Genomic DNA, 60948 nt, shown 5'->3' on the forward strand with positions numbered 1-60948 from the left:
CATAAAAATGCTTCCTCCCTTGTGGGCCACACAAAACCCAGAAGTGGCCTGGATTTGCCCCGCAGGCGGAGGTGTTCTGTGTGTCCCTCCGCTGCCACCGCCTTCCGTGTCACCCCCCTTAAATACAAAGGGATGACGCTGTTGATTAAAGGAGCGGAGCAGAGATTAGTGTGCACCCGCACCCAGGGGCTGTTTTACTGCCTTTGGATAACCACGTGGATTTATTTTTAAACCAGTGCTTATTCCTTCTCTATTTTGTGCTTTTGCACGGCAGCTAAACGGTAGCACTTCTGTTTTACATCCAAGGAATGGGAAACGCAGAGAGGTAGAGTGACTTGTCTAGGGTTGTGCAGTTACTGAATGGCTAAGCTGGGATGTATACCGCCACTGGGTTGTCGGGTCTCTGAAGCCAGCATTCTGCTCACGTTATGGGCCTTTTCCAGGCCAGTGCAACCTCGGGGGGATTTATCTGTCATCCAACAAAATACTGGCTAAGCCCCTTCTAGATGCTGGGGACACACGGGTGAAGAGGACCAGCAAAGTCCCCATGGCTTAGAGAATACATTCTAGCAGGGAAATGGCACAGATTCATAGCTAAATAATTTACGGCGGCTGTGAAGGAAGAAAAACAAAATGGTGAGTTAAAGGGCCTGTGGGAGGGGCTGAGGAGGGAGGTCAAGAAAGAAAGGACCCTCCGAGGAGGTGACATTTGGCTAGATCCTGAAAACTAAGGAGGAGCTCACCCCTGGAAGATCTGACTGGAAAAATGGAACAGCAAGTGCAAAGGCTCTGAGGCAGGACTAGAATGGAAAGAAGGCCAGAGCAAGAGAAGGAGGCAGAGATGGGGCAGGAAAAGTGAGTAGAAACCAATGATATGAATTTCATTCTTGTGCAGCAGGAAGACACTGCCAGAAGTCAAGCAGAGGAGGGACATGACCTAATTTATGTTTTTAAAGATACTTAGGAGGTATGGAGTTGCCAAGGAGAAATATCAATAAATCCAGAAAAAAAAGAAGTTCAAAACAAAACAGGATGTTTGCTGAGAGGACTGGAGCAACATGGGGAGGGCCTAAATGGCGTAGGGGATACACCCAAGGAGCACTCTGTCTCCACCTTCTCTCTCCTCCCCTGCCACCACCCCTCGCTTGAGCAGGCCAGTCCTCTGAGACCCAAAAGGAGATGGGAGAGAGAACTGGCAGAGAGAAGGAGGCATTTGGGAAAACAGTGTCCTATTGTCCCCTGCCATGCCAGCGACTGCTTTCAAAGACCAGGGGCTCTTCCCAACCACCTTGTTGGCCCCAGCCTGCACCTGGAAGACTCCAGAGGCAGGAGAAGGAGATAAGAACAAGGAACAGGGTGTCAAGAGTCTGCGATCTCCTTCTCTTCCAGAAGAGAGACCCAAAGGGAGCTACCCCTTGTTCAAAAGAAACAAGAATGGGAACAAGTAAGGAGGGTTCTGTTTCTCCCTTTCCAGTGGCCAAGGGCTGGGGACAGTCCTATGATGGGATCAAAAGGTTAAGCATCTTTGTCAGGTCAAAGTCTCCGCTGGGAGGAGGGCCGGGAAGGGGCAAATGGTTTCTGGAAGGCTTTGGAGGCATCAAGGACTTGGGCTACTTGGAGTTTGGAATTTGAAGGGAGGGGTGGGTTGGCAGACAGTTCACTTGCACGAGGCGGGGAAGGGATCTTACCCAGCACAGTCCCGTTACTGTTCCAAAGGGGGACAGCCACTGCCCACCTCAAGCCTCTAACACAGCAAGGAGAAGCACACCTTTGTAGGTAGAAAGAACAGCATATCCAGCTGAGCCGTAGTGGAACTGACGACCCCTTGGGGCGGAACCCCATTGGCCGGATCCGGATCCTGCTCTGCGTTGAGGCCAATGCCCGTGCCACAGAAGGAGAGAGAGGCGGCCTGCATGGAATCCGATCGGCTGCTGAGTCCAAGCTCCCCACCTTTCTCAAACTCTCCCTGCTACTCTTATGCTTCTATAGGCTTCCTTTAGACCAGATTTCTGAAGTCTTTTGAGGATTAGCCCGGCTCTGATGTCTGTTGCCCCTCCTTCCGCTTTGGGAAGGGAGAGAAGAAGGAAACTAACATGTCTTCGGGGGTCACTTGGAGTCAAGAACTTTGTAGATTCTGTTTTATTTGTTCCTTATGACTCTTACGAGAAAAATATTTATGTTCCTTTTACAGATTAGGAAGTGGAGTCTCAGAGAGGTTAAGGACCTTGCCCAGAACACACAGCTAAAATGCGGTGCTGGCAGGATTTGAATCAGGTCTGCTCCCAAAGCCGCCCTTCCCTTCGCTCTTAGAGCTGCCTCGGCATCTCTGTGACTTCCTGGTGTGTCGGTGCACACTGTCCTGGGCTCTTTGTTGGCTGTTCTCAGTCTCTTCCGCCCGTAAATCGAGCCCTACGTTTGGTTTCCCTCCTGTTGTCCCAACTGCTTCGCGCTAATGATGACCGGGCATCTTCCGATCAATCCTTTCTTCAGAGGTGCCTTGATTTTTGGTTGGTTTTTGGAGGTCACACCATCATGCACGGTGAGTCTTGTGTTCTCCCTCACCGGAACCTGGATAGAAGTGCTGTCTGTCCCTTGTCATTACCAAGGAACAGGGACTGAGGATCCACTGTGTGCCCACAGGATGCTGTCACTGGATAGAAAACCACTTGCTGTTCACATAAAACGTGGACGCCCTCATCCACGGCAGCTTTATTTGTAATAGACCCAAACTGGAAGCAATGCAGATGTCCTTGGACAGGTGCACAGTTAGGCAGACTCTGGTACGAACACGCCAGGGATTACACTTGGCAATGAAAAGGAACAAACTATTGATACACATAACAATTTGAGTGGCTCTTCAGGGAATTATGCTGAAAGGTAGGTAAGCCAATCCCACAAGTCACATGCTGTCTGATTCCTTTCATATAACATGTTTGAAGTAAACTTTGAGAAACGGAGCACAGCGTAGCGGTTGTCAAGGATAAGGGATGGGCAGTGGGGAGCCGGTTACGGAAGGACAACATGCGGGATCCTGTTCCCTGTGGGGTGGTAGTTGTTCAGAATGTGGATTGCGACAGCTCAGGTGGACATAGGCGACAAGACTGTAGAAAAGTAAACACAAGTGCAAACACGTGCATGCCGCCGGTGAGTCAAATGGGCCGTCTGCGTGGGATTGGTGAAATGTATCCGCCTCAATATCCCGGTTGGGATAGGACACTAAATTTTGCTAAAAGTTACCACTTAGCAAAGTGTATAAGCAATCTCTCTGTATTACTTCTAACTGCCTGGCAATTTACAATGATCTCAATTTCAAAAAAAGATTTGAGAGATTTCCTGCCCTCAAGGGCCTCACAGTCTCTGTGTGTCCCCTGTTCCTTTCCTCTCCTTCTGTCCGGCTCTGGCTGGGGGTGGCAGAACGTTGTTGAGACATAATAAATGCGTGGTCTGATTTTTCTCATTTTTCTCCGGAGGAAATCACTGTGTGGTCAGTGAAGGGCCACCAGTTCTGGTTAATCTTCATGCCTCTTCCTGATTTCCCCAATCCCAAGCTCCTGGACTTTGCATTTTGTTAAGGGAGAATTGGGAAGGGGAGTCACCTAGAACCTTGGGGGTCCCCCCACCCCCCGCAAGATTAAGGGTGTCGGAGGAAGGCCACAGAGAAGAGGCCAGAGAACCAGAGAATTCTCCCTGGCTGGGCGCCCCCTGGCTCCTCCCCTCCGCAGGCCCGAGAGACCGTTCCCCCAGCCGCGCCCTCTCCCTCTCTCCAGCGGTGGAAAGAGGAAAGGTGCCCAGAACCCTCACATCCTGGAACAGGCTCCATGAGTAACCCTTCCAGGGAAGCAGCAGAACAGCTGTTTCCTGCTCCCCTCGCTGCTCACTCCAGGCCCCCTCACCTAGGGTCCCACGTGGCACCGTGTTCTACCACCGCCTCCCGGGGACTGGGCCACCGAGGGAGGCCCCCAGGGAGGAAGAGCCTGCCACACGGCCCAGGCCCTCCGCCAAACTCCCCTGCCTGCCTGCTGTGTCCACCCTCCCACCCCTCCCGCCCCCCCAGCCAAGCTGGAGGCAGCCGCCTGTCCCCAGCAGCTGGACACAGCAGGGGTGGGCCAGCCACACTCGCTCTCACTCCCAAGTGGCAGCTGAGGGGCTATGGATCAACAAGCCCTCTTCCCGGGGACTCTCCGACGCAGCCACCACCCCATCTCATCGTCTGCTCCGCTCTCCTGACAGTGGCCCTGTGTCGCAGCCCAGCCCAGCGGCAGGTTGGCACGGAGGCCCGCACCGGCAGGAGAAACACATGCAGCCGGTGGCACCCCGGGGAGGGCAGCACAGAGGACCGACAGCTGCTTCCTTCTTGTCCCTCCCCTGATACCCACGACGAGGGGGCACCGGGGCCTGGGGTTTCCCAGCTCGACTGGGAAACTATTTCCTTTCACAAAGAGGCCTGTAATTAGCCTGGCAGAAATGGGTGGGGGGGACCTGGAGATCCAGCATGGAGCTACTCTGACAAGAGAGGGGAAGCCCCCTTTCCAGCCTCCCATCCTCCAAAACACACAAACACCGGGTCCTCTGCCTGTTTCTCTCTCGGACCCTCACCTGGGGCCACACTCGCCTTTGCCACCAGCCGTGGAGGGAGAAAGGCAGAGGCAGGACCGCCTCCCTCCCCCCCCCACCAAGAGGAAGGTAGTCCTGTGCGGGACTGGCTTCACTGCTCCACCTTTCATGTTCACTCTCCACTCGCACCAGCCATCCCGAGACCCTGCAGGTGTGGATGTCAGTTCCAGGCTTCCCCACACCCAGCACTCCCTCCTTTGTGGGGACCTACTGCAGTGTGAGAGAGGCAGGGCTAAGTGGGGGCTCCCATGACTCCCAACCCCCAGCCTGCATTAGTGCAGCCCTATCTCCCACGCAGAGCTCCCATGTGAACCGCCTCACGAGGGGTACTGGTTACCTATGGTGTGTACCACGCACCACCCACCACCCTTAACCACAGAGATCTGAGCGGCCTGGAGAATGCTGTTCTGGAGCAGGCCTGGCCTGTGCCCTTCCAGAATGTTCCAGCATTCCAACACAGACCCTGTCTGGCTCCATCCACAAATACCAAAATGTACAAGAGAAGCCTGTTGTTTGCCAGCTACTTCGTAGGACAAAAATAAATAAACAGATAGGCCTGAAGCAAGGCGTTGAGGAGGCTCAGGGGATAAGGTGCCAGGAGGCCAGGAGCGCTGAGGCAAGCAGGCTGGGTGGTTCCCACCCCTTCGTCCCATCCCCTTGTTCCTGCAGATTGCACCATCATCCCACCCTCAAGAGAAAACACGGAGACGTGTAACTTCCCTCGGCACCAAGAATGAAGGCCCTGTAGTCCCCGGCTGGGGCCGCTCCTAGCCTGTGCTACCGATGCAATACTGACTTGTCAGCCCCGGGGGTGGAAGTACCACAGGGAGGCCTCAGACTAGACCCTTTCGCTTAGGACCCTCACTCCAGCACTGAGAAGTAGACCTTACTGACATAGTCAACAGCCTGAGAAACAGTCCAGGGAGGCGAAGTGTCTTGCGAAGCAAGGGCCCAGCTGGTTGGTTCGGTGGGGAACCAGAACTCAAGCCCAGGTCCCTGAATTTCTGTCTAGAGCTTTTGTTTGCTTTTCATTGTATCTTTGTTTTCATCTGTTTTCCGTCAATCCATTGCCCCCTGATGCTTCTACTAGAGGCTGGATATTCTGGGAAGCCCATGAAGGGAAGCAAAATGCAGGGGAGCGGCATTAACCTTGTTAGTAAAAAGCTTGCAGAGCGTCGTGGCTGTTGGGCTATGGGATCTGGGGTACATGGTTCAAGCATGTCAAGACCTCCGTTTCTTCCCCTGTAGATTGGGGATAGCGATATTACCCATATGTGAAGGGACTGTCGGAAGGATTCAAGGATAGAAGGCGTGGTAAATGTTCGAGACGGTTCCGCGCACTCAAAAACAGGAGTTACTGTTATTATTAACACGACGTCAGAAGCAGTAGAAGTTGACCTCTGAAATGAGTTTCCCAGGGTGAGATGTACATTACTGAAAGATGTTACCACGTATGTTCTCTTTGCTCCGTTCTTGAACATGAACATCTGTGGTTTGTCGAAGACGTTTTCAGGGTCCAGCTGTCTTTCCAGGAAGAGAATGAACAAAGGCCTCAAAACCAAGGCCTGGAGTCCAAGAGCAGGCAGCATCCTTGAGTCACAGGCGACAGGTGTCAGAGGAGGTCTGTGAGTGTGGGATTCAGCGAAGGGAAAACGATCAGTTTTGTCTCCGGGACTCTTACAGAGAGGTGAAGCCTCCAAGGATGAAGGTAGTTATTTCCAGGAAAGGCGAATAAGGATTCAGCTGTAGGATTTCATGGGTGCTGTTAGGCCAAACCCCAAAAGGACGCAATAACTGCTCTGTCTCAGTAGCACCGCCCAGGCCAAGTGGCCTTTTCCGATCAGGACAGAAGGGTGAAGATTTGGTCCCACGGATCCTTTGGCATGATTTAACCCCCAGTGGTTCTCAAAGGTCAGTGTGCTCCAGAATCAACCGGAAGGCTTGCGAAACCCATTCTGTGGGGCCCCACCCGGGGTCCCTGCCTCGGTAGGTCTGGGATGCTCCCGGAGATTCTGCACTTGGAACAAGTTCTCGGCTGATGCCGAAGCGGCTGGTCCCAAGATCACGCTTCGAGACCACTGGCTGAAAGCACTTTCCTCCGGGCCGCGAAGTGTGTCCAATTGCGGAGCCCTTCATACCTTGCTTTCCAATGCATGTAACAGTTGCGTTGAGTTATTAATGATTACTCTCTTCTGCCACATTGATTAGAAAATAAAGGTGTGTATTATCAATTAAGAATTTTATGTTGAGGGGCGCCTGGGTGGCTCAGTCGGTGAAGCGTCTGCCCTCGGCTCAGGTCATGATCTCAGGGTCCTGGGATCGAGCCCCAAGTTGGGCTCCCTGTCAGTGGAAGGCCTGCTTCTCCCTCTGCCTCTGCCCCTCCCCTACATGTGTGCTCTCTCTCTGTGAAAAATAAATAAATAAAATCTTAAAAAAAAAAAAAAAAAGAAAAGAATTTTATGTTGAAAACGGGAAAAAAAAACCCTTGGGTGAAGAAATCTTTTTTGAAAGTCTGATTGACATACTATCAAGTGAGTAGAGCGAAGGGCCTCAGGAGGCAGGTTCCTTATTCCTCACGCTAGTCGCTCACGCCGGCTGCCTTCCTGTGGAGAGCCCTGCCTGCTGTGCCTCTGACTCCGCAAGAAGGCTGCGACTTTGTCTTCAGACAAGAAGGCTTCAACGTTCCTAGTTTACAGCGAAGCTTTCTTAATACCACACTCATAAGAGGGAACAAAAACTCAGTTCTCACGACCTTAAATGCTGACACTTGTCCAAAATGCCTAATGAGGAGGAAGCATGTGTCATGTACTTTCACAGAACTCAGGGATGGTAATTGGGTTGAGAAAAGTGAAAATTTTACTAAAGCCAAAAGGACCAGTTCTAGCCGCTCGAACAAGATAACATGACAAGAGGAGCTTTCGACTTCTGGGAGTTATCTTATCTCCACAAGAAGCACAAGGGATGTTCTTTAAAATCTGATGGAAGAGATTGTTAACAAGATGACAGGCTCCTGACCAGAATGTCAGGATTTATAGTCTGACCGTTACTGAACTTACATAAACCAAACTTTTTTTAAAGGCCTCCTCACTCTCTGTTGAAATTGGGTCTTTCTTCCCCGAAGCTGAAGAGAATTTGCGGGGGAGGAGGGAGGCATCCAACCCGCTGTAGTTTATCCCTCAGTTGCCAAGCCGTCTGTAGAAGGCTGTCCTGATAGGGGCCGTCCAAAAAAGCAGAATAGTGAGGCTCCGGGATCGTGAGAACACAGGAGGCCTCGCTGCATCACTAAAACAGTTCAGTTGAGGCCCCTGGGTTCTGTCCCCGAAAATGGCTCCAGGGGATAGTTCGATGGCTTCCTCTCTGGTGTGAAACTTGAAAGACCGAAGACACAAAACTATGCTGATTTCATATCCCCAAAACATGCAACCAGCAAATATTTCGCATCCGTTTTGTCATCCAAATGTGTGTGCCCTCAGTGACAGAGACGCCCCATAACTAGTACAGTTTGCAACCGCGGGATGGCCATTTTTGTCCTCTGAGAAGCTGAAGGCACATTGAACTCCCATCAGCTCTGTGCACTCCTATTACTGAAAACGCACTTCTCGGGGTGCGGTGACTCGGGCGATGCTGTCACTCTTCCCTCCCTTCAAAAGCTGCCCTGTATTGTGGGGTTGGTTAAAGTTTACCCTTTTGCGAGAGTGTTCTTACTAATAAATAACTCATTTGTACTTCAGAGACAAAGCTTAAAGGCTTTCAGTTCTGGAGGAAGGAGCTTTCCCGCCCATACCTTGCCCAGAGGGACCTTGCTGCTTTTGTTCCCAGTGCCAACGGGGACTAGGTGGCTAGGGTGCACTGGGGTGCATGGCGAGCGCTTTCCCAGGCGTTAGGTGCACGGGAGAATCGGGGCCCTTAGTGTCCCCCTTCTATAAAAAGGAGAATGAGGTGGGGGGGGGGGAGTCAGTAAAACAAAGGACTGCTCGTGCTAGACTTGGCATGATGTGTTCTTGTCAACTCTGCTGCTGAATGCATACAGTTTCTGGAAGAATCCAATTTTAAATATTTCATGCTTTAGTTCCTTAAACCATAAAAATGTCCCAGAAATGCCACTGAGATCCAAAGTATGTCTTTCACTGGGTTTCCTATCGGGGAGTAGGACAAAAGTCTTCACTATAGCACAGGTCCCAATTTTGGGTTTGGAATATAGTCACCATAATTTTCATTGTCAATAAATATTGCTGGCTAGGGGCGCCTGGGTGGCTCAGTCAGTTAAGCGTCTGCCTTCGGCTCAGGTCATGATCCCGGGGTCCTGGGATCGAGTTCCACACTGGGCTCCCTGTTTAGTGGGGATCTGCTTCTTTCTCTCCCTGTACCCCTCCCCTCAGCTCATGCTCTCTCTCTCTCACTCGCGCACACGCTCTGTCAAATAAATATAATCTTTAAAAAAAAGATTGTATTTATTTGACAGAAAGAGAGCACAAGCAGGGGGAGCAGCAGAGGGAGAGAGAGAAGCAGGCTTTCCTCTGAGCAGGGAACCCGATGCGGGTCTCAATCCCAGGACCCTGGGATTATGACCCGAGCTGAAGGCAGACGCTCAACCGACTGAGCCAACAGGCACCCCTAAATAAATAAATTCTTTAAAAAATATATTGCCGGCTAATTCAGAGGGGCTGTCTAGAAGCAACAAGTGTTCTGGAAACTCCCATTTCTACTGTCTGGCATTATTTATTTCTTAAATTAAAAAAAAAAGTCATCTCTATGCCCAGTGTGAGGCTTGAACTCATGACCCCGAGATCAAGAGTCGCGTGCTCTACTGACTGGGGCAGCCAGGCGCCACCCCCCCATCCCCCGGTCTGGCATCATTACTGTCTGCACTTAGACTTGAATCTCCCAGCGTGGGGCATCTGCTCACAGTGACTGCTCCGCGGTGTGGCGCCTAGAGAAGACTGAGCGGCCCCTGAACCAAATATTAGGTCTTGTTGCTTCACTCGAGGGCGTGGGGAGAGAATGAGGGAAAGCAAGATGAGAGGAGGAACGGCCTGCTTCGCTGATGCCCTGAGACTGGCCCATTGTGTGAGGCCTGGGACAACAACTGATCTCTGTACCGCGGTGCCGTGTCTGCCCTGCACACCCGCATTCGCACCAGCACTTCTCGACAATGAAGCTTTGGAAGCTCAGCTCTGCACTGTCCCAGGTTTGCCAAGAAATGCTGTTTGTCTTGTATTTGAGCCAGTGCTGTGGCCGTCCAGAGGACAGGACCTACCCCAACCACTTCTAGGCATACCTGGTTCATGCATACACGATATTTTTGTCCCAGAAACAGCATCCCCATGGAAACCGTTCATTCACAAAACCAAGAGAAGGAAAAGAGCGATAGTGATAAAGGAGGTCAGAGGCAGGAGAAAAAGAGCAAACGGGCGGGGCTTGGAGCTTGTAACTGAGATGTGGCATGCATTAGATATGAAGTGAGGTTACTGAAGCCCCAGGTTATGTTCCGAGATCTAAACAGAATGTCAACTGAGTCCTCAACCCAAAAAGACAGTCTTATGAAAGAGCTTTGCTATGTATTATTCTTAAAAACTTTGGAAGAAGGACCACATTTTAAAAAGGCTTAGTGTTTTATCCCACTGGGCTGAATTAGTGAATTACAAGAGAACCGAAGTGAGGAAGCGTGTATGTGTATGTCCCTGTTCCCACGCAGTGTAGATATTGATTCTATCAGTGCACATACTCAGTTCACCGTGGACGAGAATCACTCCTCGCCATGGAACCAATCAGCTAGAGTTACCAAATCGTCACTCTCATCCTAGAAGTTTAGGCCATCACTGTTCTTGCTCCAATTACTTTCTACCTTCTTCAGAGCCTTACCTAACCCATCCACCCTAATCTCTTGCAGTCGGGAGAGCACTGACCACATATAGACTGCATATTCCTGCTCCCACCTGGGGTGGAAAGAGTACACCTATTAGATACATTACAGTTCACATGGGCCAAGCAAGTGGTCTTACACATTCTACTAAAAGGACTTGCGTGTGTGTTCACTACATAAATTATTTCTATTTTTTTTTTAAGATTTTATTTATTTGTTTGACAGAGAGAGACACAGCCAGCGAGAGAGGGAACACAAGCAGGGGGAGTGGGAGAGGAAGAAGCAGGCTCCCAGTGGAGCAGGGAGCCCGATGCGGGGCTCGATCCTAGCACCCTGGGATCACGCCCTGAGCCGAAGGCAGACGCTTACCGACTGAGCCACCCAGGCGCCCCATTTCTATTTTTTTAAAAAGATTTTATTTACTTATTTGAGAAGGAGCACAAGCTGGGGGAGGGCCAGAGGGAGGAGAAGCAGACTCCCCACTGAGCAGGGAGCCCACCGACCAGGGCTCGATCCCAGGACCCTGAGATCACGACCTGAGCTGACGGCAGACGCTTCACCAACTGAGCCACCCAGGCGCCCCTATATTATTATCTATTACTAGCTAACACATTACCAATAATAGTAATATACACAGTCTCCCACAAGCTAGCCCTTAAAGTCAGAGTTTTAGACGAATCATTTCTAGGTGCTGCCTTAGAGCTAAATCAAGGCAAACTATTATTTCCAACATGTTGTTATCATATTTTTAAGTAATCATTTGCTTTACTAGTATGGAAACTCTGGGTGGGCCCTCTCCCTCCCTGACCCCAGAATTAGTATGCTCTCTGTTTCACAATATTTGTCCAGGACTTTCGTACTGAAACAGGGGCACGCCCATGAGTAAGGCTGATTTCTCCTAGCCAAAACATGTCAAAATGGGTACCTGTCCATTCTACTAAGATAACGGAGGGAATGAGAAGCATGCCATCAAGATAAAGGAACAAAAGGTACCAGGTTGCCTTGAAAACAAATTTCAGTATTCGTTGTATGTGAACATGTGTTCGTGTTGCTTGTGCAAGAGACAAGGCTTTTGAGCTGGAGGGCAATTTCAAAAGACAACACCTGTTTCAAAATAGGGCTGAGAGTTCACAGTTGCATTTTGAAGTCTCAACATACCCTTTCATTTTGGGATATTATCCATGTAGGTTTTGGGAGTTGTGAAAAGAGAACATAAGCAGACTGATGTGCATGAATCAAGAGATCCCATCTCCCACTTAGACTATTGAACAGACCGCTGCTGCATACACTAGGATGTGAGGCGCGCAGGCAGACCACAGAACCATTCTAACGCGAGTAGGTGGGAGGGTGTCCTGATACAGAGGACGTGAGCGCAAGGGGACAGTATCTAAAAGTGAGTTGGGAGGATGCCTGTCTGGGTTCAGTCGGTAGAACATGTGAGTCTTGATCCCGGGGGCGTGAGTTCAAGACCCATATTTGGCCTAGAGCTTACTAAAAAAAAAATAATAATAACAATAAGAAAATAAAAAATAAAAACGAGCTGGGGAGCCGCGATTCCTTTAGCTGAGTATCTGGAGGACAGACACTGCCCTCTACTGGCAGAGGAGAAGGGCCGTGTCGAGATGACCACCACTTTCCTCAATGGTCAGTCACTATCTTAAGACACTCCGAAAATCAGCGCTTTTAATAACTTGAAGCTTCAATCTAGGGGCCACAAGGACTTTCAGGTAAATTAACAACAAATTTTCATATCTTATCGAAAAGAGATTTTTCCTTTTAAATCTTTGATGTTAGTTCTTGGACTGGCGCATGTTATCAGCGCTACTGAGATGAACAGCAAAATGGTCAAAAGGTTATCAGGAAGGAGGCTCAAGGGGTCCATTTATACAAGATAGTGGGGGCTGGTTTTAGAAACAATAACTGTGACAACTCAAAGCACACGCAGCTAATGACCTGATTTCAAAGCCTTGTTGTAGCCTAATACCAGCCCCGGCAAACCGCATCCTACCTGAACCAGTTCACGCGCCATGACACCAGAGGAACACAAACATCTGGCCAATGGCAGTTGCTGGGAAAACTCAACGAGGTATTATGTAGACAGAAACTCTCCATATACTGCAGAGTGCTGTACGTCTACAGTGTTAAATTACAGGGTGCTAATTAATGCTCATGGACAGGAGTGGAGGGAGCTCCAGGTCTATTTGTTTGTCCTCTGATGTTTGTCCTCCCGATGGTTTTTGAAATTCCTTACACCAGATGACATTTCTCCAGCATTGTACTGAAACAGAAATTCAGTATGTTAATCGTAAAACACCTAGTTTCTTTTTTTTTTTTTTAAGAGAGTGGGAGCACGTGAGGGAAGGAGAGGGGAGGGGGAAGGGCAGAGGGGAAGAAGGAGAAGGAGAAAGAGAATCTTAAAAAAAGCAGGCTCTAAGCCCAGCAAGGAGCCTTCCACGGGGCTCAGTCTCATGACCCTGAGATCATGACCTGAACAGCAATCAAGAGTTGGACACTTAACCAACTGAGCCACCCAGGGGCCCCAAAACACCTAGAGATTGAGGAAAAGTGGCTGGTTCTTCTGAAGTCAACTTTGACCTGGGATAAACAACTCTGTAAGAAATAAAGTTATCTAGTCACTGAGTGGTAATAGCATGCAAATTTCAAAGCCAAGCTGAGTTGGTATGTTAATTACAATATTTAGATGACAAGGCAAGAATGTAAAACAAGGGGAAAGGAAGAAAGGAATAAAAGCCCCGATAGCTACGATATCAGCCCAATTCTAAAGAGGGATTTTTTTTTTTTTTTAAAGATTTTATTTGACAGAAAGAGTACAAGCAGGGGGAGCAGAAGCAGGTTCCCTTCCAAGCAGGGAGCCAGATGCAAGGCTTGATCCCAGGACCCTGGGACCATGACTTGAGCCAAAGGCAGTTGCCTAACCAACTGAGCCACCCAGGCGCCCTAAAGATGGATCTTATACCATATATCTAAGTAATATTTAGCTCTAAATTGCAGGTTAGTGTCGTTCATATGGGTATCTGAAATTGAATGCAAATGTGTTTTTTGAATATAAGTATTATCTTCTCCCATATATTATTGTTGAAAGGATTTTGCCCTCCACAACTACATAACCTTGGATGTGAACATGAGGAAAAATGCTAACTAGGAATCCTCGTGCACCCAGTGCAGTGCTCCCCCAATTATCAGAAGTTAGGAAATCGACTACCTCTTCATTCCATGCTCTTTAACTATTAATTACTCCTTTTGACTTTTGAGACAAGACATGCCTTTCTTGTCACCAACAACAGTGATAGTGTCTAAAGAATTCATTCCGGAAGCAAGTTGCACCCTAGAGTCAGGCTGGACCGGGAGCGGACAGGTCAAGGTGATCAACTGTAGAATTAGTGTGTTTGCTTGAGAGTGTTTTAAGAAGTACACAGAGCACACATCTGGGTTATAAAAGCCCTTTTATAAAGCCATTTTTAAACAAAACAAAACAAAAAGTTTACAAAAGAAAAAAAGATACAGAAAAAGAATAACTTGCTTCGTATGTCCCAAAAAGAGAAAAAAATAAAGGGGACAATGCCAACATGCTCAACAATAAAGGGTTCTTTTTCTTATTTTTTTTAATACAAAATACAAGCAAAGGATACACATACTCAAAACAGAGCTCAGGAGCAGACGCGCAGTCCTGGAGACCCTTCAATGAAAGAAAGCAGGAGTTTGTTTTTTCTTTGTCTATGCAGATACATACAGAGACTGGGATATGTAAAAATTAAGTATCACAAAAGACCATCACACAAGTCTACCAATGCATGTTGCATCTATAATTCACGAACATGGTCAACAAAATCATGTTCACTTCAACCTCATTTCATTTAAATTAAAAAAGAAATCTTTTAAATAAAGTGGTTACATTCAAACTTCAACTTCCTTAGTACCACGCTGCCGATGTGAGCACCGTGAAGGTGTCGCAAGGACGCCCAACCCCCTGGTGTCTGATCACGTATCTAGCAACACTGTAGTATTAAGAAAGGGATGCCCCCCGTCTCAGCCCACGGACTAATTAAATACATTTAAACAGGTTCCTCTCTATAATCCTTCCTGCTCAGAACGTAGAAGATTAAGAGCTAAAATCAAGGAAGACTGGGAGTTTTCGAACTGGCAAAAACGAAGTCTGAAAGATGAATCAAGGCAAACAATTACTGAGAACTTGGCTGCTGCTTCCTTCACCTGGCAAGTCTTCAAGTCTTTCCTTAAATCTTGCAGGAATTAGGTGTATAAGGTTTGCTGCAACATGTTCATGGTAAACAAACTCTACTTAGAGCTCTTATTTACAAATCTTGTAACAAATACTTCTGGAGGAAAAGAAGAAAAGAATTCACTAATTTCCCGAAGACGAAAGTTTACTTGCCAGACATATACAAACACACACTCACACACACACACCCACACAATATTTCCGGGGGTTTTATACATGTTATTTAGGGCATAAGCTGAGTACTATACCCCTACACCCCATTGAAAAAGGAACAACCAAAAAAAAAAAAAGAAAGAAAATTCTAATTTTACCCTCCCCCCATAAATCTAGAAAACCCTCCCTTCACCCCTGATGTACAAAGTGTATGCACAATGGTGGCAGTCCACCAGCCACACAAAGCATGCTCGGACAGCTGTCGCCAGCTCAGTCCCTCCATTGGATGGCAACAGGCAGGTTTACGGGGCTTTTCCCAATAGTGGCTAATACACAGTCAGCACCACTGTGAATTTTGTGAATTAGGCTTTGAAAAAAAGTGTAACTTAGGGATTTGGGATTCAAAGAGTCATTTTGTATCAGGTTCATCCCAAGATGAAGGGAAAATCGGTTGCAGATGGAAACTTGGCTATAGATAGCTTGATGTCCCAATATTCAAACTAAGTCCCTTTTCAAATAAACCCAGCTCTATGCACAGATAAAAGACAATTTTCTGACCCCAAGAGCAAACAGCTTGCTCTATTTTCCCTATCCCGCAGCAGGAAATGTTTATTACTTGTTCTGCTTAAGTATCTATCTGAATGCCTTTAAAGAGCAGAGCCCAGGTGTTGTCCTTTCCAAACTCCTAAGGTGATCGTTTCTTCACAGTGCAGCTACTGGTGATGCAGAAACAGAAAGAACTGGTCAAATCCAACCCCCCCCTCTTCAGAACAGCAACAATGGCCGCATAATCTTTTATAAAGCTTTCTCTATTGCTCCTGGTAAATTCTGCTCTTGCCTTCCTACTACTCTCAAAGCATCTCTTAAACTGGTTTAAAGATAAGCCCCTCCTTCTCCCAACTAGTACTCTAAAATCCACTTGTTACTTGTATGTTCATGGATAAAAGAAGAAACATTAAAAAAAAAAAAAAGCATCGAGTCTAGCTGACCATATCCACAAGTGCCAAAAACTTTACTGGATTATAACCTCAAATTCCACTCTTGATTCGCGTTACCTATAAGAAAATGCTCTTTCAACTAGTGCCAAGGATAGGTATGAACTGAGGACTGAAATGGAACAAACCAGTTACTGTGGGGGGAAAAAAAAACAGGATCCAAGCTCCTTCGTGCGAAATCGACTACTATTCTTCCAGAGGAAAACACTTGCACTGTTACCTCCCTAAAGGAGGACACACCCATCACTTTCCCTTCGTGGACTGCACAGGGCGTGGGGCTATGAAAGGGAGAGAGGCTTCAGAAAGCAAGACAAACCTACTGTCACTGAAATGTATCCTGTGGGCCCGCTCCACTGATTCCCACCTGCGGTGGGAGGGCTAAAAGCAGCAGCAAGTTACGGATTTAATTAGATGCAAGCTACCCATTTCTAGCTGTGGGTGTTGGGGAGGGAAGTACGGAAACACAGAATCGCAAGAACTAGAATGTAGTGTCAGGCAGCATAGCTGCCGAGGTCCATGTTCCAGAGGTAAGCCTAACAGAGCTAAGAATTCAGGTACCACAAGCACCTTCTGCGAGAACGTCCCACTTCCTGAGCACTGCAAACAAGACCGCGAACGACGCGCTCGGCAGGTCACCATAGGCACGCTAGAGGGAAAAACGGGAGTTGAGTCAAGGGTGGTGCCAATGGCCAGTCACTGTTAGCTTCTAGCTTGTCACCTGGTCCTGACGTTGCTACCAAGCCTGACTATTGAGCACCTGTTTCCAGTTGAGACACCACAGTTGTCCTCCTATACGCATGCATGATTTGAGGGGAAGACTAGAGTGTTTTAAATCAATAATAAAAAGTGAAAAAAAAAGGTCATTCAGAGCCTGTCTCACTTGGGGACACAGATCCTTTTGTCTAGTCCATTAGAAATATATAAGACATTTTTCAATCTCATGAATTAATTTTTAAAAAAGGGATCACAACCAAATGCACACAAGTAACCTAGAAGACAGGACTGCTTCTGAAGAATGAGCATATATCAGAGGTGTTAGTGCAGAGTAATATATTAAAGAGACCGTGTTACATAAAATACCGAGGCTAAAGTTTTAAAAGAGCCCCCCCATCTTCACGAAACATAATCTAAGAAAAGTCCAAATGTTATTAGGAATGTAGGACTTAAAGTTATAAACCCCTAAAAACAGACGTGCATGGTGGAAACACTGAGAGGTCTTTTACTAGACGAACACGAACCTTCTTGTTACAATTGGATACCCAAACCCACCACTAAAGCAGACAGAATAATCTTTAACACCCTCATTACAAAATTTACAACTCTAAAGTTAACCTTCATGAAAGATAATAATCCAACTGCAACTTATGTTCAAGGTTTGCATTTTTGGCCAAGTACTAAAATCTCCAAATTCATTCTCTAGCACGCGCAGTGCGCAACAGTGAAAGGACTCTGCCGCCGGGTGTTATTTTAGAAAGTCCCACAGTAAGGATAGTCCTTAAAGTGTCTTAAAAATCAGAGTAAAAATATTCCTTAAATAACCCTTTGTTCTAGGAACATCTGCAAGAAAGCCATGTTGTCTAAGAGAAAAACATGCTCTAACTTAAAAGACAGAAAGCGAACTGCATAAGATATCGAAGCAGCACACTACATAAAAAGGCAGAGGTTAGATTTCACTATTTTTTCAACTTATTAGCACACTAAGACCCCTAACCCTTGCTCCCATGAGCTCATGGTATCAGGATGCAGAGGATCAAACCTACGGAACTATCTCCTGACTACTTTCATAAGGCATGTGAAGTCTGTTCTCGTGGCACATAGGCTCTTAACCCCATGGTCTCTCTGGCCCTGGGCCCCTGAAACTTTTGCTTTAAGCAACGTGAGCTGTAAGCAGGGGTACCAGGAGAAAGACAAAAGCAAATCGAACAGTCTGGAAGTTGCATTTACCATACTCCCAGTCAAGCGCAGAATGTAAAGTGAAGAAGAGAGCCAGGAGAAATCATGTCTCAGAGCAGAGCCAGCAGGCTCTGGGGAGGGGGTATGCAGTGGTATCCTATCTAGGAGCAGGAAGCTGAGAGATGCATTTCATGTGTCTATGAAGAAATGGGAAGATAGGTATGTGAAAAAAACATTCTATCCCCAGATAAAAACAGAGCATGGTTCATGGGATCTGAATGCACATTTTTGGCATAAAAGAATTTCAATTTCCTATTTTCATAAAGGAAAAATCTCAAGTCTTTGTGATTGAGTTTCACATTAATTGGTACTTTATTTGCTTAAAACCTAAACATTGTCAGTTAAGAAGAAATCCACTCTGGTATAGATCTTGCCATTTAAATTCTAGGGTTCTTTTTTTTTTTTTGATCCTTGGTTAAATTTTATCCAAGAAACAGACTAGATACATATATATTTAAAAACATGAACCATTAGAGAATGAAATAGGAAATCAAGAGTGATTTAAGTTTTGGTGGCCTTTTTTTTTTTTTTTGCCTTTTTTTTGTTCTTTTAAAGTTCCTGAAAGGCTGTAGCAGGATAAAAGGATCACTGGCTCCGGGTCTCTTTGAGATAACAAGTGATGAAATTAAAAAAAAAACCAAAACAAAAAAACCCTCAAAACCCAAAACCCCAAAACCACACGCTCAAACAAGGTCAGGTAATACCATTCCCTGCCTTGCCCCCAAGGTAAAAAATACGAATACTTTTAGTAACAATTCAGAATTCATCTTTATGTCCTACCTGCCCCATCAATGGAAGTTTAACATCATGATTTTTTTAGACATCTATACTTATGTATATAGACATATAAACTTGTATTAGATGACAATTGATTTTTTTAAGTCCAGGTAGAGAAAGAAGCAATCATTTTTAACTAAAACCCTTCTACGTTTTTTGATTATGGTTCAACTTGCTACCATTTAGCAAAAAGCAAAATTTCCATAGTGTTCATCTCAAATCTTATTGCTTTACAACTGTGGTATACCTTCCATTAAAAATAAAAAGGTGAAGCAGTCAATCCAGTGATTACTTTTTGACATGGCTTTCATTGGGAAGGGGTGGGAAAGAGGGGTGATGGCAAAGAGAGGACCAAGGGACAAAAAGGTAAATTAAACTTACAATGGTTTTCTTAAAAAAAAGAGAGAGAGAGAGAGAGAATATGTTATTTTCAAGAAAAGGAAAAAAAGCACTGAAAGCCCATGAGTCAAGCCATAGCCAAAACCATGTTCTATCTTAAGTAGGTTTTCTTTTTTTTCCCCCTTTTTCTTTTTTCTTTTTTTTTCTCTTTTTTTTAATAAAATCTCTCCCCAAACCATGATCACTTTTTTAATCCTCCCCAGACTGGGCTTCATCTTCGGACCCTTCGTCCCCCGATTTCTCAGGTGGAGGGCTTGCGGAGGGCTTCTTTTCTGGAGGGCTTTCTGGTTCCTCGTCTTCTTCTTTGGGAGAAGGAGTCTTTTCCTTTGATGCCTTTGAAGCTGTGGGGCGACCCACCTTCCCTTTGCCTTTCACAGGGCTTGGCGTCACTGGAGAAGAAAAATACCAATGTGGGGAAGGGAAGAGAAGATCTTTGAATAAAAATCGGCTATAAAACAAAACAAATAAAGACCACACCCCAGCTGACTAAAACTCAAGGTGGGCACTGGTTCCAATCACTCCTGCCAGCACTATGGTGCTGTTATACGCAGTAACGTTTGTAATAAAGGAACAGGGTGCTGCAAAACTGCACACCATCCTTAGTGGCTCGTGAACACAAGCTGTTCATGATAAAAGTCATGTTTAAAAAGCGGGTCAAAAAGAATGGATACAACAACGTGAACAGAAACTGGAGTCATCAAATTTAAAAAAAATTTTTTTCTAAGGATGTGTCATTTATTTTATTTTTTTTAAGTAAACCCTATGCCCAACGCGGGGCTCGAACTCATGACCGAGATCAAGAGTCGCATGCTCTACGGTTGAGCCAGCTGGGTGCCCTCATCAAGGAACTTTTGACAGTTCCATTATTCCGAGCAGTAAGAAATGTAAAAACCACCAGTTCTATCGGCCAGGAGAAAAACAAAGCAAATCTAGCTTTCTGATTTCCCGACAAACGAGCTGTGACTAGGACAGTATCTGGCACCCCACAATGGCTCCAAGAAAATGAATCCAGGTTGCCAAGTGTGGTTTTATTCTAGCACAAGGATGGTGTAAGGATCAGACAGCAGTCCTGGAACCTGTGGTTACAGGTGTGCATTTTCACCAGGTCAGGTCTTGCCTGGCCGCTGGGGTTGTGATGCGGGCGGGGAAAGCGCAGGCGCGGCTCTGCTGCTGCGGGGTTCCTGCCGCCGGGTCGCTGCCAACCCTGCTGCGGGAGGGGGCAGCCGCGGGATGGGGCTGCGCCGCCGAACTCCTGCAGGGGCCACGGGCCTTACTAATAAACAAGTGATCCTTCCCAGTGTGGAAGACCGGAGCCTCGCAGAACTCTCTTATTCTTGTGAGGTATGTGGCCAATGGCAAGCCCTCATGAAGAATTTCTGTAGAGAAAGTTGATTGGTTCTTGAAATTTTTCAAAGCAGCCATTTAATTTCACTTGTGCACAACTCACCTGTGGCCTTTAGCCTGGGTTTGGGCATTTTCTTTTCTTTTCTCTCAGGTTTGGACTTCTTAACCATCTTTTTGTTTTTCTTTTTTGAACTGCCATAGTCACTATCATCATCGTCTTCCATTAGGAAATCTTCATCGCTGCCAGAATCTTCTGAGAGGAAAGAAGAATTTCAAAGTCCAACTTAATGTATACATCCTCCCAAGGGAACGAAGGGAGACAGCGCTAAGCATGACGGGAGGAGGGGATCTGGGAGTCAAACACTCTTGGATTCTGGTGGCAGCTGTGCGGCCAGTCTGGCTGGAGTCATCCCCAGTCCCACGTGTAGAGCGGGGTTAGCACGCACACCAGGGCTGCACCACTGACTTGTTCAAAGAGTCGGTTGAAAACAGGAAGAGATAAAACTTAATCTGAATAAAAACTGAAGCCATCACATAGCTTCTTTTTTTCCCAGCAAATAACTTTTGGTAGTTCCATCATTCCCTTGTAGTACTGGGGAGACCACGGAAATGAAACGGAAACAATTTAGTGTTTTTGGCCCAACTACGAATAAATGAAATTAAAGCTAAATACAAAGCAAAAATACATAGTTTATTAATCTGAGTAACGTGTGAAACACCTACGTTCTGCTATTAACATTTTTTTTGTTGTCAGGGGAGGACGTCTCTACCTTTTGCTCCCAGGCCAAAATACAAATCCTAATCACCACACCCACCATGTAACCGTTACTTTAACAACTGTTTGTTTAGTACTTGAGTTCCAATGACGGACATCACAATCAAGAGGAGCCGTGAACCTTTTAAAATATCAACCAATATCAAAAACACCCATTTCTTCTAATAGCAAACATCTAATTGGAGACACTGGCTGTAACCTTTAGCGGCCACAACAACGCAGAAGAAAAGGTCACAAACTATGATCACGACCCAAGTAACAAGACGGCGCCACGTACTCTCCTGGAATGGTGCCTCCTCCTCCTCCTCCTGCTCGTCCTCACTGCCCACATCTTCCATGAGCATCTCTCTCTGCTTGGAAGCTGCTTTAGAGGCGGCCTGTCGCTGCTGGCGCACATTTTTATGATCTTCTTTCTCATCTTCGCTGTCCTCTGTAATATCAGAGTTACAACGCAGCGATCAGAGAGCTGTGCATTTATCTGACAGCTGACTAGAAGAGCCAAGATGAGACAGAGCCTGCGGCTTCCCCTCATTCAGTGGGGTAATTGTATCCTTAACAATTCCTACCAAATACATAAAAGAGGAGCTAAAATTCAAAGAATGAACTTAAAAAAGATTATGTCCTCATTATTGCATAGAAAATAGCATAGGCATGTAGTTTTAAGTAATCATAAAGCTGAATTTAGGTGTGAATACATGCTTCCTATACTGTATTTTAAACTTGTATATCACTGCGTCGCCCGAAAATGATCAATTACATTTCAATTGACGTTCACGGTTTTTAGAAACTAAAGTTAGAATTGTGTGTGTGTGTGTGTGTGTGTGTGTGTGTGTGTGTGTGTGTGTGTGTGAGAGAGAGAGAGAGAGAGAGAGAGAGAGAGAGAAAACACTAGCAGGGGTGGGGTGGGGGTGGGGAGGCAATCTAAAAGCAGGCTCCACACAGATGAGCGGTTCCCGATCTCAAGACCCTGAGATCATGACCTGAGTCGAAAGCTTTAACGAACTGAGTCACCCAGGTGCCCCTAGAAAAATATTTTTAAATAGAAAAGGGGAAGACTGGCTTCCAATGGTATTATTCTAAGTTATAAAACATATGTGTTTTCAACTTAGGCAGTCAGATAACAGGCTAGAAAAGGAATGAAAGCAAACAGCTCAAGGGAGTGAATTCAGTGGAACTTTGTCTACCCTCCACATATTAGCTAACAGCAATCTCATGTAGAGGGAGATCCAGGAAGGCAAAAGCAGGGGAGTGTAGGTCAAAACTAAAGTGGTTGGGAGCAATACGGAATAAACCCTCAATACTGAGAAGAGTTAAATTCAGAAATATAAATACCAACAAGTAATCAGGATTTAACATTTCATTTGGCCATGGAGTCTCTATTAATGCTTTTGTGTTAAAATTCTTACTGAGAGGGGCGCCTGGGTGGCACAGTGGTTAGGCGTCTGCCTTCGGCTCAGGGCGTGATCCCGGTGTTATGGGATCGAGCCCCACATCAGGCTCCTCTGCTATGAGCCTGCGTCTTCCTCTCCCACTCCCCCTGCTTGTGTTCCCTCTCTCGCTGGCTGTCTCTATCTCTGTCAAATAAATAAATAAATAAATCTTTAAAAAAAAAAAAAAATTCTTACTGAGAAAGCCTTCTCTGTGGCTACTGTTTCAAAGGACTACTTGCCAGCTGAAACAGGTAAGTGCAAAACTACCCTTTGCTTGCTCTTTACCCCAGAGTTCATCACTGCCCCCCCCTTTAGAGCTCTATGTCTCTTGGTGTTATATATGCTCTTTTAAATCTATTTAGTTTGGGGGCGCCTGGGTGGCTCAGTTGTTAAGCGTCTGCCTTCGGCTCAGGGCGTGATCCCAGGGTCCTGGGATCGAGCCCCGCATCGGGCTTCCCGCTCTGCGGGAAGCCTGCTTCTCCCTCTCCCACTCCCCCTGCTTGTGTTCCCTCTCTCGCTGGTTGTCTCTCTCTCTGTCAAATGAATAAATAAAAATCTTAAAAAAAAGAAAAACCTATTTAGTTTGATGTCTGTTATTTGTTCATGTAAGTGGTTGTCAATGTTAATTATGCATGAGAATAATCTGTAAATATTTTTAAAAAACAAAGCCCCAATGTCCCACTGAGACCTACTGAATCAGAAATCCTGGGGTGGGACAGAGCGTGTAAGCATGTTAACAAAAACCCTCACAGGAGACTGTAGCAAGCCACGAGCATTGAACTCTTCAAAGATGGCAACCTCTTTGTAATGCCAGTATTTACAACAGTGCCTGGAATTATTATAAAACCACTTATTAAAATGTCCAATGAATAGAGATATGAATCAATCCCCTATTATATTAAAAACTGTTTACTACCTGCTGAGTGAGAATCATCCTTCTTGGTCTTCACATCTTTTTCTTCAGAGTCCTCACTAGAAAGGGAAGGAGGGGAAAAGTTTAAAAATCTTAGATCAAAATCTAAGTGAACATAGATCCCGGTGTCTCTGACAGGGAAGACCACTGAAGAACGCCTCTGTTGTAGATGTAACAGTCAAACAGACGCTGAGGAGTGAAACTGCTTCTATTATTTCCCTAACTTTGCAGGCATGCTAATGAATACGCACCATTTTATCTACATCTGGAAAATACTGTTTTCAAAGACCCAAAGGAAAAAAAGAAGGTATCTCAACACGGCCTGAAAATGTCTCACCTGTGGATAAGGCCTGGTTCACAAGAACATTTAATAATAAAAAACAATTCTGTTGTCAGAGGCAGAGTACAAAAATACTAAAAACAAATTACATAACGTGTGAATGTTGGGAAAGTAGGCAATTAAATGGATAGCACCAAATATAGACGCAAAAAACACCTAGAACACAATTATTAGAGGAAACCAGAGTGCAATTATATAAATTACAATATCCTTGAAAATTTATCTAAAACAAAATGAAAATAAATCAACTAACTATCTCCTTATATTTTCTGCCTCCAATATTTGTAATACATCAGAAACACCAACACATAGACCTGCTTGTATCATGGAGAAAATAAGAGTCAGCTCAAGATCACTGCAAAGTAAAATAAGGAGACGGTGCTTCAAAGTTCAATGGAAAGTTTTATGAAACAGTTTTTTTAAGTCACAAAGATGCACACTTTATGTCCTTACAAATCTGAACTGGGGAATCTGGGTTCTAGTGTCCTGTCTTTGTCATTAATTAGTTGTATGATCTCAAGCAAATCACCTCGTACTCCTCAGTGCTAAAATTTTATGATTCAATGAGAATTGTTTCCAATAAACAAAAAAAAGAAACGCTCATACATAAAAATTGCCTTCATAGCTTTTTCAAACAGCAGGTCTTGTAAATCTCTTTTGGTATTTCCTATAATCTAGACCACACTCAAATGACAAACTACCAAACCAAGATTCCTGAACAAAGAGAAAAACCAAATATATTTCTTTACTAAGCAATCTAAGACACACTGTAATTCTGGAACCTGTGACTATTCTAAATGTTTTTCTGCAAAATAAGCACTGAATTCACAAGTCACAATGACGAAGAACGACTGCTTTCTCTAGTTCTTTTACTATCGGGTTTATAGGGACCATTAATCCTTGAGTCCCATTACAATAAAGTCAAGTAAAAGCTCAACTTTTAAGTAGAGACCAATAGAAAACTCCACACAACAACGGTCTGAGGGAATAAACTGTACGAGGCAGTTAATATAAACGGCAACAAAACCGTATTTCAGCCACTCCTGACACTTAGGAAAGAAAAATAAAACCGAATGATTAGAACAAGGAAAACTCTAGGCTAGATATGAATTATATTGATGAGACATTTTAACAGGCAGCAAGGGACAGAGAAATTCATTCCTAAGAGAAATCTAAACAATGAATATAACGAAAGAGAACCGCAACTGGGCTGTTATACAAAACTGGGTTAGAGAGACAGACTACAAAACCACGAAAGACTTGTCTTCCACAGCACAATCTTGTCTGATTTTTCATCAAAACCACGTCTCTGAAATTTTCCAGGAAAGAAAATATTGGAGGTAAATATTGTTATTTCTACAAATTTAGCATCTTGTGAATTCAGAATGCAAAGACTTCCGTGTGGGGCTTTATTTTGTAAGATTTTAGTACTTGAAGGTAAGTATCTTGGAAGAACTGATAAGAAAGATTTCATTTCTTTGAACTCTCCTACTTAACAGTAGTATTTGGAAGTAGTATTGCCTAATGGTTAAGACGTGGACTTTGGAGTCCAACAGACATGGTTCCAAAACCTGGTGGTCCCTTTGCTGGAAAACCTTGGATCAATCGCTGGACCATCTCTAAACTAGCAGTACCCTAATAAAGGTGTTACGAGTACTGAATGAAAATGAATATAAAGTAGCACATAATAGAGACTGGCAAAGAATCATAAATGGTAGAGGTCATCATCACCACCATCACCATCATTAAGAAGGTCTTACAGTTATGCTACACGAAGTATGAGAGTGTGTGGATCCATGATCGCAGAGGCAAAAATTATAATATCCTAGCTTCATGAAGCAATTACAGTCAAAATCACAGCTCCTGTGAACTTGTTTATAAAACTAAAGGAAAGGGGAAAAAAAAAACCCATGAATGATTAAGGTATCTGAACAAAGGAGAACTGATTATAGACAGTAAAACTCAGCAGGCTACACAACTTAGGATTCTAAAAGCTTTAGTTACGATTCTGCCAGTGCCGGGTGACTGAAAGGGAGAGGTCACTCATTCTGCTAGCACTACGATGAAAATGTCAATACTAACGTTAGGTAACAAATTACATACTTAAACAATCTCTCTGCTTATGTTCGGAGGTCTGAGGCAGTGACAAAGGCATTCCTGGAGATCACCTTGGATTCCAGGTTGAGTTCAAGTAAGCCTCGTGACCTTAAAGAGGGTAACGTGCAGACTCAAGAAGCAAGGCCTGAGATAGTAAGAAATACGCAAAACAACATGAAATGGACAATAAGCACTTTCCCAAAGTAAACAGAGATTCCACCAATTCAGAAATCAGAGACCACCCTCACCTCCAGTGGGCCAGAGTAAGCAGGAAGAGATTAACAATGCCTCTTACCTATCCTCCTGTGAATTCTTTCCAGATCGCCTCTTATTTTTAGCTTCTCGGGGAGATGACCGAATTTTCTTAGCTGGAGGGCCTGAATCTCTTCCATAATCTTCATCTAAACAGAGCATTTTTCAAATTCAATGAACTATATTATGATTTTTACATGTAGAAATCACCACTGCTTATTTTGGGAGATAAATATCTCTCAAGCTATTGAAAAGTGAGGGGGCAGGATTTCCCAAATAATTTTCTTTCATTTTTAAAAAATAAATTGTTTTCTACCCCAGTCCCTTTTAGTCCTCATGCGTTTACTTTAATATACCCATAGCCAAATATCTCTTTACCATTTCATACCCTTTTAATTTCTTAAAGATATTGCCATGTTTCAACATCTTCCTATTTACTTGAAAACTATTACAGTAATAAAGCAATACAAGCATTTTAGAATGTAGAGAACCCACAATTCTACAATCCTAACACAATTACTGTTATCAAGTAAATTACTTTTAAACTGCAGTATTAAATGCAGCATTGTGACACTTGAGGAAAATCCCTCCAATTTCAAAAGTCCTATAGAACTAAAGAAAATTATCCAATCTTAAAAATGGATCATTTCTTTTTTTAAAGACTTATTATTTATTTGAGAGAGAGTGTGACAGCATGAGGGGAGAGGGTCAGAGGGAGAAGCAGACTCCCTGCTGAGCTGGGAGCCCGACGTGGGACTTGATCCTGGGACTCCAGGATCATGACCTGAACTGAAGGCAGTTGCTTAACCACCTGAGCCACCCAGGCGCCCCTAAAGACTTATTTATTGTAGAGAGAGGGTGCACATCATGAAAGGGAGGAAGGGCAGAGGGAGAGGGAGAGAATCTTCAAGCAGGCTCCACGCCCCGCGCAGAGCCCGACGTGGGGCTCAATCCCACAATCCCGAGATCGTGACCTGAGCCAAGATCAACAGTCAGATGCTCAAATGACTGAGCCACTCAGGTGCCCCCAAAATTGACTGTTTCTAAAACTGTTTACTACACCATTATATTAACAGGGGAGAGATCTGGAAGTAGTCTGAAGCTTCAGCAAGTAATAAATGGTTGGACACATTATAAATTCCATTATGGAATATCACACAACCATTAATAGGAGTTTCTCAAATAACTTTTATTAACAGGAGAAATATACTCATAAGTAGGAGTGGGATAGGAGGGGGACAGAACCCAGAATTCTACAGCAAGACTTCAACTACATTTTTAAACAAAAGGTTAAAATGACCATGTGTTAGCCAAGGGACCTTGAATAATATTTCTGCCTCAATTTCCTTATCTGTAAGCAATAACAGTATTCCCCATTTTAATAGGACTGCTCTACTAAGGATTAAATGAATAAATGCAAATATTTAGCAGCATTTAATAAACGTTAGTATTTCTTCTGGGAGGTTGGATTATATGTTATTATTCTTCTTTACATTTCTGCATTTTCTAAGTTTTCCCAAAGTGCACATATTACTTTTATAAGTAAAATTAGATTAAAAAAAATAGTAAATGCATCTGGAAAATAATGAGAGTAAGGCATATTCTAAAGAAACCGTTTACAGCTCAGATTTAAGACATACTATTCAGGGACACCTGGGTGGCTCAGTTGGTTACGTGTCTGCCTTTGGCTCAGGTCATGATCCCAGGCTCCCTGTTCAGCGGGGAGCTTGCTTCTCCCTCTGCCTGCCACTCCCTCTGCTTGTGCTCTCTCCCTCTGACAAATAAATAAATAAAATCTTAAGAAAAAAAAAAAAAAAAGACAGAGGTGCCTGGGTGGCTCAGTCAGGTAAGTGTCTGCCTTTGGCTCAGGTCATGACCTCACAGTTCTGGGATTGAGCCCCGCATTGGGCTCCCTGCTCAGTGGGGCGTCTGCTTCTCCCTCTACCCCTCCCCACTGCTTGTGATCTCCCTCTCTCTCTCTCTCAAATAAACAAATAAAATCTTAAAAAAATAAAAATAAAAAAAATAATAAAAAAAGATATACTATTCATTCCATGACAAATTAGTTCACAATCCAAGATGTTTCACAAAATACTTTCATCTTACCTTATTATGCAAAAAACTTAAACTAATATAAGGTATGAGTTTTGCTGTGATTATAGCTGGAGACACTATCAACTAATAAATACTACATCCGAATTACTGAACATTTAAACTATGGAATCCAAAATCAGAGAAGAAAAAAATTATTTAAGTATTTATTATCAATGACTCACTAAGGAAAGTTAAAATCCATTCAAGTTCAACTTTTGTTTTGGGTGACACAGAGCCTGACATAATTTACAATTTATTGAAATCATGAAACTTACCAGCATCATCAGATTCCTGAAACTGTGAATAATCAACGACCTTTCTATTTCTGTAGAAAGAAGAGACTCTAATTAAGATAATAAAAATGTAGGACTTCACATGTTGTTACAGAAAAGCCTAGTTTAAACCAAAAGTATTTCAAACTACAATTCTCCTACAACTCATCTCAATGATAGCTCAAATACTAGTCTCTCCCTCAAAACCTCCCACCTCCCAAAACACGCTTAAACAGCAAAATGAGCCAAACTACCCTATGTATTCATTAATGACACAGAAATATCACATGTGCACCAAAAACTGTAAATGTTTTACATTTTTATTCTTACTGCTATATACACATACACGTGTATACCTGATAAAATTATTACTGTGTTTTTTCAAGGCAGAGTGATTTTTATATAATAGTTACACTATAATATACAAATTACGGTGACAGTAGATTAAGCCTTACATAGAAGAAACAACTGATCCATTCAGAAGATGCTTTTTATTAAATGGTCCATAACTAAAAATATGAAAGTCTCACAAATTTAGGTATCTACTTGACTCAATGATTTTAAGTACTTCCTATTAGGTAAGGCATCTTTAACAACTTGAACCAATCTTAATTTCCATTTTCCTACTTCATACTCTAAACGTTTTAAATTCCTCCTTCAGAGATATATAAAAGCTTCCATGTTAGTATCCAAATAGCCTGGCTTTCAAAAGAGCCTTCAAAGTACTGTGCCATTTAGATACTGAATAAGTGAACTGAAATCATTAAAAGAAACACGCCACCAACTACACTTAACCCTGAGCAGAGGAATACTCCTAACTTTATAGATTAAGACGCCATTTATATCCAAAGACAGGATGCTCAGAATTCAAGCATACATACAATTTGTATGTAATATGTGAAAATGAACGGTATAGGAGTGAATTCTGAAAACATGGGGCTTAGATGTGGAGGAAGGTACAGACATACCCTTGGCTTTGGAGAAGATAGGCTCTTACAGGGATTTTGCTTCTGTTTTTCTTTGGTCTACCAGCAATGAATTATCTTTTCATCGTACTGCCTCAGTAAGTCAAGATGCAAAACTATAAAATATGCTCTAAATATATTTTGTTAAAAGCAGCTGATTCTATAAACAAACGATACCACTGTATTAGGAAAGTTTATTTTAAAAACATCACTATCAATTCCACTTATATGAGATATCTAGAGCAGTCAAATTCAGAGACAGAAAGAATGGTGGGGGCGCATGGCTGTCTCAGCTGGTAGAGTGTGCAACTCCTGATCTTGGGATTTTGGTTTGAGCTCCCCATGAGAGGTAGAGACTACTTAAAATAAAATCTGGGGCGCCTGGGTGGCTCATTCGGTTGAGTGTCCGACTCTTGGTTTCTGCTCAAATCATGATCTCAGAGTCTGGAGAGTGAGCCCTGCAGCTGAGTCGGCTTGAGATCCCCCCACCCCCACTTGTGCGCATGCTCTCTCTCAAATAAATATACAAAACCTTAAAAAAAAATCTTTAAAAAAAGAAAAAGAAAGAGGGATGGCTCAGTGGCTCAGTCGGTTAAGTGTCTGCCTTCGGCTCAGGTCATGATCCCAGGGTCCTGGGATACAGTCCTACATCAGGCTCCCTGCTCAGTGGGGTCTGCTTCTCCCTCTGCCCCTCCCCCCGCTCGTGTTCTCTCTCTCTCAAAAATAAATAAATAAAAATAAATAAAATTAAAAAAAATAAGAATGGTGGATGCCAGGGGCTAGGGGAAGGAGAGAGTAAGTTAATGCCATGTATGGAGATTGGGTGCACAACAGTGTGAATGCTTGCAACACTATAGACCCGTACACTTAAAAATGGTTAAGATGGTAAATTTCATGTGATTTTATCACAATTTAAAAAGAACAAAATAAAATGTTTTCTATAAAAAAAGACTATTTGGGGGGCCGAAAATTAAAAGTCTACTGTGTTTTAACAAAACAGTGATTTTTAATGACAGAAACTATGAAAACCAGTATTATGACTATGTTCTGTATTATTTAGGATCAAGAAAAATAGGACATGTAACCAGAATAAGAAAGTATCCAGAAGAGGGAGTCTGAAATCTTAATCTCTTAACAGTTAATATACAGGTTCTGAAATTGCAAGCACAGTAATTCTAGTTTATCCATGCTGGTGGGATTGCAACTGCAATAATGGTACAATTTCTGGGTACCATCTACCAATAGATATATTCTGTGAGACTATATGAAGAAGGGTAAACAGAGCGGCAAAGGGTAACCAGAATGGTGAAGGGTGTATCATATGAAGAGCAACTAAATGAACTGCAATTTTTAACTTGCCAAAGAGAAAACATGTTAGCTACTCTAAAGCTTTGAAAACAAAGGAGCAATAAACATACTGGCTTACTAGCTTCCCGATCAGAAGATTACGTGTGGGTTCAACATAAACAACTTTGTAACAGTTTGCTAATGATAGTTACTTCCTTAGTCTGTCACTAGGAATACTCCAGAATGGAATTCTAAAGTAAAAAGTATAGAATCTTTGTTAATAGGAATCTTGGGTTCTAGTTCTAGAACTTCGGGCAAATCACATAATTTCTCTGGGTCTCAGATCCTTCTCTGCTGGAACTGATGGCCTAAACTGCTGGACAGATCTAAAAAGTTATCTATAATTTTTTTTTCAAGTTTAAGTAATCTCTACACCTAACACAGGGTTTGAACTCATAAACCCGAGATCAAGAGTCACACACTTTTGCAACTGAGCCAGCCAGGCACCCCTATGCCATAAATTTAAATAAAATTATTATTGTAGTTCAAGGAAAAAGTTTTCCTCAATTGCAAATGGTCAACTATCATTCTGTGTATCACACATCTTAACTCATATCACTGTACCATTTGTTTTCTTCACTAATCTGACCTTCTTGAATGGTCTTATGTCCATTTCCCCCCCACATTTTTCTCTTTTCTTTCCTTCCTTCCTTCCTTCCTTCCTTCCTTCCTTCCTTCCCTCCCTCCCTCCCTCCTTTTTTAACCACAGAGCAAGGTAAAAAGCAGACACTCAAATATTTCTAATTTTTTGCTCTTAGGGCCAAATTTAAGAGCTCTGTTAGAAATCTAATTTTAGGGGCGCCTGGGTAACGCAGTCGTTAAAGCGTCTGCCTTCGGCTCAGGGCATGATCCTGGCGTTCCGGGATCGAGTCCCACATCGGGCTCCTCCGCTGGGAGCCTGCTTCTTCCTCTCCCACTCCCCCTGCTGTGTTCTCTCGCTGGCTGTCTGTCACATAAATAAATAAATAAAATCTTAAAAAAAAAGAAAAAAGAAAAAAAAAAGAAATCTAATTTTATAAGATACTTGAGAGGATAATATCCAATCTCCTTAAAGTCTTTGAAGGCCTTATCTTTTGCCACTTAATCAAGCAACCCAGAGGTTTGTAATTCCTCCAGTCAGGTTGTTTCATACCAGTTGGTCATGCTTCTCCTTGGCCTACATTGCTGCTTGCATCACTCCCACTCATACAGGATACAACCTCGCCCCTCTCAACACTTTAATCCTTTACTGATAGTATAACTATACAATCTACTGAATTTCTGTCTTAGCTAAATGTGAACTTCTTGAGGACGGGGGTTGTCTCTCCTACATTCACAACACCAAAATCAAGAAATGCATTTGATGAGCAAATGGACTTGGCATCTGCAAAGGGTCAGGGTGGGAAAGGGTATCATGAGACAGGATGTATGTGGCAGGCTTCAGCCTATCAGACACTTATTTCCCACTGCCTTTAACAACAAAAGAAAATTTCGTTTCCTCCATATGAAAAAACTAGTTATATTAAACCTAAGAAATTAAAAAGGCAACTATTTAGTACATTTTCTCCTATTCTAGTTTTCAACAAGCAGACCTACCAAAAAAAAAAAGCCATGTAGACTATACTGATATTATAGAAGTAATCAAATATAAATTTTTCAAAATTAAATTCAGAGGCCACTCCCTCATTTGAAACACAAAATATTTTACCTGCAATTATGTGAAAATGGCCAAAATTATCAGAATTAGCTGATGAACATAATAAATGTCATTTATCACAGAAACTATAAAATCCAAGTTAAGCAAAACATAAATATAGAAGTAAATCTATCTTAAGGATAACGAGGCCAAAAAAAAAAAAAAAGAATGCATCCATCTATAAATGTTAGATGAAAAAGAAAAAAATAATTTAAATAAAGGATCTGTGATAACAAGGGTCATTCATAATAACTCATTATAATGATTTATAATAATAATTTGGTTCATTTCCTGCTTTCTAAAGATGCTTCAAAACAAGAGTAGAAATACTATTCCATTACTTGCAGATTTACCTTGCTTAGGCTGGAAATCACTTTTAATGAACGTACACTAAAAATTGAGGAGATATAATAGGATGGAAACACAACATTTATGAGTAATATTTAAGTCTACAGGCATGAGAAGTTCTACTTCGAGTTAAAAACAAAAAAACATCCTTACTTCCTCAAAATACCATTCCTGGAATTAAATGCCGAAATTAAACCAATCCTTCAGTGTAAAATGAGCACCAACAACTAGGACAACAACTAGAACTGGGAGGACAACGCAAACTTTCACTATAGCATAGAAGGTTAAAAACACAGATTTTTGAAGTGGGTTTAAATCCTGGCTCTGCCACTTACTAGTTGTATGTCCTCTAGCAAGTTACTTCCCCTCACTGAGCTTCAGTTTCCTCATCCGGAAAATTGGAATAACACCTATCTCTCAAGATTGTTGTGAGGGCCAGCTACAGAGCCAAGCAATAGAGAGCAGCTATCATTACCTGCAAGCACTAACTTGTTCCACCAGAACACCACTGCAGTTTTGAACATACACAAGTAACACTTTTAATTATTTGAACATGATGATTTACTGTTTTAAAATATGTATGTCCTAGGGAAAATCCGTGTGTAACTTTTGACTCCTCCCCCCAAACTAAACCACTAATAGCCTACTGTTGACTGGAAGCCTTATCAATAACATAGCCGATGAACACATATTTTGTATGTCATACGTATTCCTACAATAAAGTAAGCTAGAGAAAAGAAAATGTTATTAAGAAAATCCTACGGATGAGAAAATAGATTTATAGTATCGTGTTGTATTTACTGAACAAATCTGCATAAAAGTAGACCCACGTAGTTCAAACTCAGTGTTCAAGGGGTCAACTGTATAGGAACACAAAAACTTCAGTTAAGTGCCTGCTCTTAGTTTAAAAACGTACATGCTCTGTCTAGATTCTAAATGTCCCTTGCTCACAATAAACCAATTCCGGCATGATCACCGGAGGGCTCTGAGATGAGAAGTCCCAGCTTTTGCCTCAGGTTAAAGCGCAAAAACCAAGGGTAAAGTGGGAAGCCAAACAAAGAACACGAAAAGATCCGGTTTTGGCACCAAATGTGGGTAACTCAAGCAACTGAGAAGCAATAGGTTTCTTCCACTCTCTTACTCATCAACTTCTTTCTACTAAATACTGAGAAGTCTACACCCAAATGCTCTTTCTTATAGCAGCGACTGTCTAAGACCAAAACAATGATATTCGTGAAACAAGAGGTACCTCCAACCAACATTCTAAAAAGTCAAGGATCAGTGTTTGAGTTGAAAATTATCACAACTTTGAGATGTTACCTAACCTTCTCTTTTTTTTTTTTAGAGGCGGAGACAGAGAGAAGTGAGGATGGGGAGAGGGAGTGGGTGAGGGAGAGAGAACCTTAAGCAGGCTCCATGCCCAGCGTGGAGACCAACGAGCCTGATGCTGGGCTCGATCTCACAACCCTGAGATCATGACCTGAGTCGAAATCAACGGTCTGACGCTCAACCAACTAAGCCACCCAGGCACCGCCGCCCCTCCTTTTAAAAGTAAGCTCTTGGCCCAACGTAGGGCTTGAACTCATGACCCTGAGATCAAGAGTTGCATGCTCTACCAAATGGGCCAGCCAGGTGCCCTTAAGCCTCTTAACTTTACAGATGAGAAAACTAAAACCACATAATCCAGCTCTAATTTATAACAAGCCTGCGCATCAAAATATGGAGATGGGTAACAAGGAAGTTCTGGGGGAGGAAGCAGAACTTCCAAATATAACTAAATTATTGACACCCTAAGCTTCATACTACTTGAAAGCACAAAACCATTTTCTCAAGGCAAACTGGGGAGTCTTTTAGTACATCTATTACATTATTAAGCTCCATCAACAGAATATACTCTCATTTTTACCCTGAAGTAGTTCTGGTCAATGCAGGGAAGAAGAATAAAAAAAACCAATCCACCTTGCTAACTTTCTAGAATTTAACAAGTTCCTCATTAGGCACATTTGAAATTTGAGTTTTGAGAGACCTAAAATAACCAACATTGCTCTTTTCACTAATCACCTGGGTGGTAAACATCACATTCAGTCAGATGAATGAGATCCTGTAGAACAATGTTTTTCAATTGATAGGTCACAACCCACGACTGGGTCCTGAAATTTATTGGTGTATAACCAGCATTAAAACAACAAAGCAAATCAAAAACATCAGAGAAAACTGTACTTAAATAACAGTAAGTTCCTGAAGCTTGTTTCAGGTGTTTGTGTTCTTGTGTGTAGTGACCTCATCAAACAAGTTTGAGACCCACTGTTTTAGAATAAAAAGTGGATTGCAAAAAGAGATTTCTAAAGTCCTTATTATTTTTACCTTTACAAAAAACAAGTTGTTAATGATCCATGGCAGCAAAAGAATAACATCCCTTCCTATTTTAATTTCCTACCTTTTTAAAAAAATTATTGAGCAGGCTCCACGCTGGCTGTAGAGCTCAACATAGGGCTTGACTCATGACTCTAAGATCAAGACCTGAGCTGAGACCAAGAGTTTTTTTTTTTTTTTTTTTAAAGATTTTATTTATTTATGTGACAGAGAGACAGCCAGCTAGAGAGGGAACACAGCAGGGGAGTGGGAGAGGAAGAAGCAGGCTCCCAGCAGAGGAGCCAGATGTGGGACTCGATCCCATAACGCCGGGATCACGCCCTGAGTGGAAGGCAGACGCTCAACGACTGCGCTACCCAGGCGCCCCGAGACCAAGAGTTTTAACTGACTGAACCACCCAGGCGCCGCCCCCTTTAAAGGACTGATTGACTGATTTAGAGAGAGGGCGGTTGTGTGGGGAGGAGCAGAGGGAGAGGGAGAGAGAATCTTAGGCAGGCTCCAAGCCCAGTGCAGAGCCCAAGGAGCCCGTCTCGGGGCTGGATCCCATAACCCTGAGATCATGACCTGAGCTGAAATCAACCGACTGAGCCACCCAGGTGCCCCAGGTTTTATTTATTTTTTAAGTAATCTCTACCCCCAATGTGTGGCTTGAACTCACAACCCGGAGATCAAGAATTGCATGCTCTACCAACGGAGCCAGTCAGGCACCCCTAATTTCCTATCTTTTTAAAACACTTATTTTTTCAAGCTTAAGCACTCATAAAACTTATCTAAGTCTGGTGGCCAGTGGTAGGGCAGGAGGTATGGTGATATGGTGATGATGACGACACCAGGTGTATTATATGTACTAGAACTACTGGACTTCAGACAATCTAATCCAATCTTATCCCAAACTTGTTATCCTAGCAACAAATGTCCCTAGAAGGGAATCCTGAGAACCTCTCATGACCTTCCAAGGCAGCCTATTCTAAGAAACTCCAATAATAAATACTTCAAGAAGGTGAAATCTGCCTGTAAAGTCCACTCACCAGTTCTGTCATGTCTACCTCCTGGATTACCATGTTTAAATCTAACGCCTCCTCCAGAGTAGCCCTTACTTTATACGGCAGTTTCCACTTTTTCTTCAAGGCTCAATACTAGGGTTCCTTCAGCTCCTCCTCATGACTTATTCCAAGCATACTCCTGACCTAGTCGTTACCCCGCATACCACCCGGGATTTAGTAAAGTCTATCAAGAAGCGCCCCAACCTAATCATAACAACATAATATGGTTTACAAAGGTGTATGTGGAGGACAGAGGGAGATCAGGATTACAAACTTCCTCCTCCTACCCTACTCCGTGTTCATACTAACGCAATCCAAGATCTCAATTGCCTTTTGGGCTGTTATATCACACCATGTACTGGATGTTGCAATTCCATTAACTAAAGCCTCCTGTTCTCAAGATCTAAAACCTTTTTGTACTTCAACATATTATTTATATTTCTCAACTTCCCATTATCTGCAGACTTACTCAACATAGGCCAAGAACAAAGTCCTTTAAGGCATTAGTGGAAATATTCTTTCAGGCACACCTCAATCTATTCATCTGCCTTCTCTGGGTATGGGTACTGAGGTCCAAGTCCTTCACAGTGAACGAGCATTCTGCCTACATTTCTTCATTTTCCCCATAAGGACCTCATGTGAAACTCCGTCCAAATCCCTGGTGAAAGAAAAACTCGTGAAAGGGGGCTCGTGGGTGGCTCAGTCAGTTAGGGTTCCAAGTCTTGACTGCCACTCAGGTCATGAGATTGAGTCTCAAGTTGGGGCTCCAGGCTGGGGGTGGAGCCTGCTTAAGATTCTCTGTGCCTCTCCCCTGACCTGCCCACTCACTCTCTAAAAAGGGAAGAAAGAGAAAAAAAGAGAGAGGGACACCTGGGTGGCTCAGTAGGTTAAGCGTCTGCCTTCAGCTTAGGTTATGATACCAGGGTCCTGGGATCAAGTCCCACATCGGGCTCCCTGCTCAGCAGGGAGTCTGCTTCTACTTCTGCCTGTTGCTCCCCCTGCTTGTGCTCTCTCACTCTGACAAATAAATAAAATCTTTTAAAAATTTTTATATAAAAAAGAGAAACACAGTATTTTTACAGTATTCTTTTACTCTAATTAAAAAAAAAATGGGTTCGTTTAAACCAATGATAGTTAAGCTTTTAAAAAATAAACCTTTTTTGTTTGACCGAAATATTCCCAGGAACCACAAAATAAAACACAGCTAGTAAAAAGTAAAAGCAGCATTACAAGAGCATGAAGTTGTCTTATAATTACAAATTTAAAGAATTTTCTCATTATAGATTTTCCCAACTTGTGTTCTGTCAAGACAGGTTTTCTAAAGATTTCCTGGCCAGATCAATTTGGATATTATCACCTCCTTAAACAAGTGAAAGCTCTGAAAGTCTTGCATTAAAGAAACCTGTGTAAATTTCGTCTCTAAAATTACCAATATTTTAAAAACAAAATGTGAATCCAATGCTTGAGATATCCCCGAAAGCCAGCATTAGGAAGACTACTGACCCGAGACTGGGTTTTTGTTAACCCACGCTGAATTTAAAATCATCACAACAGTAGTTAGTATGATGCACCAGATACTTCACCTCAATTCTCATTTAATCCTCACAATCTCACAAGAAGAGCTAATAAACGTGAATTCAATTTTATCTGAAGAATCTAATGCTCAAATAGGCTCAGTAACTTTCCTAACACTGCAAGTTATTAAGTAGTAAAGCCAATTTTCCAACTCCAGCCCATCTGAACCAATACTCCACAAGGCACTGTTGTTACCTGTACCACCTCTCAAACCTTCCCTTCCTGATCGTTCACAAATCAAACTCCTCTACAGAATGGAGACCACGAAGCTTCTCCTATCTACATAAGGTTCCTGTACCACCACACTACCCCTTAAAACTTAGGACATTTGTCTCTCTCCATTCTTCTATTCCTCAAAGGTTATTCATATGCCAAATTTTCTCAGGACATTAAGAACATTAGTTCATAAAAGTCAGGATACCTGAACGCAATTAAGGGTAACTTCTTATGATTGTTTCATTCATCTTAAGTTTCAAGTTCCTTTTGGCTAAGATTTATTCCTTTGATTGTATCTTGTTATCGTTCTGTTACAACTAAACGCAAAATTCAAAAAGTCACAAGATGCAAGAAAACAATAAGTAAAATAAAGTGAACATTATAGGAAAGCACTCCTAGGTTTTTCAGATGGTGTTTCTAATTTCTGCAGAAAAGGGGAGTGACGGCGTTTTGGAGGATGAGCCAGGCAGGTGTTTATTAGGTCACTGTCATACTCCCCTACCAAATCTTTTATCCACTTGCTCATGTTGCAGTCTAGATGAATAAATATTAACTCTTATATGACACTTATTCCCAAAAAATACTCAAGTTCCACCATACTCTCTCCATATAGGAAAATATTGTTTAAAGGTCACAAACGCAAATTTCAGGGAGTATAAAATAATAAATAAAATGGGCTAGAATTTTCCCAACATGTAAGTTGAGTGTAAAACCTATGCATTTAGGTCAGAGAAACCTCAAGGCGGTCAGACTGAAGGGGCCTCAGATGCGCACACTACCCAGTAGAGTCCTGTCTGCAGCAGTGTCTCGGGAACCTCAGTGGACTCTTGCAGTTGTCTTAACTCAACCACCAGGCACAAATCTATCAGGTTTAGTGACTTATTACAATGAAGGCAATGGCCCATCAGAAGTGTGAAGTACCTCACCATACAGAGGAAAACAAAAGCATTTGGGGAAAGGTAGATTTTAGGGGAAATTTAAACGAAGCAGTATCTTGATAGGCTCAAAGCACAGGGAAAATGTGTTTAATGGAGTTAACATCTGGTCTGACCACAAGTGGGTCCTATTTCTTGGCAGGGAAGTTAAGCTGGCTGTGGAATTGGGTCTAGGAGCTCCTCATCTGAGGCTCTGAAGGTGTAAACTGAGTTCTCCAAGTCAAAGGGACCTAGCTCTGACGGAAGTGTGGTGTTTCATTCTTACTACTTTCAAACAGCAAAGTTTCTGATAGTCTCTGCTTTGAGAGAATCATTTCTTAGGAGGAAAGCAGTAGTCACTTGAAGGAGGATTGTTTTAAGTCTTACAGCTACAACTTATCTGTGGAAGACAGCCAGCCATGTTTGTTATCCCAGCCCAATGAATGGCAGAGTGGATTTTTTATTTCTAGGTAGAGCTAATGTTTACTTTCTCAAGTAGTTCATCTTCTGGGTCATTTTAGCTTGACAGATGAAATCTCCTTGAAGATCACCTTGCTTAGCAAGTAACTGGAGAGGTGCACAATTCAAAAAACAGACGTGCACGAAGCAGCACCTGAAAATATGCAACACGAAGCACAAACCCTCTTTGGCAACCTGTGGTCTCTTTGCCTGAAGTATTTCAAAGACCTGTAATTATGGCTATTTAGATAGTAGTTATCTAAAAATATGGCAATGCAATTCTCTAACCATCAGTTCTACTCAGAATCTAGATAGAAATAGTTTAAAAAACAAAACAAAACAAAACAAAACAAAGGGATGCCCCAGTTTGACCAAAGTGGCTCTATGCTAAATCCAGTGTTTTCTATTGTGCACAACATGGCAGTCTGTTAAGTGCTAGCTCTAGTCTCAACAATCCCAGAAGTTACTTCTTCATAATCTGGAGTAATGAGGTCATATTTATTTCTATCTTTGCAGCTGAGAATTTAAAGATGCAAACAGAAGTAACACTTCACAGCATACTCAATAGCTTCATTATTATTAAGTTCAAGTAGTCAAAGTTTGCAAAGGAATCCATCTGGCTGCGCATGCAGGCTCTAATTCTTACTACCTCCAGAGGAGCGCCAATCACAGGACTATGAGTCGTGTCCTAGAATTACACAGTACGGTGGTGACCTTGTTTTGTATGTCTGGGGAAGACAGGCCATATACAAAAATAAATAAAACCCATTGCCCTCTCTTTATTCAAAATTACTTTTTCCTTATTAATTTTATTTCTAGAGTTGAAAGAAACCTATGAAAACTGTAAAATGCTTCGTAAAGGCAAGCTACTATTATTCTAATGGAGTTCAACATATCTCCATTATATAAACCTAAGACCAGAGCCTACATTGCCTGATCCCCGGGTTTCTTTCTCTGCACCACGTTACCGCCCCCCAACAATTAGTTTTATTTAAAACACTAAAAATTCAACCACTTACCTTAGTTTGTAACTTTTGTCAAGTTAAATCAACTCCAATTTTTAATCAATCTTAATTTTCCTTCTAATTTTAACACACTAAGTTTTATAATGGGTGTTAACTTTCCATATGCCATGTTTTTTCTTTGACCTTTATTTTTTTTTAAAGTGAGCTCTACATCCTATGTGGGGCGTGAACTCATGACCCCAAGATCAAGAGTCACATGCTCTACTGATTGAGTCAGGCAGGTGCCCCCTCTTTTTGTCTTTTAATGTGATGTATCAGTTATAGATTTTAAGTTTCGTTCCTGGACAAATCCTACTTGATCATACTTATTTTTAATACACATTGGATTTGGTTAGCTAATACTGTTTGGCGTTTTTGCATCTATACTTGTATGTAAAATGGGTCCATTAATTTTTTTGTAGTGTCCTTCAGGTGGCTTTGAAATCTGTTCACTTAATTTAGTCAGGGAGATTAAATGCCCTTGTATTACAAAATGTATACACACTGAAAGCAACGTTCACATTTCCTCCAAGTGTCACACTATTTCACTGCTTTTCCCACTCAAGTTATATTCCTTTAACTCTGTCACATATTCTCCTATTCCTTCCAAAGAATTTTTCTCCCTTGTCCCCCATTTTAAAGTTGGTCCTCCCCATCAAAGTCCTATTATGAACTGTAACCCCTTCCAAAGACGGCAAAATGCACTATTACCATGAGAAAGAATAACACCCTGTGGTAGTGTGTCTCATGGGGAAGATCACATTGGTTGTGGGTTGGTCACACTTGGATTTGAATTCCTGCTTCACCTCTTCATAGGTGAACCGGGCCTGTTAACTTAGCCAAGCCTCAGCTACCTTACAGATGAGATGGGAGTAACATGCATCTTGCTTGAAGCGTTGTTTGAAGAATGTGAAATATGTGTAAAGTTTCTGACAGAAAATTTGGCACAAAAAGTTGCTCAGTAATAGTTCTTTTGAGTTTTGATGTGATTTTATCTTTTCTAGATTGAAGGCTGAAAAAGTACTTCTGTTAAAGGTCCACAATCTCTAATCCACAATTTAGGAATTCAAAAAATTCTGAAAACCAAATATTGCAGGTTTACCTGAACAATGAGAGGGCTTTTTAGTTGCTTTTTTTTTTTAGTGTGAAAATTCAGTTTTATTACAGAGATATTAAGGTGTTTGATTACAAAAGTACTACTGTGGAATTCACTGGTGATGGCCCGTTAATGCACAGTACAGGCACCATTACTTTCAAAATTTTTGAAAAAACTGAACTTCCAAAACAAACATGGCCCCAGTGATTTCAAACTACACAGGGACTGTGGACCTATACTACATTCTATGTGGAATCAAATATAGTAAATGCAAATCTAGTAGAAAGGAGAATAGCTAAAACTCATGCAGTTTAAATACAGTTTTGCTACTATTTCTATACTTTAATTCCTTTGGCTCCAAAGTCATCACTGGTAAATTGAAGGGACTGGACTTATGAGTTCTTTTCAGTTTTTCAAAAACATACATTTAGTTAAAAAGTATCTCTGAAAATAGAGTTGAACAGAACTGCTCTTATTTAAAACATTTATTTAAAATAATTTCATATTAACCAGCACGAACCTATGCTTTCACATCTAAACTTTCAAAGTTAAAGGTTCCTTGCAATCTCAAGTACTAAACAAAAGCCACCAGATATCAAGTACATTTATGGTCCGAAGAAAGGAGCAAACATTGATCTGAATGACTTGGATCATTTTCAATAAGGGAGGAGGATCTTTGGAGAATATACTAAACTGAATTTCGAGAAACCTGGTTTCTAGTCTGGGCAAGTCAGTAAATCTCTAAGCTTTCTTTCTCATCTTTTACAAGTAATAGCATTTTCCTTCCTTCCTCACAAGAATCACGAAAAGTACTTTGAAAAGTTAAAAAAGTGCCGTACACTACAACAGCATCAATACTTACCAGGCCGAAGGTAAAGCGATTATTATTCAGAAAGGGTGAGGATAAGCAGGCCTGAGAATTAAGAAATCTAGGTTCGAGGCCCAGCCTCTGCATCCAGGGTATGATGCAAGGCACTTCACTTGTCTGGGTCCCCATTAAGCCACTTGTAAAATGAATTAGCCTAAATTTCTTTCTCGCTCCAAGACTATAATTTTATGCTATAAAATTGAACCCAAGGCCTAAAATATTTGAGCTCTCATTTATACACAATGAGTCAGATGCTGTAAAAGGTAGAACAGCAATTCTGTGTGAACAAAACTACTTAGGTGTGTTGCACACACCTCTATGCAAAAACCTGCTCCTGCTTATCAGTTCATCATTCCCTAGACATGGAAATTGGTGTCAAGTAGCCATTAGTACATTTCTAACTCTTCTTTCAATGCTCAGGTTAGTATTAAAATGAAAATGAATAATACTTACAGTAAATATGAACACAAGAAACATCTCCAAAATTATATATAGGCCCTAAAGGGCAGAAACATGCCCCAAAAGAAGATGCGCTGACACTTATTTTTCAACTTGTGTTTTTTTGGGTTTGTTTTTAAACAGGTTGATCATTCTGATATCTGGTCAATGTCTATCATTAATTTTTTGTTAAATGCCCTCAGGTATAGAGATTTTTCATTTTACACCTTGGAACAAAAGCACTTCCCTAAGACAGGACTTTTTTATTGCAAAATTTAACAAACCACCAAACTCAAGTTTAATTATTTCTGCTTTATTATTGGTCATGAGTATATTAAAAACTTTTTAAAAAGTTACAAAGACTTTAATCACTAAGATATATAATCAGAAACCAAGTTGCTTTAAAATTAATAATATGAAAGTGACCCCAAAAGCCAATATATTAATTTCATTCTTTAATTAGGGGCAAATAGACAGTTGAAAATACTTTTAACAACATAATGAACAAGAAAAAATTTGTGAAGTCACAAGGCCTCCAAAAAACGGACAGACCCATGCTCAATATAACCCCACCTGGTGATATAAAAAAAAAAAAAATCAAGGTTTTCAAGTAAAAAAAGGTTCTGTTCGTGCTCCAATATTTAAATCTGGGAACACAAATTCAGGCAGATGAGTATAATAAAGTCACAACAATAAGATAAAAAGTCATCAAAACCTAGTGAACCGAAGTTGAAAGGTATAAAAAAATAGTCCAATTTCACCACACAGTAATTTACTTCCAGAGACAGGAGATCCAATCCAGATGAATCAAATCTTTATTACGATATTGTCTACTTAACCTGATCCTAAAGAAAATATTCTACATAAATTGATGGGATACATTGATCAATTTTCATGCCAAAAAAAAGTATGCATACTATAATGTGAAAAATCTATTCAGACTCCTTGCCAGAAAGTGGGCAAAACTCTTCCCGGTGGCGATGATGAGTTATCAGAGATGCGGGTAGAAATTAGAAGGCAGAAAAGCAGTCAGGTAGTTAGTTAGCACTCTCCTCATGCCCACCCCGAGCGTAGAAGTATGCAGTCCCATACCACCACCAGTTGGAGACGGATGATCTAGTCAGGAGATAGAACGGTGTGGAACACAACCCTTTCCCGGGTTCCAAACCTCTCTTTAGAGCTCTAGGTCAAAATACTTCCGTTTCTCACAAAACTTGGAATGAAGAAGGGGAAGCAACAACTGTTAAAACATTTTAAATCTAAACCTTTACCTATTTATCTAGAAAACACTATGCGAAGCAGCCAATTCCTTACATCGAAAGCGTCACGGACATACATTAAAAGTAAGTTATTTGCAACAGCTCTCCTTTTAAAGGCCTCAACACATTGGATTAAGCCACACCCCTCCAAAAATGGCACATTCCATACAATAGCCAGGAGGACGGCAAAGGGCGATTCCACCGTCCGCTGGGGAACAGCAAACTTGTTGAAATTCTCAGAATCAAGTCTATTGGTTGCCTGAATCTAGTCCCTTTATTATTTCGGTTATTTGGGGGATAAGAGAGGGTTACAAAAACATCCGAGACACGTACGCCGAGTGTGCGTAGAGACAGGCAGCGGGAACGAGAACCACACGGGATTTGGGTCGTGCTGTTAACCCGCACCTTCCTGAGCAGGGACATTTCCCCGAGGAAGGACATTTCTAGTCGGAGGGAAACAGCGAGCTCGCTGTGGGGGAGGGGAGCAGTTAACCCGCTCCGAAGCGTGGGGGGGGGGGGCCCGCTCCCCCCCCCCCTGGTCCCGGGGGGGGGGGGGGGGGGAAGCAGCAGTCATTATTTTCCAGGGCCCAGTCCCGAGCTCTCACTTTTGCCGGAGGGGAAAAGAACGGGTCCCGCCCACGCCCGGCCCAATCCGGGAGGCGGGGCCCTGCAGCGACCCTGGAGGACAGAGGCGGGGCCGGGTGGCAGTGCTGCCCCTCCCCCTTTGTATGGAACACCCCCGTCCGCTAGAGAAAGAGGGCTGAGTTCCCTCACCCCCACGCAAGCAGAGGGGACAAGGGGCCACACGGGCATCTTAGCCCCTCCTCACTTAAGGTGGGGTGGGGAGCCGAGCCCGAGTCCGACTCGGCCGGTCCCCTCGCGGGCTCCTAGGGGTTGGCCCCGAGGAGGTGGGGCCTGGTGGGGACGCTGACTTCACACCCCTCCCCCTCCGGCCGCTGGCGGTTCAGGGAACACCCCGCCCGCTCCAGTGCGGCGGGTGGGGGAGGCAGCAAAGCAGCCCGGAGCCCTGCAGCGGCGCGGGGCGGGGAGGAGCGCGCGCATGGGCGCGCGGCCGCCACCCCCGCGCAGCCCCGCGCGCCAGCAAGGCCCCCCACGCTCAAGGGCGCGCGCGGGCCCCGAAAGGGAGGAGGCCGCGCGTGGCACCGGAGAGGGCCGACTGCAGGCTTCTGTCCCCCAGTCCTTCACCACTCACCCCCAACCCCCTCCATCCCGCTCCAGGCCTCGGACTCCGCACTGACCTGACAGGCCGAGACATGTTCGCTGTCGAAACAGGACCGAGTCGAGAAGCCAAAGACCAGGACCCCCCCCACCCCGCGCGCTCGGCGCCCCACCCCCCCCAACTTCGGCCGATGGGGCCGCTGCCGCCGAACCCCGAGCTGCTGGCTTCTCAAACTCTGCTGCTTCTTGGTTCAGGGCCCCTTAATCAGACGAGCCCCCCGCTCCCCCGTCTCTTCAAAATGGATGAATCAAACCAGCCGAAAATGCGCCAAAGCCGCGGTGCAACCAAACCCACTAGAGCCTGTGGGCTCCGCCCCATCACTCCCGGTCATTGGCGGTTTCTGCCAGATGCGCCGAGCTCATTAGTCCGTTTGAATCATCACGTCTCCCAGACCCCGCCCCGCGCACTGATAGGCCCCGCCTCCTCCGTGGGGTCCTGTTAGTCAAGATGCTCTGAGAGTGCACGGCCGCAAAACAAAAATGGTCGCTGCTTGGCCCGCCCCCTGGTTTCCACTCCGGAATTGCAGATTCGTTTTGGGTCGCATCTTGGAACGACTAGAAAAAAAGATTTACATAGGGTTCAACGTCATTTAATGGTAGTTTAATGATGCTTCATTTTGCCTGCCTTGATCATCTAGAATCTGCACTAATAGAAAAACCCGTGGGATAGGCAGCTGATTCGTCACTAAGGGGCTGCTTCAGAATTGGAGGGAAATTCCATAGGTTCAAAATTTTTGACCTTAAACGCGTTAAGTCCTTACCCCTGGCTTCAGCATTAGCCCTCAGGGGCGCCAGCCACTGTTGGAGCAGAAAGGCAGGATCATAATCAAGGAATAACTTCACTCCCAATTTTCATTCTCCATTCTGGACCTTGAGATCCACTTCAGGGTCATTAGAGTCCCCGTCTCCGACATTACTTCAGGGGCTTAATAATGATTAGAAGCATGTGCTCTGCAGCCACAGCGTGTTTTGGTTTGAACCTCAGGTCCACAGCTTAGTAGTTGTAAAACTGTACCTCACTGTGCCTCCGTTTTCTCAAGTGTAAAATGGGGAACAAAGATACTTACCTCATAGTGTTATTAGGATTAAATGAGTTGAAGTATGAGAAACCCCCAGGACGGTCACCGTGCACAGTAAGCAGTGTCTAAGTATTTGTTATATTCAGAATTTGAAAGATGACCTGATCTTGGGTAGGAGTGGGCTCAAGACTCAAGACAAACAACCTAGGGTCACTTAGATCATTCCATTTAAACTCATGAACGTTTGTTGAATGCCTAAAATTCTCAGAGTTAGAGCTGAGGATCCCTATGGGAATGACTAAGGTTTACTCCACCATTGTAAAATAAATTTCAGTGCCTGCCACAGACAGCCTGTTAATAACCAACTGAAGATACACTCCATAAACAAACAAACCTAACACTGTCTGCCTCCCAAAAATCTCCCCTTATAAAATCTGGCTTCTCTAAAGGAAGGGAATGGCATAGTCCACCAGTGAAGCATTAAACAAACTATCTTTTCCCTTTAGCCATGTCACTCTACCCTTTCTTCCCTGAATTTGTGTGTGTGTGTGTGTGTGTGTGTGTGTAGTAAAAAAGTGCAAACAATAAATTCACCATTTTAATTATTTTTAAGCGTATACTTCAGTGGCATTAAGTACATTGACATTGTTGTGCAACTTTCACCACCATCCATCTCCAGAACATTTTCACCTTCCTGAGACTCTGTACCATTAAACACGAATTCCCCATTCCGTCTCTCCCCAGACTTTGGCACCCATCATTTTACTTTCTGTTTTTATGAATTGGGCTGGGAACCTCATATAAGTAGAATCATACAGTGTTTATCCTTTTGTGTTGACAGATCTCACTTAGCGTAATGTCTCCCAGGTTCAATCATGTTTTAGCATGTATCAAAATGTTTTACTTTTTAAAGGCTGAATAATATTTCAATGTATGTATATACCACATTTTGTTTCCCCATTCAACTGTCAGTGGACACTTGGGTTGCTTCCAGATTTTCACTACTGTGAATAATGTTGGTGTGAATATGGGTGTACAAATATCTCTTTGAGCCCCTGCTTTCAGTTCTTTGGGGTATACACCCAGAAGTGGAATTGCTAACCATATGGTCATACTGTTTTTAATTTTTTTAGGAATCTCCATATTATTTTCCACAGAAACTGCACCATTTTCATCCCCACCAACACTGCGCAAGGGCTCCAGTTTCTCCACATTCTTGCCAACACTTCTGGTTTTTCGGTAGTAAGCATCCTGAATCAGTGTCCGAATATATTTTGACTAAGTATATAGTCAAGCATGAATGTCAAAATGCCAGTGCAGAGACTGGGGTGGTGCAGTGATCATCAGTGACTTTGCTGAAGGTTGTTCTATTAGGGCAGATTGCTATTGTTTTAGAAAATGGCTTTATTTAGTATTGTGAGATGAGGCAGAGAGATTCTTGTTACTCATTTATTAGGTAATGAAACGAACTGGCCATAGTCAACATGTCCAGGCAGGTGGAAAGTTCAGGACGGTCTTCCAGGCCTTGCCCATCTAGTTTAGTTCAAGGCCAGTTGATAGACGGCCACTGAATTAAGGCTCTTCCTCTTCCAAGGTGAGGGTCATACCTTACTCTCTCCCCACTTCAGCTTCAGCTAACATCTTCCCTCCATTTGCTTGTTCATTCACTAAATATTTCAACAAACACTGTCTCTTAAGAAGAAAGTAACTGAAGATTTGAACTTCTAGTTTACTTTTTAGTGGACAAGTACTGAATTATGCCTTCAGGAGCTCCAGTACTGTCTCCCGGGCTCCCAGAATGTGGAATGCAGTCTTCAAGGTCAGTTCCCTCTTGTTCATCCCCAAATGCTCTGCCCTAGGCACATGTCTCAACCACAAGCAGTTTGTGGAAACTGAAGACATCATACGATAGGCTAGACTGTAAAAGCACCATCAGACAATGCTGAGCGGACAATACACATCATAAAACTATGAAAAACTATGAAAACAAAAAAGCTAAGGAGACAGAAAAGGCAGTCATTTCTTTTCCCTGGAAATGAGATTTAATGGGCCTTTTAAACTCAATTCTTAATTTCCCTACTATTTTAGTTATATTTTGGGAAGCAGTCTTTTCCTTCTCCCCTTAGGGTTTAAGACGCTAAGAAGTGGCAGTGCTGGGGTGGCGAACTGAGGACTCTTCCCCGTCCCTAACAAAGACCCATTTCCTTCAAGGCTATGCTATAATAGCTGGGTGATTTATAACAAATTTTGGGCACTTACTCTATGCTGGGCACTTGTACTTCTGTGACTTTATGAAAGTCATCCAACTGGAACTAAAGACAGACACAACTTCTACTGACCGCAGGAGCATAGCAAGCCACCTGTCTTTGAAGACCCTCCCAAGAAGTTAAAAAAAACTTCTCCTAGACTTTTTTTTTTTTTTAAAGATTTTATTTATTTATTCGACAGAGATAGAGACAGCCAGCAAGAGAGGGAACACAAGCAGGGGGAGTGGGAGAGGAAGAAGCAGGCTCATAGCAGAGGAGCCTGATGTGGGGCTCGATCCCATAACGCCGGGATCACGCCCTGAGCCGAAGGCAGGCGCTTAACCGCTGTGCCACCCAGGCGCCCCTAGCCTTTTTTTTTTTTTTTTAAACTTCTACCTCCAATCTGGGGCACCTGGGTAGCTCAGTTGGTTAAGCATCTGCCTTCAGCTCAGGTCATGATCCCAGGGTCCTGGGATCAAGCCCCACATCGGGCTCCCTGCTTGGCGGGGAGCCTGCTTCTCCCTCTCCCTCTGCTCCTCCTGCTTGTGCTCTCTCTCTCTCTCTCTAATCAAATAAAATCTTTAAAAAAATAAAACTTTTACCTCCAATCTGCTGACTCTCTGCTCCACCATACTCATAAGAAAGGATGGGACAGAAGGGCTATGCGTCTGGTTCATCTTTCTACAACCCCAGAGGCTGAGTAGCCTTGGAGATAGGTTCATGGTTAAGGAGGATGCTCCCCTGCCCTCAGATCACAGCCAGAAAAAGACTGGTCCACAATCAATTTAAATGTTTAATTTCATTTTCTTGTGTATATTCCTTCTGTTCCAGATTTCTATCTTCCTCTCTACTTTAAAGAGTGTTAAGAGCTAAGGTTAGGTGGATTTCTGTAAATAGAGATTTTGTTTGGGTTGTGGGACTATGCGTGGATTGGATTTTTCTTCTTCATTTTCCTTCATGAGATTTAAAATTTTTCATTAAAGTATTAAAAAATCTGTAGACCCGGGGCACCTGGGTGGCACAGTCGTTAAGCGTCTGCCTTCAGCTCAGGGCATGATCCCAGCGTTCTGGGATTGAGTCCCACATCAGGCTCCTCCGCTAGGAGCCTGTTTCTTCCTCTCCCACTCCCCCTGCTTGTGTTCCCTCTCTTGCTGGCTGTCTCTCTCTGTCAAATAAATAAATAAAATCTTTAAAAAAAAATAAAAATAAAAAATAAAAAAATAAAAAATCTGTAGACCCACTTAATAAATGACTCTTCGTTTCTGTCATACTAAGCATTCGTTATATGGAAAAAATTCAAGGATGTCACCACCAAAACACACACACACAAATGAGAAGCAGTGTATTCTGTAGTAAAGGGTCATTTTCTGGAGTCACACTGCTTGAGGCTAAAAATCAGTTTGCCACTTGCTAGCTGTCTAACCTTAGGCAAAGCCTGAATTTTTTTCTGCCTCCATTTCCATATATATATACCTATCACAGGGTCATTGTGAAAATAAGAATAATCCATGAGCAGTGCTTAGGGGAATACTTAGCTTATAGCAGCGCTCAAATGTTAGTTCCTGGCGACAACAGCTGAAAATGGAATGGTGGTTAAAATCCCTGTACTTGCAAATAAGAGAGCTGATATTCAAAATTAAACGATAGTCACTGCATTTGGGTGACATATCTTAGAAAGTGGAACTTGCTGAGTACACATCTTAGGATACAATGCACTGCATGCTACTCAAACTGCACTTACTGGGGCCCCGAATTTAATACGGAAGCATGCATGTCTCCATTCCATACATGAACATGGTCTTAAAAGCTAACGCAAACCAGAAGTTCCAAACCCCAAAAGGGTCAGTTCTGTTTCTCTAAATGTTTGGACTGATTTTCCTTCTTTAAAGAGTATTTAAAAATTTTAAGTCATCTCTATACCCCAGATGGGGCTCAAACGCACAACCCTGAGATCAAGAGTTGCACACTCCATGGACTGAGCCAGCCAGGCACCCTTGGCCTTATTTTCTAAAATACATTTTTCAGGTCAAATGTTTCCCAGAAACCTAAATGACAGAATGGAGTTGGGAAATTCGAAGACTTGCAGTTACGTCTTGACTTTATTACAAATTCAACCGTCTGCCTTTCAGCCAAATTTTGAGACATTGTTCCCTCAAACATAAAATGTGAACTATTTGCTTTCTTATTTCAAAGATAGCGTAAGAAGCATAGGCAACTCACAGACCTGAGGGAAGAGTTTATATCAAATTAGATATTAGCAGTCAGTGCTACTGGGCTGCCCTCCTCACATCACGATAAATCATAAAATGCTTATCTCCTTGCTCTTCCTATCTGTTCTCTCCTCTTTATTCTCATTACTGTGTAGTTAGTTCCTAATCACATAGATTCTGAGTGTGAATCAAATTTCAGTAGGGTGCCTGGGTGGCTCAGTTGGTTGAGTGTCTGACTCTTGATTTTGGCTCAGGTCATGATCACAGGGTTGTGAGGTCGAGCCCCATGTGAGGCTCCTCACTCATCGGGGAGTCTGCTTAAGATTCTCTCTCTCCCTCTGCCCTTTCCATACCCCGCACTCTGTCTCTCAAATAAATAAATACATCTTTAAATGATTCAAAAAATTACCATCACACAATGAAGTACTGTGAAGTGTAGGTGATAGTTAGTCAATTTGACTAGGCAATGGGGTGTCCACATATCTGGTCAAACATTATTCTGGGTGTTTCTGTGAGGGTGTTTCTGGATGAGATTAACACCGAAATCAGTAGACTTAGTAAAGCAGATTACCTTCCATAATGTGGATGAGCCTCATCCAATCTGTTGAGGGCCTAGAGACCTAAAGGCTGACCCTCTTCTGAGTGAGAGAGAATTCTCCTGGGTGATGGCCTTCAAGCTGGAATATCAGCTCCCCCAGCCTACCGGCCTTGAGACTGAACTGGAACATCAGGTCTGCATGGTGGACTTGCCAGCCTCCACAGCTGCCCAAGACAATTCCTTATAATAAATCCCTTTATGTACATACATATCTCCTATTAGTTGTGTTTTCCTGGAGAATCCTAATGCAGAGCAATACCGTTATATCCTGAAACTCTGCAGATTAAATTTAAGAGGATTCAAATTATGCTTGAAAGCCAGAGAGAAGGCAGGGTTTTTCCACCAATGAGGGCCATATGTAGATATATTCTCAAGTCTTGGGTATTTATGGCTGAAGCAAAAATACATGTAGTACTTTCCAACACACAGCAATTTCTAGTGGCTTCCTACCTATTCCAACTTGCACCTTTGGGGATTACTTGGCTTTAATAAATGAATCACTTATATAGCTGAAGCTTCTTCAAGAGAGTACAGTGAACCAAGAGGGTAGAGGGCAAAAGGGCACTGAGGTTTGTGTCCTTGGGCAATCTGTCAATGGATCTTATAGAATACCATGGAGATGTTTACATCTTCTAACCATAGCCTTAGATCATGTCAAAAGCAGACTACTGCTTACAAAAGGGCAGCAACAGATGGAAAAAGCTCATGTTAGATGGGACACTGTCCTGAGGACAGAAGACAGACCACTTAAAGAAGAATTAAATCTGGAGATGATAGGACAGAGAAATCTCTCTCTCTCTTTTCTTCTTTGGTAAGATTTTAGTTATTTATTTGAGAGAGAGAGAGTGAGAGAGAGTACTAGCGGAGGGAAAGCAGGAGTGCAGGGAGAGGCAGGTGCCCTGCATAGCAGGGAGCCCAATGTGGGTTTGATCCCAGGACCCTGGGATCGTGACCTGAGCTGAAGGCAGACGCTTAACCCACCGAGCCACCCAGGTGTCCCCGGAGATGATAGGACAAAACGAGGAACCCAAATATACCTTAGTAATAGCTAAGGCAAATGAATTTGGGAAATCATTTTGGGAGTAATTCTGGCTCATTAATAGTAACAAAAGAGCAAATCATCACTTACTGTGGAGGGGCCTTCCTTGACCTGTAGTCTCTTTTTCTCTGCTTGTTTGGTGACTCAGCTATTCTGTTCAGTCCAAAGCCAGGGCAGGGGGGCCTGGGTGGCTCAATTGGTTGAGGGTCCGACTCTTGATTTCAGCTCAGTTCACGATCTCGGGGTCCCGGAATAAGCCCCGCACTAGTCTCCACGTCTGGAAGGCAGTCTGTGTGAGGAGTCTCCCCGCCCCCTCTCATGCCCTCTCTCTCAAATAAATAAATCAATCTTTAAAAAAAAATTGAAAAAAAGTCCAAAGCCAGGGCAGTCACAATCCCACAGCTCTGTTCTCAGCCCTTACTTGGGTCTCTTAAAAACACTCTGCAGGAAATGCTTATGTTTTCTTTTTGTCCAAAGACCAGCTGAGTGGCTGGAGGGGCATCTTGTCTCAAAAATGGAAACTTCTCTAGGGAAGGGCTACAACAATATTCATATTCCAAACAATTGTACCAAGACATAGCATCCAAATGATAGGATATAATTATTTTTTGTATAATGATGTTTCTAATCATGTAAATATTTCCCCTTTTAAAAAAATCTTCAATTGTTTTCCCTTTTCTTTATGGATAGGGACACAAAGAGGAATTAGTTATATTTCAATTTCTTCTTTAATTAGTTTCAGCCCTACAATACTCACCACTTATGAGCAAAAATCCAGAAGGGCCAGCCTCCAGCAAGGCTTGAAAAGGCAGGTAAATCCTGAACCAGTGCACAGGAAAAGAAAATGTCTTCAGTTTGTCACAATGCTCACATTTCCAAGCAGTATTTGGAATCTCGTATCAAGTACTCAATTAGTATTAGGCAATTGATACTAGTAAATTAATAGATAGAATAACATTTACCTTCATTTTTAAAGAAGGTATTTAAAAAATAGGGGCGCCTGGGTGGCTCAGTCGGTTAAGTGTCTGCCTTCGGCTCGGGTCATGATCCCAGGGTCCTTGGATCGAGTCCTGCATCAGGCTCCCTGCTCGGCGGGGAGCCTGCTTCTCCCTCTCCCTCTGCCTAATGCTCTGCCTACTTGTGCTCTCTCTCTGTCAAATAAATAAGATCTTAAAAAAATTAGATAAATAAAAAACAAAGTCTCCATTTCCCTGATACTCTTAAATTATTAGTATAAAATAGTATTTTAATAAACTCACATTAAAAGCCAGTAACTACCATGAATACAAGACTTATTTTGCCTTTATTTGTGACTTTTGCAGAGGTTTAAACCAGTAAATAAAAATCCATTTTCTTTTCACATAAAGGGAATTTGCTATTCCACTCTTTATTTTCAGAATCGTTGTAATAAAAACCTATTTGAAAAGGGTAACACAAAAGAGAACTTCAAGGTCTTCAAACACTGTGCAAAAGTTAGTAACTGGCATTAAAAATGGACAAACCAACCAACCCCTGAAGGCCTGGCTCCTGTCTATTTCTGACATTTGGCCTCTGATCATTCTCTTAGGAGAGTAGTCTCCAAAGTCTGGGGTGTATCAAAACCGCCTGGAGAGCAAACAGCGCATAGGGAAACCCAGGATCATTTACATAGGGAGTGCCTGGATCCTGCATCTTTACCAAATTCTCCAGCAATGTTTTCCAAACCAGGCTGGTCAAATGACCTGGGTAGCTTTGAAAAACAACAACAGTACATTCCCATACCACACCCCTGGAAGTTTTAATTTGGTAGGCTCGAGTTTCAGACCCAGAAATCTTAAAACGTACACATTTTATTTTAAAAAATTTAACAAACTTCCCAGGAGGTTCTGATAAGTTCAATTTGGGAATCTTTCTTAGGACACGTACTTAAAGTGTCTTTCAAAGAACTCTAGGTCTCGGAGTTCACGAAGAATATTCATAACTTTGGGTAGGTTATAAATCACCATCCTGTGAGAATTCAACAAATGAAGCTGTCTAGAAGTGATTTGATACTAAAAAACCTACCCGATTTAGCACTTAAATTACTTAATGATTTTCTGTCTCTCTACTCTCTCCACTCAGGTGAAGGTCTGTACATAAAATTTGTTTCCTGTGGTTGGTAAGTGCTAGGCACCAAAGTGCTCAGAAGCAAGTTGCCCCATAGGATTTTGTTCTGCTAACCTCTCCCTCTTCCATTCAGACCCCCAGGGCTGTAAGGAACAGACCTATTTCAGGGTACCACAGCCAAGCGATGTCACCTGCAGCATTAGGCATCAAGACATCAACCCAGAAACCCTGTGAACCCCGCTCCCACCCCACTGGTAGGGAGATACTAGAAAACCCTAATGGGACAACTGCTTCTTTGAGGAAAGAAAGGCTCTCGTCACACACAACAGGTAGTTTAAAAAGCTTGACTATTCTTGAAGCCCAGACAAGAGAAAGCCAATTATGACTTTAGAAGCTTCAAAACTAGAGTGACTTTTGGGTTACCTCCTGTGACCCAGAACCCACGGATATCCAGCCCCACTCCTTGCCCATCTCAGAATCACAGTTTTCAATTCAAAGTCCAAGACAGAAAGAATCTGAAAGCAATAACCTATGATGACTTTGGGAAATGCCCTTTGCTCTCATTTTCCTCGCATTCCAAAGTCAGATCAGACTGACATATCCACACACATCAAATGGAAAAAGAAACACAAAAATAGGTGAGAATTACGATCCTTAAAACACAGGTGCTGACTTCTGATGCTTCCCACAAAATCCTAGATCACAAGATGAGGGATAAGGTGATCTTTCTTATACAGAAGGCACTGAGCCACGGGAGCCAACAGCAAGTAAGAACTTGGGAGAGATGCAGAGACACACACGAGTCCCAGGTCTTTCCTTAGTGACGACAGTCCTCCTCCCTGGACAGCTGGCAGGAGACAGTTCAAATGTACTTAGTAAGATTGCTGGGTGGGCATCCGAAGGGAAGAGATGAAAAGGCCTCCTAAACGCAGGAGGGAGAACAAGCCAGACACTGTTAGCAGCAGCCCCAGCTGGAGGAGGGCTTGGTCTGTAGATTGATGTAGTCCCCTTGGGTGGATAAAGACATATCTTCTCTGGAATTGCTCACCATCTTTTCAATTAGGACTCTAAAAAGCAAACAAACAAAAGACTGATAAACTGGATGGAACCAAGGGAGACATGGCAGACGTTGTCTTATCACCAGATGGCATTCAGTCAAGCCAGGAGGTTTAAATGCCCCTTTGTCCCCAGTTATCTCGGGAGAAAGGAGAGCATCCCTGACCTTCAGGAGCTGGCATTCCAGGGGCTCAGTCTGCTCTCGTTTGCCCAGAAACAAGAAAAGAAGGTCCACGGGGCGTGGCAGAAGATAAGTAAATCTGTGTGTCTAGCCCTAGAACACGCACTACTCACCTCATGGCCTCATTAATATTTTTGTTCTCCTTGACTGATGTTTCCGTCCAACCGGTGAAACCATTCTCTTTACTGAAACGGTCAACTTGGTCTCTGCTCACTGCCCAAGGGGACAGGTCACACTGGCAAAGAGAGTACATACAAGGCAACACCATAAACTTCTGGAGAATAGGAACACTGCTCAGACACTTCTGGATGTAAAACCTTTCCACCAATGGCTAGAACACCAGCATCTAAAATCTGGCCAACATTCTTCCCAAAGAAAGTCCCAGCATCCCCTGAAAGAAGGTAGAGATGATTTTGCCAACTTGAGAAGGGGAAATGGATGCCCGGAATCAGAGAGCATTTTAGACATGCTCACTCTCTGACCACAGAGAGAGGCCAGGGGCCATTTTCCCAGACTGACCACATACTTTGTTGGCCAAGAGCAGGCAGGGCACGGGCTCTCCATTAGGCAGCGTGAGCTTGCTGTCCAAGTCCTGTTTCCATCTCTGGCTGTTGCTGAAGGTCATGGCGTTGGTCACATCAAACATAATAACGCAGGCTGAGGCATCCCGATAATACAGTCGAGTCATGGAGGTGAAGCGCTCCTGCCCTGGGAAGAAAGGAGGGAGCCCCCGAGAAGGGGATACCAAGAACCAGTCTCAGAACCGCTTCGGATACCCTGCCCTTTCTACCTCGTTGTTGGGGAGGGCATTAGGCACCGTGGCTGAGTCCAGATTCTGCACCCAGACCGCCCAATTCCAAATCCCTGCTCTGTCATTTACTATCTCTATGACTTTGGGCAAGTGAAGCTCTCAGTGCTTCAGACTTCTCATCGGTAGAGCGGGGATAGAAGCAGTAGCTTTTCTCACAAGGTTGTGATGAGGATTAATGACTCACTGAATCTCAAATGCTCAGGAAAGTGCTTAGCACGTAGTAAACACCACCTATTATTATTATTATTGTATCTATTTTCCGGGGATCTTGTTTCTCCCCAAGATCAGCTGGAACCCTGGAAAAAGCACCCTCCCTCTGCTGTGAGAGCACCCATCTATGGTCTGGACAGTCTACCACCTTGCTAGCCGCCCCCCCCCCATTCATCCAGGGCAAAACATCTACGGACAATATCTACAAGCACTCTACAACCGCCCAGCTTACGAATCCTCTGAACAACTCAATCATTCCAGCTCCAGAAAAAACCTTCTGGTTTTGGGGCACCTGGGTGGCTCAGCAGGTTAAGCGTCTGCCTTCGGCTCAGGTCATGATCCCAGGGTCCTGGGATCGAGCCCTCATCAGGCTCTCTGCCCAGTGGGGAGTCTGCTTCTCTCTGCCCCTCCGCCCCTCTCCCCGCTCGTGCTTCTCTCTCTCTCAAATAAATATATACAATCTTAAAAAATAAAAACCCCAAAAAACAAACTTCTGGTTTTGCTACTCCACTTTTTCTGAGAGCTTGCTGATTAAACCAAAATTTCCTCCCTTGCGGCTCTCCCGCCTTCCCCGCCTACCTGCGATGTCCCACAGCTGCAGCCGCACCATCTCTGAGTCAGACCACTGGAGAACCTTCAGAGCAAAATCCACTGAAAACACACGTACAATTGAATAAAACTTACCTTTATAAAATCCACGAATAAGCTCAGATCAAATATGCAGTTATAACCCTAGAGACACACCACTCCCATCCTATGTATCTATTTATTTTTAAGCTCTCAATGGGTTGAGATGAGCCCACACGCACGCATTAAGTGTGGAACAGCCAATTCTTTCTTTTTAAAACATTTTATTTATTTATTTAAAGATTTTATTTATTTATTTGAGAGAGAGAGAGAGAATGAGAGAGAGAGAGAGAGAGAGCACAAAGGACGGGAGGGTCAGAAGGAGAAGCAGACACCCTGCTGAGCAGGGAGCCTGATGCGGGACTCCAGGATCAAGACCTGAGCCGAAGGCAGTCACTTAACCAACTGAGCCACCCAGGAGCCCCCTTTTTAAAAAACATTTAAAATTTTATCATTATCATAATTGTTATTTTTTAAGTGAACTCTACCCCCAGGGTGGGGCTCGAACTCGCGACCCCAAGCTCAAGATTTGCATGGTCTTCTGACTGGGGCAGCCAGGTGCCTCCCGGTGCCTCTGGCACAGATAATTCATCACCACTCTCTGATGGGGTCTTCAGCTTTCACGCTCTTGACAAACTGATTTATTTGATACTGCTTGTCTCTAAGGCTGGGGATAGAAGGGTGGGAGCAATTATGAAAACAACTCCTAATTTCAAGTTAAACAGCTTCTGGAAGGTCTAGGGGGTTTTCTAGGGGAAGGGATGATAGGGCAAAAGGGGGAAATGAGGTAAGTGTGGTGGCTTTTGCATCTTCCACATTCAATTTCACTGTTGGTTTCTAATCCAATTGTATTATGAGAAAAACACTGCGGGGGGGGGGGGATTCTACACCTTCCATAAGGCTGTAGGGATTATTTTGGGTGGGAATAGGGTTAAGGGAAGAGGTTCTTCCAAGGAAGAAGACAAGGTATGGACGGTGCTTGAGAGCAGTGCTGGAATCTGTAGATGCTAAGACTCCAGGAGCTAAGCCTGAAAGAGTAGGCCGGGAGGGAAACGTTTTGAGGAGAGAAACAGAGTAACTTCCCAGATTTGGAAATACATTTTTCCACATCTGTGTCATAAATGAAAGCTAGGGGGAATTTAGAATAAACACTGAAAAAAAAATTAGCCAGGGCCATTATTCTTTACTAAAGTTAAAGGAGAGCAATTGCTAAAAACTAATTAGCGAAACGCTTTGAACCAAACCCATGAAATAGGAGCCCTCCTATTATTTAGGAGTGGGGGACAGAATGGCAGGGAAATAGTCTTTGAAACTTTAAACCCTAAATGTTGCTGGATGTTCTCAAGGAGGATGTTTTCATTGCAATGTTAATGCTTGTTAATTTTTTTAAAAAATTTCATAATGAACACCAGCACCCACCTTCAAAATTTACATCAGTGCAGGTTTTTATCCCCTAAAAAAAGTTCTCTTACTGTTTGTTAACCCTTCCTCTTCACCTTCACCTTAAGGTCCTTAGCTCTTCCCAGCTAAGGACCTTAACAAAAACGCATTTCTACTTCTGGGAAAAACAACAACAACAACAACAACAACAACAAGAAACAAACAAAAAACAAAAAACTTGAGCCCAAGGTCATCCCTAGAAAGAAATGTATGAACTTCTTGGTGTTCCTTTTCCCCCTCGTCAGCTTGAGAGAAAGGGGGGTGGGAAGATAGGTCAGACTCCTTGAATAATTTCTAGCTGCCTTTATTTAAGCAATCCGTGGACAAAAATACACACAGCTCATCAGCCTTGCTGAGCATCGGATTGTGTGGCTCAGGGGCTCTCCCATTCAGGCATCCCCGAAAACAAAGGTAGGATCCTTGAGTCCAGACTAAATACCTTTCCGTTCCTTCATCAGCTGTGAGAGGCAGACCAAGAGCCCCAGCTGGCACTTAATCGGGCCTCCCGGAGGGGTCCCAGCGGCCTCGGCTGATCTCAGAGATTGGCGGGTGACCGCTTGGAAGGTTGCAGGAGGAGACCTGAGTTCACAGTTCCCCCGAGAAACGCAACAATTGCGTATTTTCTCAACCTCCCTTCCCCATTCCTCCTCTTCACACCTCGGCCCAATATCTTTCCAGGCGGTCAGCTCGGACAGGGTGAACCGAATTGGGGAAACGCAAGAGACATGTGCAAATCAAACACCCGGCAAGTCCTCCCTCCAAGATCCCAGACACCTACTTCCTGACCCGAGGAACGACCCAAGGACACGGAGGCCCCCGGCCCCAACCCGCTGGGGTCCACCCGGCCCTCGCGGCGACATCTCACCTCCCACCGTGGACTTGTAGTGTTTGCTGAAGCTGTCCTGGGAGTATCGCTGCACGAGAGACGTCTTGCCCACCGCGGCGTCGCCCACCACCAGCACTTTGAACAGGTGATCGCGGCCGCCCATGGCAGGCGGGCTGGACTTGTGAAGGAGGCGGCGGGATGGGGGGGTGGGTGGGGAAGGAGTCTCTTGTTTTAACCCCTTTCGCTCCGGACCCCTACAAACTGAAGTTCGGCATTGTAGCCCACCGCCGGCTGAGGCTGTTCTGACGAGAAAGCAGAAAGGGAAACTTTGCACTCAACCTTTACGCGCTTCCTCCCCGCGCGGCCGCAGCCTGGGTGGGGCACAGGGCGCGAGCTCTGAACCCCCCGGCTGTTGCACCTTCTCCCCCACCCCGCCCCGCTGCCGAGAAACGGGACGCGACGCAGCGGTGCCTCGCCCACCGGGACTTCCCCGGAGCGGGGCCAGAGAACGACCGAACCCCGACCAGCTCATTTCACAGTCGGGCTCAGATGGTGGGGTCTTCCCCGCAGGGCACAAACCAAATTCGGGGGAAAGAGCGGCTCACACTTGGATTCCCGGGACCCCGGACCGCCCCGGGCCGCTCGGTCCCCGTTCCTCGGCACGCGTGACGTGCCGGGCGGCTTGGCGCACTACATTTTCCAGCTTACCTCGCGGCGAAGAGACCTAGCAGAGCGCAGAAACTCGCCCGCGAGGCCTCCTGGGAAATGTAGTTTATGAACTCTGTCTTTAATTTAATCTGCGCAAAGTTTCAAGGTTTTCAAACTCCTTCAACGGTTCAGAATCTTATTTTAAAGTAATTCTGGAATAGAAAGCTCCCTTGGAGACTCTTTGTTCCACATAATTTCACCTGCCTAAATCCTTCCCCAGATAGATTTCTCATTCTTTAAAGGTTTTATGGAACTAAGATGAAAAATTATTCCATAGATTCCATATATTATTCTACTAATAGAAGCTCAAGCCTCATCCTTCATGCTCCTAGCGAAGTCCGTTTGCTATGTCTTCAATTTGACAGACAAACCTAGGCTCTTATGAATATGAAGGCTAGCTCTTTTATTTGCCATATGACCCAGTATCAGTCAGGTTCAGGAACACTCTGATGGAGAGACTGACTCTTAGAAAAACTCATGCCATTAGATGTCAGTTATTATCATTTGATAACTGGCCACAGCAGTAGAGGTAGAAAACAAGAGA

General features: G+C 43.5%; 2 protein-coding genes across 4 annotated transcripts; both read right to left on the bottom strand.

Moving 5' to 3' along the window:
• Positions 1-18124: 18124 nt before the first annotated feature.
• NUCKS1 (nuclear casein kinase and cyclin dependent kinase substrate 1) lies at positions 18125-45639 on the bottom strand. Of its 2 annotated transcripts, none has more exons than XM_040636520.1 (7): positions 45369-45639; positions 28533-28582; positions 26207-26312; positions 23478-23533; positions 21409-21561; positions 20460-20606; positions 18125-19401 (listed from the first exon to the last, which is right to left on the bottom strand). In XM_040636520.1, the coding sequence occupies exons 1-7, from the start codon at positions 45383-45385 to the stop codon at positions 19202-19204; spliced, it is 729 nt and encodes a 242-aa protein (XP_040492454.1). In that variant the 5' UTR covers positions 45386-45639; the 3' UTR covers positions 18125-19201. The 2 variants fall into 2 exon arrangements, with proteins under 2 accessions (XP_040492454.1, XP_040492453.1); XM_040636519.1 differs by having other exon boundaries at positions 20460-20609; positions 45369-45636.
• An 8096-nt stretch (positions 45640-53735) lies between these two features.
• On the bottom strand, positions 53736-60396 carry RAB29 (RAB29, member RAS oncogene family). Of its 2 annotated transcripts, XM_008699538.2 has the most exons (6): positions 60276-60396; positions 59736-59993; positions 57383-57454; positions 56309-56490; positions 55896-56017; positions 53736-55612 (listed from the first exon to the last, which is right to left on the bottom strand). In XM_008699538.2, the coding sequence occupies exons 2-6, from the start codon at positions 59857-59859 to the stop codon at positions 55501-55503; spliced, it is 612 nt and encodes a 203-aa protein (XP_008697760.1). In that variant the 5' UTR covers positions 59860-59993; positions 60276-60396; the 3' UTR covers positions 53736-55500. The 2 variants fall into 2 exon arrangements, with proteins under 2 accessions (XP_008697760.1, XP_008697761.1); XM_008699539.2 differs by lacking the exon at positions 57383-57454 and having other exon boundaries at positions 59736-60346.
• Positions 60397-60948: the final 552 nt, after the last annotated feature.

The sequence above is a fragment of the Ursus maritimus genome, unplaced genomic scaffold (assembly GCF_017311325.1).
Source record: "Ursus maritimus isolate PB19 unplaced genomic scaffold, ASM1731132v1 scaffold_2, whole genome shotgun sequence".
Taxonomy (NCBI): domain Eukaryota; kingdom Metazoa; phylum Chordata; class Mammalia; order Carnivora; family Ursidae; genus Ursus; species Ursus maritimus.

What these genes read in the sequence shown, in the direction of transcription:
- RAB29 (XM_008699538.2), bottom strand. Translation starts at nt 59,859, where the DNA reads ATGGGCGGCCGCGATCACCTGTTCAAAGTGCTGGTGGTGGGCGACGCC. An exon ending in CTACAAGTCCACGGTGGGAG is followed by an intron (nt 57,455 to 59,735) that starts GTGAGATGTCGC and finishes GTGTGTTTTCAG; the next exon opens with TGGATTTTGCTCTGAAGGTT. An exon ending in GCCTGCTCTTGGCCAACAAA is followed by an intron (nt 56,018 to 56,308) that starts GTATGTGGTCAG and finishes TCTCTTTGCCAG; the next exon opens with TGTGACCTGTCCCCTTGGGC.
- NUCKS1 (XM_040636519.1), bottom strand. An exon ending in TCAGGAATCTGATGATGCTG is followed by an intron (nt 26,313 to 28,532) that starts GTAAGTTTCATG and finishes TGCTCTGTTTAG; the next exon opens with ATGAAGATTATGGAAGAGAT. An exon ending in AAGAATTCACAGGAGGATAG is followed by an intron (nt 23,534 to 26,206) that starts GTAAGAGGCATT and finishes TTCCCTTTCTAG; the next exon opens with TGAGGACTCTGAAGAAAAAG.